Below are 72,089 nucleotides of genomic sequence, written 5' to 3'. Positions count from 1 at the left end.
TTCCGGAAGAAATTATAACTTACAACTATTTTCATTGGATTCATTTCATTTTTCCGAGTCTAGGGTTCTCCGTTTCTCTCAAATCGGACTAACGGTTTAATTATTATCAATTAAACATGATTTAGTTAATTAATAATTAATTATAAATAATTAATTATAATTAAATAATCCTTAATTACATTTTTAAATAATTAACTAATAATTATTGTATTTTAAAATAATTAATCCCTAATTATTAGGATTAATTACTATTTATTACAATTATTTATAAATTAGTAATACTTACTCGATCAGATCGATTATTTACAAATAATCAATTGATTCAAATAACTGATACGCTATTTATCGAATAAATACTAACCGCTCGAATTATAATCTAACTCAACGATTAACTACTCGTATAAATACGAGCTACTCGTAATCTTCACATAATTATCGAACCATTATATTATTATTGTAATTTATACGATTCGCCAATTAATTATCGATATTTAATTATACGATACAAATAATTATTACGACATCCCTCGAATAAATTATCGCTCGAATAATAATTCTCATTATCGAATCACTACTCGTATGAATACGAGTTACTCGTAATATTAACTAATTATTAGATTATTAATCGTATTATTTAATTATTTTTAATCCTTATTTATTAATTAATTACCTAATTATTAATTAATTACCTAATTATTAATTAATTAGATAACTAATAAATAATTAGATAAATAATTAAATAATTAATTAAATTCGAATTTCTAATTTAATAAAATAATTTAGAAATTAATAATACTATTTTTCAAAAATTTAAAACTAATTTTTATTTAATTTTTAGAATTACTAAAACTAATTTCTGATTTTTAGAAAAATAAAATAAATATAAAAAACCAGAAACACAAAACAGGGTTTCAGGGTTAGGGTTTTTGGATCAATCCCGGGTCAAAACCGGGTCGAACCCGGGTCTTCAAGAACAGGGTCGGCCGGACGGAACCCGACGCCGGCGGCCCATTTTCCGGCGATTCGAATACACAGCAAACCACACGATTCTTCTGGGGTTTCGATCCACAACGCCCCAGAACTTTCATCCTCCTTCCCTCGTCAAGAACACGGCCGTCCCGTTGCCTGAATCTTCAACGACATCGGCGGCGATGCCGCTTTTCAGCGACGCTAAAACGGACACCAAATCGCGTGAAACCGGTGCCGTTCGACTCCCTATCCGACGATCTAAACGTCTCCAACAACATTAACATCAAACAAGCAGCCAATCGTAAAACCCGAATTCAAGAATTTAAACCAAAAATACGAATTAAAAACAACTCTACAATCAACAAAATAATTACATGAACAAAAACTACAGATCACAAGCTTCAAAACGGATACTCACATGTTCGATTTGGGTGCCGGAATCACGATCAAACTTCGGTTTGATTCTCTGCCCTGTTCTTCACCACAAACCCTAATTCCTTTTCTTTTTATTTTTTTCTGAATTTTAATTATAATTAACTGAAAAATTAACAATAAATCAGATATTTATATTTATGAAAATAATACCCCCAAATAAAACTAAGGGGCTAATTACACTCCTAATAAAAATATTTGGCCCCAATTTTTATAATTTTTCGGTATTAATATTGAATTTTTAAATATCCAATAAATACAAAATAAATGCTAAAAATTCCCAAAAATTGTGAATATTACAAAAATGCAAAGAAAAATAATGTATGATAATTTCATGATCATATAAAAATAAAAATGTGATTTTTGTGGGGTTTTTGGTACCCGAAGGGGTCCGGAAAAGTCGTTTTTCGCGAAAAAGGTAAATTTGTAAAACGTCTAGGGGTTCAGAATAGCGATACGGTATAGAGCATTTTTGACAAAATAGGGCCAATGATTTGGTTTGAAATACGAGCTTTTAAAACATGGTTTTGAGCTGTACGGGGTTTGATATAAAATATATAACCTATGATAAAACACTCAATAAATATCCAAAACACGTTTGGATCAAAACAGACAACACGTAACATATAACAGTTAGGGTTTAATGACTCAACACATTTAATCACATAATATTACACATAATCTATCATTATTATGATATAATACAAGCGTAATTTCTCGGTCGTTACATTCTCCCCCCTTAATAGGATTCTGTCCTCAGAATCATACTATGCAAACAACTGAGGATATTTTTCTAACATTTCACTCTCGAGCTCCCAGGTTGATTCTTCAACCACTGGGTTTCTCCAAAAAAACTCTCACTAATGACACAGACTTATTTCTTAATACCCTCTCTTGCCGATATAGAATTCTTATCAGCTGTTCTACATAGGACAAATCTGCCTGAAGTTCTATTGGTTCATACTCTATTACATGTCTTGTATCAGGGTTGTACCTCTTAAGCATAGATACATGAAATACGTTATGAATATGGTGCATATGGGGTGGTAAAGCTAACTCGTACACAACCTTCTCAATTTTCTTTAAAATTTCAAATGGTCCGACGTAGCGGGGTTTCAATTTGCCTCTGTTGCCAAACCTGGTGAGTCCCTTCCATGGTGATACCTTTAACAATACATGCTCTCCTTCCTGGTAGTCCATATCCTTTCTAGATAAATCTGCATATTTACGCTGTCGATTCTGCGCCGCTTCAAGTCACTTGCGGATCAGTTCTACTTTTTCCTTGGTCTGCTGAATCAGTTCTGGACCTAGAATCTTGCATTCTCCTACTTCATCCTAACAGGTAGGTGATCTGCATTTTCTTCTATATAGAGCTTCATAAGGTGGCATCCCAATACTTGCTTGATAACTGTTATTGTAAGAAAATTCCACTAGCGGTAAGTGCTCGTCCCAATTGCCTTCAAAGTCTATTGCGCATACACGTAGCATATCTTCGATTGTTTGAATTGTTCTTTCGCTTTGCCCATCCGTTTGTGGATGATAAGCTGTACTCATGTTCAACTTTGTTCCTAGACATTCTTGGAATTATCTCCAAAATCTCGAATTGTAATGAGGATATCGATCCGATACAATCGATACTGGTACTCCATGACGTATTACAATTTCCTTGAGATATAAGTGCACTAACTTGTCCAGTGAAAATCTTTCGTTAATCGGAAGAAAATGTGCTAATTTCGTCAATCGATCAATGATAACCCAAATTGCATCGTGATTTGCTTTCGTCCTTGGAAGTCCCACTACGAAATCCATAGCTAAGTGTTCCCATTTACATTCTGGAATATCTAGTGGCTGTAGTAGTCCGCTCGGGCGTTGATATTCTGCTTTCACTCTTTGGCACGTATAACATTTGCTGACCCATTCCGCTATTTCTTTCTTCATATTCGGCCACCAAAAATTTTCCTTCAGGTCTCTGTACATCTTTATGCTTCCGGGATGAATCAAATATCTTGAACTATGAGCATCTTGTAAAATTTCCGCTTTTAATTCCGGTACGTTAGGTATCCAGATCCTTGAAGCAACACGAAAAATTCCTTTAGCATCCTTCTGACTGGTAATCTCTTCTCCTGTTAAATTATCGATATCCTGGTTCATTACTTCTTCCTGACACCTTCTTATTTTCTCCAATAGTTCTAGCTGAAAAGTCATAGCATAAATCATTTCGGTAGAATTTTCTGGTACACGAACTTCAATCTCCAATCTATCGAATTCCTTGATTAAGTCCTCTAAAGACGTTAACAGGTTCAATCGTTCCTTTCAACTTAACGCATCTGCTACTACATTGGCCTTGCCTGGATGATAATTAATTGAAACATTGTAATCCTTAATTAACTCTAGCCAACGTCGCTGTCGCATATTAAGTTCCTTTTGGGTAAAAATATACTTCAAGCTTTTATGGTCCGTGTAAATCTCACATCTTTCACCGTACAGATAATATCTCCAAAGCTTCAGTGCGAACACAATTGCTGCTAGTTCAAGATCATGCGTCGGATATTTTTGTTCATGCGGCTTTAGCTATCTAGAAGCATATGCGATCACATTTCCATGTTGCATTAAGACACATCCAAGTCCTCGATACGAAGCATCACTGTATATGGCAAAGTCTCCTTGATCATCAGGTAACACAAGCACAGGTGTAGTTACGAGTCGATTCTTCAATTGTTGGAAACTTGCTTCACATTTCTCGTTCCATTCGAACTTTTCATTCTTTCGCGTCAACTTCGTCAATGGTGTGGCTATCTTTGCAAAATCTTTAACGAATCTTCTGTAATAACCGGCTAATCCCAAGAAACTTCTAACTTCAGTTGGCGTTTTTGGTCTTTCCCAATTTAAAATAGCTTCAATCTTCGCCGGGTCCACTTGAATTCCTTCAATACTGATGATGTGTCCTAGAAACTGCACTTCCTTCAACCAAAATTCACATTTTGAAAATTTCGCATAAAGCTGCTCCTTTCGTAATATATCCAATGTCGTTTTTAAGTGCGCTGCATGTTCTTCTTCCGTCTTTGAATAAATTAAGATGTCATCAATAAATACAATGATAAACTTATCCAGATACTTCTTGAATACTCGATTCATCAAATCCATAAATGCTGCAGGTGCATTTGTCAATCCAAAAGCCATCACAAGAAATTCATAGTGTCCGTATCTCGTTCTGAACGCCGTCTTTAGAATATCTTCTGCCTTGATCTTTAACTGATGATAGCCTGATCGTAAATCGATTTTCGAAAACCATGCTGCTCCTTTTAGTTGATCAAATAAGTCATCGATGCGAGGTAAAGAATATTTATTCTTGATAGTTAACTTGTTCAGCTCACGATAATCAATACACAGTCGCATACTACCGTCCTTCTTTTTCACGAACAATACCGGTGCGCCCCATGGGGATACACTTGGCCTTATGATTCCTTTGTCGAGAAGTTCTTGTAACTGCTTTGCCAATTCCTTCATTTCAACAGGTGCCATTCGATATGGAGCTTTCGAAATTGGTTCAGTCCCTGGCGTCAAGTCAATAGTGAACTCGATTTCTCGATCCGGTTGAAGTCCTGGAAGTTTATCTGGAAAAACATCAAGAAACTCAAAAACTACAGGAATATCTTCAATCTTCGGATTACCCTTGTCGGTATCCAATATATAGGCTAAGTAAGCTTGACATCCTTGGCGTAACAATCTTCTCATCTGCATCATGGTTAGGAATTTCTGCTTTTGCTTCTCACCTTTAAATGTTACTGTTTTATTTTCTTCAGGTTGCAATTTCACTTTCTTATTTGCACAATCAATCTGAGCATTATTACTACCTAGCAAATCCATTCCTAAAATAACATCAAACTCTCCTAACCTGAAAGGTATCAAATCAACTGAAAAATGACATCTCCCTATCTCAATATCACAACTTGGGCATACTCGATCTACCGTAACCTGATCATCATTTTCTAATTTTATGACTAACACTTCATCTAACCACTGAGTCTCACAATCTATCCTAGAGATAAAATCTTCAGAAATAAAAGATCTAGTAGCTCCTGAATCAATCAATACTAGAGCATTTACGGAATTTACAGGGAGTGTACCTGCAACTACATTCGGACTCTGTACTGCTTCCTTCATTGACATGTTGAAAGTCCTTGCCCTGGGCTGATTTTGTGGGGGTAATGGAGGTGGAGGTAATGCTAAAATCCTTGGAATACTAGCGGCCATTGCAACTCCTCTGCAGTCTTTGGAAATATGTCCTTTTCTTCCATACTGGAAACAAGTGACTTCTGCTCTTCCCATCGGACATTCTCCAGAGTAATGTCCCCTTTGCTTGCACTTGAAACACGTGACATTTGGCTTGTTGCAAATTCCCGTATGCTTTTTACGACACGTTCTGCAATCAGGTATAGGCGGTCGAATAAGCCTTTGCTGAGTTGGGGCAGGAAGTCGATTACCCATCCTCTGGTTGTTTTGTTCTGGTCTCCTGAAGTTTGCTTTTCCTCGGGCTTGAAATCCCGGCCTTTTGTTGAAACGGTTTTGAGAAATTCCTTGTCCTTTCTCTTTCTAAGCTGCTTCACTTTCACCTTCAATAATCATGGCCTTCTGAACAACAGCCGTATAAGTCGTCAGTTCAAACACAACTAATGTGCTCCGAATCCATGGTTTCAGTCCCTGCTGTAATCTCTTGGCCCGCTTCTCATCAGTATCCACTTGCTCAGGAACAAATCTAGCCAATTCAGTGAACTTGGTCTCATAATTCATAACTGATAAGTTATCTTGCTTCAGCTCCAGGAACTTGATCTCCATCTGGTTCTTCATAAAGCGAGGAAAATATTTTTCCAAGAAAAGATCAGTGAATCTATCCCAAGTCACCACACCTTCTCCTTCCAAAGCTTTCTTCGATTCCCACCAGTAATTGGCTTCGCCTTTTAGAAAGTAGCTAGAAAAATCCGTCTTCTGTTCTTCCTCAACTTTCACCAACAAAAAAGCCTTTTCTATCTCTTTCAGCCAAGCTCTCGCCTTTGTAGGATCTGTGGAACCAGTAAATTCCAAAGGCTTTACCGACTGAAATTGCTTGAAAGTGACCGTAGGTGCTGCTGGTGGTACTTGATGTCCTGGATGAGCGGCTTGCTGTAACATCTGTTGTTGGAACTGCTGCTGTTACTGCTGCATTTGTTGTTGCATCATCAGCATCTGCTGCTGCATGAGATGAAACATTTGATCCATCTGGTTATTATTGTTTTGGCCCTCGGTATTTCCATTAAATGAGTCGGGTCGTGCTTTTCTTTTAGGTGCCATTTTTCTGGTAATGAAACAATGGGTTCTCTTAATAACAGTATATTAAACAGGTCTTATGGAATGGAAATAGTCTTTATAATATTAAAATAGTGTTAAAACAGTTGATATGGGGAAAGAAAACAATTTATTAAATATCCAAATAAATAAAACAGTATGATGTGTAAATAAATCCCTTTTTAAAACACTTTAAATTTTTTTTGAAAACATAAAGGGTACAACATGATCGTAAATAAAGCAACATTTGTAAATATGCAACGGTAAAATAATGAAATAAATGTAAATGCTTAAATGACTGGAAATAAAATAAAGAAAATGTGCAAAAGACCATCTCATATATATATGGGTAGGACACCATCTGCAGGTGTTAGTGCTTGATACAAAAGCCTATGATATATCAGTCGTACTGCTACTACTATCAGTCAAAGTTAGTAGCTACACTCATATAAACTAGTCATACAATACTATGCTGCCTCTATCTAAAAAAATGTACATGATACAACACTCCTCTATCTGCTAGTCTCAGAATCCTGGTGGCACGTGACTCAACTCCTCCTGTAATGCCTCTAGCACTGCCTCGGTAAGTCCCAACGCTCTACGATATGCTATCTTTGCACTAATATCCTGCTGTCTCAGATCCGTAAGCTGCTGAGAACTAACTCGGTGAATCTGACGTAACCTCTCCCTCAATATGTAATCTGATCGTAATGCTCGGACGTGACCATCTGCCTGCGTCTCAAACAATCGAAGGATCTCTCTACACTAGTTTTGCCATCGAATCCTCTCCTCTCTCTCCCCCTGAAAACGCTGATAAGTCACTGTATGATGCTCACAAAGATCCGTGCTAGAACCTCGAGAAGGTAATGGCCCATCTACTACTATCTCATCCATGAAGTCCGGCTGTGGAAACTGATATACCCCGGGAATAGGGGCATAAATAGCTAATGGGGCAGGGAATAAGACAGGCTGATCCATAGGTGCATACACTGGTGGCTCTGCCTCTGGCTCCATCTGTGGAATATTTTGAATCTCAGGCTGCGGTACTGGAATCTGCGGCTCTAGGTCATCCCACTGTGGAAGATCAATCATATCAGGAACATCAAACATCGGAATCTCCAAAGGTGGAAAGTCAGGCATCTCCGGCTCAAAATAAGGGAAATAATCAACAAAGTATGGTACCTCTAGTGGAGGTGGTATCTCTGGTGCTGGTCCAGGTGGCAATGGTGGAGGTGGTGGCAATGGAGGAAAAATCTGCACTGATGCTGGGGCTAGTACTGGTGCTGCTACTGGGTCTGACTCAGTCCGCTCCGATGAAGAAGCCATCTAATATACATAACAATAATAACACAAAACAAATCAAACCACATTCCTAAAATCATAACTTCTAATCACATAAACAGACAATCCTAACACTCTTACTTCTATTCTATCTAATTTTTCTATCTTATCTTAATCCTAACGTTCTTGTTTTCAAGGGTCAAAACCTAAGCTCTGATGCCAACTATAACACCCTCCAAATCCGGGGTATAGATTTGGGGCATTATTAATAACAACTACAAACTAAACCTGCACAAGCGGAATATAAAAATAATAATTACCCCGAACTATTACTACTCAGGATCTTTTAAGGTTTGAGTTGAAAATAAGAACCACATACTACACTTTATTACAAACCCAAATAAAAAAATCTGTCTCAAGAACTCTCTTTGTTACAAAACTTTATTCTATCTACATTCTCACCACACAACTTTTATTCAAGCTACACAAAACTTTTATTCAACCCAATATTACTACTTATCCTGTTACACCTGATCTGGTAATTCAAAGCTCTCTTCGGGAATAGGAAGGAACACTCTTGGTATAAGAGGGTCCCGCTGCTTGACTCGCTTCTTGACTACGCGGGTCCGGATGGGTTTTATTCTCTACCTTAACTGTAAAACAATAGGAATAACAATAAAAAGGGATGAGCCAAAATTGCTCAACAAGCCTGCAATAATATATATAGTATAAAGAGAGAGAGAAATAAGTGAACCAATAAGCTGCTGGTTTGAACAACCATCTGAATCTGTATAGGATAATAATTTTCCAACACTGGCGAGTGCCAAATGAACAAGACTGGAAACAAGAACCAACATATGCACTATAACCTGCTGATCAGTCAGGATACAGTGCGGATCTATACCCAACTGCATAGACCCAACCAACATAAAGAGTACTCAGGCAACTATGGCCTATTAAATAATGGTCTGGGTAAAACCCAGCCCGTATAGTAACCATCCAGTCCAAGGTATAGCATCCGGAACAATCGGAATGCTTTTGATATATCCCAATACCAGGACATACCAGAGTATATGTAACAAGGGTAAACGTATTGGAATATGAATAGAGGATTCAATAAATTGGGAGAAATCAAGGATCGAAATGAAATAGAAACAAGCATTAATAATTGGGTAACAGTGTATATGAACAATAATTATCAAAGGTAACTGATATGATAAAAGGAAATATAATTCACTATTCTGAATTTAGAATAGGGAAAAACTTGCCTTGCGCGTACTTAACCTGGTTTAACTCACCGCCTTCTGTCCCTAGCTTGCTCTGCCTTGCTAACACTGAACCAATCATAAAAAGATAGTCGTTTAGATAACTTACTATATACGTGTATCTCGAATTGATACCACGTAACCTTATCAGTCTACCCATGCTTTTCTATCTGACTCCCATATATACACATATAATTATATAGCACGTAAGGTTCACATAGCCACGTAAAGCACATAGCACATAAAGCATATAATTAATTTTTAGAGTTATAATTATTTTTAGAATCGATACTAGATTCATATTTATAATAACTAACCCTATCTAATTTTATTACAATTTTTCGGGATTTATTCGACTCGATTCTACCCCTAATAGGGCCTATGAACAATTAATTATCACAAAACGACTCTCTTCTGGAAGAAATTACTTACAACTATTTTCATTGGATTCGTTTCATTTTTCTAAGTCTAGGGGTCTTCGTTTCGCTCAAATCGGACTAACGGTTTAATTATTATGAATTAAACAAGATTTAGTTATTAATAATTAATTATAAATAATTAATTATAATTAAATAATCCTTAATTACATTTTTAAATAATTAACTAATAATTATTGAATAATTAATCCCTAATTATTAGGATTAATTACTATTTATTACAATTATTTATAAATTAATAATACTTACTCGATCAGATCGATTATTTACAAATAATCAATCGATTCAAATAACTGATACGCTATTTATCGAATAAATACTAACTGCTCAAATTATAATCTAACTCAACGATTAACTACTCTTATAAATACGAGCTATTCGCAATCTTCACATAATTATCGAACCATTATATTATTATTGTAATTTATACGATTCGCTAATTAAAAATCGATATTTAATTATACGATACAAATAATTATTACGACATCCCTGGAATAAATTATCGCTCGAATAATAATTCTCATTATCGAATCACTACTGGTATGAATACGAGTTAATCGTAATATTAACTAATTATTAGATTATTAATCGTATTATTTAATTATTTTTAATCCTTATTTATTAATTAATTACCTAATTATTAATTAATTAGATAACTAAAAAAATAATTAAATAAATAATTAAATAATTAATTAAATTCGAATTTCTAATTTAATAAAATAATTTAGAAATTAATAATACTATTTTTCAAAATTTAAAACTAATTTTTATTTAATTTTTAGAATTACTAAAAATAATTTCTGATTTTTAGAAAAATAAAATAAATATAAAAAAACCAGAAACACAAAACAGGATTTCAAGGTTAGGGTTTTTGGATCAATCCCGGGTTAAATCCGGGTTGCAAACCGGGTCGAACCCGACGCCGGCGGCCCATTTTCCGGCGATTCGAATACACAGCAAACCACACGATTCTTCTGGGGTTTCGATCCACAACGGCCCCAGAACCTTCCTCCTCCTTCCCTCGTCAAGAACACGGCCGTCCCGTCGCCTGAATATTCAACGACAGCGGCGGCGGTGCCGCTTTCTGGCGAGGCTAAAACGGACACCAAATCGCGTGAAACCGGTGCCGTTCGACTCCCTATCCGACGATCTAAACGTCTCTAACAACAATAATATCAAACAAGCAGCCAATCGTAAAACCCGAATTCAAGAATTAAAAACGAAAATACGAATTAAAAATCAACTCAACAATCAACAAAAATAATTACATGAACAGAAACTACAAATCACAAGCTTCAAAACGGATACTCACACGTTCGATTTGGATGCCGGAATCACGATCAAACTTCGGTTTGATTCTCTGCCTTGTTCTTCACCACAAACCCTAATTCCTTTTCTTTTTATTTTTTTTCTGATTTTTAATTATAATTAACTGAAAAATTAACAATAAATCAGGTGTTTATATTTATGAAAATAATACCCCTAAATAAAATTAAGGGGCTAATTACACTCCTAATAAAAATATTTGGCCGCAATTTTTATAGTTTTTGGGTATTAATATTGAATTTTAAATATCCAATAAATACAATAAATGCTAAAAATTCCCAAAAATTGTGAATATTACAAAAATGCAAAGAAAAATAATGTATGATAATTTCATGATCATATAAAAATAAAAATGTGATTTTTGTGGGGTTTTTGGTACCCGAAGGGGTCCGGAAAAGTCATTTTTTGCGAAAAAGGTAAATTTGTAAAACGTCTAGGGGTTCAGAATAGCGATATGTTATAGAGCATTTTTGACAAAATAGGGCCAATGATTTTGTTTGAAATACGAGCTTTTAAAACATGGTTTTGAGCTGTACGAGTTTTGATATAAAATATATAACCTATGATAAAACACTCAATAAATATCCAAAACACGTTTGGATCAAAACAGACAACACATAACACATAACAGTTAGGGTTTAATGACTCAACATATTTAATCACATAATAATACACATAATCTATCATTATTATGATATAATACAAGCGTAATTTCTCGGTCGTTACAGATTCTCTAAAAAGAACTTTGACAAAGTGTCATACCGGGCTCTAGGTGCTTGCTTCAGTCCATAAAGTGCTTTCAAAAGATAGTAAACATATTCTGGAAAATTTGGAATTTCAAAACCAGGAGGCTGACTGACATAGACTTCCTCCTCCAAATCTCCATTCAGAAAGGCACTTTTGACATCCATTTGATAGACTTTGAAATTGGCATGGGCTGCATAGGCTAAGAAGATTCTGATGGCTTCAAGTCTTGCAACATGAGCAAATGTTTCATCAAAATCTATTCCTTCTTGTTGACAATAGCCCTTAGCAACCAATATAGCTTTGTTCCTGACTACTATGCCATTTTCATCCATCTTGTTTCTGAATACCCATTTGGTATCTATTGGATTCTTTCCTTTAGGCTTGGGCACCAGCTTCCATACCTTATTCCTCTCAAATTTGTTTAGCTCCTCCTGCATAGCTAAAATCCAATCAGGATTCAACAAAGCTTCTTCTACCTTCTTTGGTTCTTCCTTCAAAAGAAAGCTGTTGTATAGACATTCTTCTTGAGTTGCTCTCCTTGTTTGAACTCTAAAAGATACATCACCAATGATGAGCTCAAAGGGATGATCCTTTGTCCATTTCCTTTGTTGAGGTAGATTAGCTCTAGATGAAGAGGCCTCATTGTTGTCTTGATGTGTGATTGAGTTTAGATTATTAGAAACTCCGCTTGAGTTAATGGATCTTTGATTTGAGAAAGGGGAACTTTCTGTAAGTGATATATTCTGACCTCCTGCTTCTTTTGATGACCCGACAGATGGTGAATTTTGAGTACCGACGGATGAAGCTGGTTGTCTCTGGACAGATAAAGCAGATTGTCTCCCGACGGATGAAGCATTATGCAACTCGACAGATGTTGAATTTTGTGCTTCATTGGTAGTGAATTTTTCTGCATTATCCTTTGATACTATTTCTTGATCACTTTCATCATCACTGTCATCACTAACCATCTCCACATTGTCAAATTTGAGGCTCTCATGGTAATCTCCATCTTGCAGTCCTTCAATCTTTTTATCATCAAACACAACATGTATTGATTCCACAACAATGTTGGTTCTTAGATTGTAGACTCTATATGCTTTACCAACAGCATATCCAACAAAAATTCCTTCATCTGCTTTAACATCAAACTTCCCATTCTGATCAGTTTGATTTCTCAAGATATAACATTTGCAGCCAAAGACATGAAGAAAATTTAGAGTTGGCTTCTTGTTCTTGAACAGTTGATAGGGAGTCATGCATTTTGCTTGATTAACCAGAGAAATATTCTGAGTGTAGCATGCAATATTTACAGCTTCAGCCCAGAAATATGTTGGTAACTTAGACTCTTCAAGCATTGTCCTTGCAGCTTCAATAAGTGATCTGTTCTTCCTTTCTACTACTCCATTTTATTATGGAGTTCTTGGTGCTGAAAACTCATGCAAAATCCCATTTTCTTCATAGAATGCTCTCATGACAGAATTCTTGAACTCAGTTTCATTGTCACTCCGGATTCTTCTAATTTTGAAATCAGGATGATTATTGACTTGCCTTATGTGATTGTTGGTGATTTCACTAGCCTCATCTTTAGACTTTAGGAAATATGTCCAAGAGAACTTTGAGAAATCATCTACAATTACTAGGCAAAATCTTTTCCTTGAGATGGACAACACATTGACTGGTCCAAACAAATCCATGTGTAGCAGTGGCAAAGGTTTTTCAATTGTTAAATCAAGCTTCTTTCTGAATGATGCTTTGATCTGCTTTCCTTTTTGGCAGGAATCACACAATCCATCCTTAGAAAACTCCACATGAGGAATACCTCTAACCGGTTCTTTCTTTACAAGTTCATTCATGGTCTTGAAGTTTAAATGAAATAGCTTCTTGTGCCATAACCAACTTTCATCCTGACTTGCTTTGCTGAGAAGACAAGTAACAGATTCTACATTTGATGAGTTGAAGTCAGCTAGGTACACATTTCCTTTTCTCACTCCAGTGAGAACCACTTTGTTGCTCCTTTTATTTGTCACAACACAGGCTTCAGAGTTGAAGTTTACTGAATTTCCTTTATCACATAGTTGGCTGATACTCAACAAATTATGCTTGAGACCATCCACTAAGGCAACCTCCTCAACGATGACATTGTCTTTTGAAATCAAGCCATATCCCACAATATAACCCTTGCTGTCATCTCCAAAAGTAATACTTGGGCCAGCTCTCTCCTTGAACTCTGTGAGAAGGGTAGAATCACCAGTCATGTTTCTTGAACAGCCACTATCCAAGTACCATAGATTCTTTCTGTTTCCCTGCACACATCAAAATCAAATCAAGTTGATTTTGGTACCCAAGTTTCCTTGGGTCCTGCCTTGTTAGCTTTCTTTTTCTGTTTATTAGGTTTGATCTCATTTGACTTGGGGATATCAGATTCATCCTTAGTCATTTGAGTTGGACCTTTGAAACCATTCATTACAGCAGAATTATCATGCATATTTTGATTAACAGGAAATGGCATGCTACTAGTAAACATGTTATTCCAGTAAGGCATGCTAAATGGCATTAGTGGGATACTAAATGCAGCATAATAAGGATTAGGTGCAAATGGCATATTAGCAAACTGTGCATTCATATTCTGTGTAGACATAACATTCATAGGCATAGAAGGCATGGCATTTATGTTGGGAAAATGAGGTGGCACGTATATGGAAGTAGGCATGGTAGTTTTGCAATTAACAGACAAATGATTTACATTACCACACTTGACACAGATTTTTCTAGGAGCATATTTATCAGGTGTGTAGTTGTTATGCTTGTTAATTCCTACTTTACCATTTCTATTATTTTTCTTTTTAGCCTCTGTTTTAACTTCAATCTTTTCCAGTCTGTCACTCAATTGCTTGACATTCATATGACCAACATTAGCCTTTTTCTCCTTCTTCACTTGACTGGATTCTCCTGGAACAAAATTCTTGGAAACTGATCCATATTTCTCATTTAACTTGGCAAGTTTGGCTTTACTCACATGTTTGCTCATAGTCGACGGATGAGATTTATATCACTCGACGGATAACCCTTTTTGTTATCTGACGGATGACCCTTATCATCCGTCGAGTCTATATTTGTTAGCAATCCTTCAACCAAATTGGATTCCAACTTCTCCTTATTCTTCTTCCAGGCTGCATCACAAAAGGACTCAATACCTTGAACTTTGATGATTTGAGCATGAACATCTCTAGATGTTTTCCATGCCTTAATCACTTCCTGTTCTCATTCAAGCTGCTTCTTCAAGATCTCTTCTTTCTTCAAGGACTCAGTTAATTCATCCTTAGCAATTTTACACTCAATTCTCAATTTTTCAAATTCAATGAACTGAGACTCTAACATATTATTCCTCTCACTTAAAAACAAATTGTTTTCTTTGATTTTAGCATTTTCCTTAGTAAGAGACTTAAGTGTAACACACAAATGATATAATTCTATAGACATGTCATTTATTGCATCATTACACTCAGCTTTAGATAAATGTGCAAGGTTAGTGGTGATTACCTGATTACTTGAAGAACTTGTCTCTGTTTCATCAGACTTGGCCATTAGGGCTAGATTGACATAGCTGACATCCTCATCCTCATCCAGACCATCTGCTGCCCAGTCATTTTCTTGTGTAATGAAATCCTTTTCCTTTTGTTTGAGCAACTCAAAGTATTTCTGTTTATAATCCACATGCTCAAACTTCTTTTTGCTGGAATCTGACTTTCTACACTCACTGGCAAAGTACCCTGCTAAGCCACATTTGAAACATTTGAATTTTAATTTATCCACCATGTTTCTATTTGGCTTAGCTGCTCCAAAGTTTTTCTTGAACTTGACCTTGGAAAATCTTCTAGAAAGAAATGCAAGATGTTCATCAATATCCTCCATATCATCTTGGCTCAAAAATCTTCATTTTCTGGTACCAGCCCCCTTGCCCTTGTTTTCACAGACCTTTGAAGTTGATTCAACAACTTCCATCTTCATCTCCTTCTCTTTCTCTAACTCAGCAACTAGTGCAATGGATCCTCCTTTCTTCTTTCCTCTCTCCATCCTCTCATCTTGCTCAATTTCAAGCTCATAAGTTTTCAGGATGCCATACAGTCTCTCCAAAGTAAACTCCTTGTAATCTTGAGAGTTTCTCAATGAGATTGTCATAGGTTTCCATTCTTTTGGAAGAGATCTAAGGAACTTAAGATTGGAGTCTTTTGTCTGATAGACCCTTCCATGCAACTTCAGAGCATTTAGTAGTTTTTGAAATCTACTAAAAATGTCAGTGAGAGACTCCCTATCTTTGTTGATGGAGGAATTTGGTATCAATAAAGTTTGAGGTTCGTCACCGGAATCAAGATCTACGATGGTGGTTGTTAGCCTGAAAAGTGAGCGGAGTGTGGTGGTTGTGATAAATTGGGGGCTGAGATTGCTTAGGGTTGGTGGTGGCTCCTTATGGCTCTCGCTTCTGACCCCTCACAATTTGCCTACGTATCCCTATTTATAGGGAATCAAGCCCACGTAGTTCTTGGGGAACAAGAAATCTAATGGGCTTAGACTTCTTATTCCCAGGCCCGGTCCATAATCCATCTTCCGCTAGCTTTAGGAATGTCCAACTATGAGGCCCAACCGCGAAGGCCCAAGGCTCGTTTTTAATCGCAGGACGTCACGGATAATGCATCTCCCTCCGCAAGGATAACATTCCACTACAACTATCTCCCTTGAATTATGAACGCAGGTATAGCCATGGTTCACCCCAAATGCCAGACGCGTCCCTGTCTTCCAAATTAGGATAACCCACTAGATAGCAGGACAGGTGATCCCAAGCTCTTGGGTTCAAAGTGCAGGATGACTCCAAAGTTCTCCAACGAGGACACCCGTTGAATACAAGAACAGAGTTCCCAAAGCACACACCAAAGTTAACCCCGCATCCCCAACGAGGACACCCGTTGAATATTGGAGGAGGCCTTCAATCATCAGGCATACCCCTGGAGGCCTTCAAGCTTTTCACGGACATCCCCCTCCTTGACCATCTCAAGGAGGGAATTCTTCAAAGAGTACCTGCAATAAATACGTTTATGAAAATAATCCTTGATTACTCCTTCCACGCTTGTCTTGCTTTAAACTTACTCTTGATCATGCATTCTTCACACATAGGTCGCGTCCTGAATGATTGGGCGCGTCCTAACGCTACGAACTCCACATATTGTTATATCTTCGAAGTATCTCTATTTGCTTTGTCTTGAATGAGAACAAGCTCAACCATCCCAAAGTGTGCATCTCCAGGAGGCAGGACGCGTCCTCCCCTTGTAAAATACACATATTCTCCTTGTATGGCAACCTTATTACCTGTACAGCTCATTCCATTATTTTGACTTATCAGAGCGCGTCCTGCGCCTTGGGCGCATCCTGCGCCTTGGGCGCGTCCTCCTCCTTTCAATATCTTCCTCCTCATCTCTTTAAATGACAACCCAAAATACAACCTACACAATCATGGACGCATCCTACATATACAGGGCGCGTCTTCGCTTCATACAATGTAGACCAAAACCTAATTATTCATCTTCTTGCCCCAATTCAATTCCAATTGACCCGTATTTGACCCGAGATGATCCAATACCAAATTTTGGCTATAAAAACTACCCCCCGAATTCCATATGAAGTTGGAAACAAAATTGGAATTCTAATATCTACATCCAAGCAAAATTTTGTGTCATCCTCCACTCGTATGAGTACGCGTCTTCTGTATCTTCCTCTATGAGGGCACATTCTCAATTAAGGTCGCATCTTCGGAATTTTATCCTCCTTATTGACCATGACGGCGCGCTCTCACTCTTTGCCGTATTCACAATTATCATTCACATTTCTTCCCGTCTTCACCTATGAATACCCCTTCTCTTATTGATAACTTTAACCTTGGTTTGTCTAGAGAGGTTTACCACTTATGTACCATATCTATAAGCTTACATGAGCTAACTCAGCGTAAGAAACAAGAGAATTTGTACAAAAGTGTACACCTCACATACCTTGGAAAAGCACAATCCATTAACAAAGGTTTGAAGGTTATCTAACTTTTTCATCCCAATATTGGTCTCCCATGAGCGCGCCTTAAGCTGAAAGGGCCATCATATGAGGGAGCACTCTAAGGAAAGCACGACCAGAATAAAACACTAGCTCTCTGATCTTCAAGTAATAAATAATCTTTGACGCAAGGAGGACGTGCCTTGTTAGTGATAGTGATCCTTCCACCGATGACATAATACCATTCTATATTTGATTTCCTGCTTCTTTCCAAATCATGACTCCAAACCGCTGATCTCATCTTTTCCATAAATAGCGTGATTCATTTATTCAAATCAAAGTTAAAACTTTTACAATCTTCTTCAATCATCTATTTTTAGAGGGCGCGCCCTTTAAAGAGGCGACGTCTTCCTCAAATAATTAACATCATTAGAGGGCGCGCACTCTTTACAAGGAGCGTCTTGCTCGATAAAAGGAGTGTCCACATCGACAAGGGTATCATTCTTGGAGGGCGCGTCGTCTATGAGAGGAACGTCCACCTCCACAAGGGGAATCACCCTTGGAAGGAGCGTCTTCTCTAAGAGGAGCGTCTACTTCGACAAGCTAACATCCTTGGAGGGCGCGTCATCTCTAAGAGGAGCGGCTTATCTCGATAAGGTCTTCATCTTTGGAGGGCGTGTCCTCTCTAAGAGGAGCGGCTTATCTTGACAAGGTCTTCATCCTTGGAGGGCGCGTCCTCTGTCAGAGATGCATCCTCCTCGACAAGGGTATTCATCCCTGGAGGGCGCGTCCTCTGTCAGAGACGCATCTACCTCGACAAGGGAAATCATCCTTGGAGGGCGCATCCTCTGTCAGAGATGCATCCACCTCGACAAGGGAAATCATTCTTTAAGGGAGCTACCTTTGTAAGAGGCGCGTCTACCTCGACAAGCTAACATCCTTGGAGGGTGCGTCCTCTCTAAGAGGAGCGGCTTATCTCGACAAGTTAACATCCTTGGAGGGCGCGTCCTCTGTAAGAGGAGCATCTACCTCGACAAGGGTCTTCTACAAAATCTTCATGTAACAAAACTAAATCAAAGATCAATATTTTTAGAAGGCTTTTATCTTCAACAAAGCTCAAGCGATGCAGAAACTATCTCTTGTTGAAACATCTCCCAACGACGCATCTCACGAAGTGGCATCTGATAAAGGGCATCTCATTCTCAGAGACATTTTCTTGAAGTTGAGCATTTCCTTAAACATGAGTATTTTTTTGACCTTAAGCATCCCTCTTATTTTTAGGAAAAGCCATGTACCTTACTCATGTGGCAATATGTAACACCACAGAACTAATGAGAGGTAACCTACCCCCCGAGCGTGCACCTTGTCAAAAGTACTTTGTAGCCTCATCTTCCTTATCTGAACTAATGCAACTCCCACATTCCCTTTTTGCTAAAGACAACCAGATGACCTTGGTAGTCATATCGAAAGAAGAAGCCTTAACATATGAGCCAGATATGCTCAGGGGGCGTCCTGAAAACTCACTCAGATTATTGAGGATGTGAGGGCGCGTTCGCTAAAACTAAACTCTCGACATACTAGGAAGATCATTGTACTTCATTTGCTTCTTTATAAATCATGTATTTAATGTCGAGGAAGATCACATGGGTATTTCAATGAAGGCGCGCCTTGAGAGAGATAGCCTTGGAGAGTTTACTTATAACTGTTGACGATATAATATTATATCCTTAGATGGAGGAGCTCATTCATGTCCTGGGGCCTCACCTTGACAATCAAGGGGCGCGTCCTAGGATTCATGGTACCTCTACTCTGATAGATTCTTTTCTCTTAAAGTTTCAATATTAAGATTCTCCTTGTGGTCAATAAAGTTCACCTCACCATCAATATTTTTTTTCGAGGGCGCGCCTTAAGGAAATGGCGCGTCTTGAAAGATGATGAATTAGTTCCAGTCGAGCCATTCTTCAAGTAGTGACTATAACTCATCTGATTATCATGACATCTTCATTGAAAACTTCCATAGACTTTTTCTTCTGAGGGCGCGCCCTGGGAGGGCAATTCTCCACTGAATGTTTCATATGCAGAGGGCGCACCTTAATATATTGTGACCCAGCACTTGGTAACTCATGAGATTTTTTCCTGATAAGATTTCCTACCTAAAATAAACACAATTAATATGGAACTTGGAATGTTACCTGGAGGACGCATCCCAGAGGGACGGACGTGTCGAGTCGGTGAATTTTCCTGGAATTTGCTGGAAGTCATCTGGGCCCCAAATTTTTTAATCAAGGCGCATCCTAAGAGTTTGTGGGGATTTTCTCCATGCCAAATCTTTTTCCCAATCCTCTTCCTGCACAAGTCCCAAAAACAAGTAATGGAAAATACAACGAAACTAGTTGAGTGTTACCTTGAGGGATCTTGTTAAAGGCGAAGACTAGCTCATGATAGTAATGCCTTCTTCTTGGAGTGTTCTCCTCCCGATCGTCCTCAGATTTGCGCCTGATTAAGTCTTTTGAACTGAATAGTGTTCTCAAATCTTCTAAATCAAATAGAATTGTTCAGTTTTCTCGTTGGAATAGGATTCTCCAATCTTCTAAATGGAATAGGATTCTCCAATCATCTAATTAGAACAGGATTCTCCCATCTTCTAGATCAAATAGAATTCTTCAATCTTCTAATAAGAATAGGATTCTTCAATCTTCTATACCAAATAGGTTTCTCCCAATCTTCTTAATGGAATGGGTTTCTTGCAATCTTCTAAGCCAAATAGGATTTTTTGGTAAAAATTCGTAGCTGTTGTTTTCCTCTGTTTCCGGGCTTCTCAACTTAGATTGTCATATCCATATTATCTCTGAATTAAAGAGAATTCAATAAGCTTCGCGTAGGCTGTAAGATCGTTCAAATCTGACTTACGGAACTCGAGATACGGCCCAAACAGTGTAAGCAAATCGCTTAACCCCCCAAATCCGAATTTTTCATCCAACTTTGCTCCTTTGTGGCCATGGTTGTAAACTTCAACCCTCATGGTTGGAAATCATCATCCACGGATCTCCCTCATGGCCGTGGATACTACATTCAAATCTCCTTCGACCCCCCTGGCCAAAAATATTTATTTTACGGATCTCCTTCGTGGCCGTTGTATGCAACTCCTCCGTGGCTATCCTTCAATTCTTGCGTCAAAGAACCTTCATCGTGACGAGACATCTCTTCCTCCTGAGATTATGATCTTGATCAGAAGCCCTCCTTCTAGCGCCAATTTGTTGACGGAGGAATTTGGTATCAAGAAAGTTTGAGGTTCGTCGCCGGAATCAAGATCTACGATGGTGGTTCTTCGCCTGAAAAGTGAGCGGAGTGTGGTGGTTGTGATAAATTGGGGGCTGAGATTGCTTAGGGTTGGTGGTGGCTCCTTATGGCTCTCGCTTCCGACCCCTCACAATTTGCCTACGTATCCCTATTTATAGGGAATCAAGCCCACGTAGTTCTTGGGGAACAAGAAATCTAATGGGCTTAGACTTCTTATTCCCAGGCCCGGTCCAGAATCCATCTTCCGCTAGCTTTAGGAATGTCCAACTATGAGGCCCAACCGCGAAGGCCCAAGGCTCATTTTTAATCGCAGGACTTCATGGATAATGCATCTCCCTACGCAAGGATAACATTCCGCTACAACTATCTCCCTTGAATTACGAACGCAGGTATAGCCACGGTTCACCCCAAATGCCAGACGCGTCCCTGTCCCCCGAATGAGGATAACCCACCAGATAGCAGGACAGGTGATCCCAAGCTCTTGGGTGCAAAGTGCAGGATGACTCCAAAGTTCTCCAATGAGGACACCCGTTGAATACAAGAATAAAGTTCCCAAAGCACATACCAAAGTTAACCCCGCATCCCCAACGAGGACACCCATTGAATACAAGAGGATGCCTTCAATCATCAGGCATACCTCTGGAGGCCTTCAAGCTTTTCACGGACATCCCCCTCCTTGACCGTCTCAAGGAGGGAATTCTTCAAAGATTACCTGCAATAAATACGTTAGTGAAAATAATCCTCCATTGCTCCTTCCACGCTTGTCTTGCTTTAAACTTACTCTCGATCATGCATTCTTCACACATAGGACGCGTCCTGAACGATTGGGCGCGTCCTAACGCTACAAACTCCATATATTGCTATATCTTCCAAGTATGTCTATTTGCTGTAATAACCCCAATTTTTGGAATTTTTGAAACCCTTATAAATAGTGTTTTTCTGATTATGCTGAATAAGAAAACTTTTCATGCCACACTATGTAGGGGTTCTTTTATTGATCTTCTGGGATATTATTAGTACTCTATGTGGTATATAAGTGTATGTAAAGATCGTCAGAATCCAAATCCGAACACTTTGATTTTTCCCGGAAATCTACTAGATACAGAAAGAATTGAGTATAAGGTAACAGAATAAAAAGGATTTAAATTCAAGGATTATAAGAGAGGATCATAAAAGGAATATAATGTATTGAGAAAGGTTAAGGAAACCTAAGTAATAAGATCCCGGGTATGATCCCTCAAACGATAAACAAAAATGAAAGTTAAGCTAACCGCACAACAAATCAGCGGTCATTAGGAAAGCAATTAAGAGTTAATCAAGGAGGTTAGGGATGATGATGTCATCAAACCAATAAGAGGAGGACAAGTGGGGGAAGGTGACATAACAAGGTGACATAAGCATGACAAAGAAAGGTGTGTTGTTGGTTGATTAAGAACCACACAAAAGTTACCATGGTAAAAGGTAATAATCAAAACAAAACAAATCAACCAAGCCAACCAACAATTCATTTCACCAAAAACATAAAGTTATTTCCCTTTCTTCATCAAAAGCTCTCGGCTTTCTTCTTCTTCAAAGAAAGAAAAAGTCAAAATCCTAGCTCCAAGCTTTGTTAATTAGCAAGGTACTAATATAAGACTCCTTATGCATAGATATAGCTATCCTATAAGTTTGAGCTTCTAATTCATTCAAAATCTCTTCTTAAAATCATGGAAGAAGAGGGTGAATAGTGTTTTTCAAGAACTAAAATTTTTGTTCTTGAGTTTTTATTTAGATTAAGCTTGGATAAGGACTTTTAAGGGTGATTCCAAGCTAATTACTTGATTCTCCACTCTCCAAGGAAGGTATAACCCCTCCAAACCCTAAATTTACTTTTAGTATTAGGTTTAGTTTTGTTGTTATAGTTCATGAGAGGCTTGATTGTTGTGTATGTAGAGGTTAGTTGGTTTTGTGATGTTTTTGGAGTTGTAATTCTTGGATTATTGATTAATGAACTTAAGTATAGTTTAAATTCATGTTTGAGAATAGTATAAATTGATAATATTGAGTTGTTGGGGCTGTTATGGTGAAGTATGGATGGAGTTTGGTTGGGATGTTGATTGTGGAATGGTTGTGGGTTGATTTGGAGTGGTATAAATTTGGGTAATCGCGTAAACATAGCAGTCGTAATGCCCTATTTACTTTAGACTGTTTTGTTCTTAACATTCGGACCCGTGAGCTCACTTCTAGGTTTTGACCATTGCCATGATTAGATAGTTCATGTTACGAGCTTCATTTTGATATGTGGTTCGTTTGAATCCGATGTACGGTTTAGGAGAAACGACTATTTTTAGTAACGGCGTTTCGCGAACGAACCATTACCCCTTGCCTTACTTTGAAACATAGGTTAAAGACCTAAAAGGACTAATTGGAATATGGAACATTTATGTAAAGTGTATTAGGTAGTTGGTAAGGCACTCGTGAAAGAATCGCCTTAAAACTCTTAATGGTTAATTTACTAAAAATGGTGGAGCCGAGGGTACTCGAGCGACTTAAGAGAATCATTAAGCGCAAAGCGAGCGTTAGAGTCTAAATTGGTTAAAGTATATATTTATAAGTGACCTTGGTTTAATTCCAACTTATATGTTGTTTATAGGTTACCAGACTCGTCCCAAGCCATTTATAACCCCCAGTCGCTCAGGCAAGTTTTCTACCCGTTATACTGTTGTTGTGATGTATGCATATGTATATGCATTATCTTGTGATAGATACATGATGGTTAATTAGCAAATCTTGCGATATATTGGAGCATGTGATATGGTATATATGCATGTCTATTTCGTAATCTTGATATATATCTTTTGATTCAAATGCTTATAGTTGCATAATACCTATGCTAGAGATAAGCAGTAGTTACGTATACCCTTAGTATAGGGGACCCAAAGGTGGACATTTTTCTAAAACCGGGAGTCGATATTCCTGAGTATATTATATATATTTATATATATATATATATTTTAAAAACTATGAATTGAATAAGGTTTATTCGATAACTTTATTTTATTAATGAATATTATTTTGAATATTCATTCGAGGGCTTATGACTCCGTTTATTTTATTAATGAATATTGTTTTGAATATTCATTCGAGGGCTTATGACTCCGTTTATTTTATTAATGAATATTATTTTGAATATTCATTCGGGGGCTTATGACTCCGTTTATTTTATTAATGAATATTATTTTGAATATTCATTCGAGGGCTTATGACTCCGTTATTTTATTAATGAATATTATTTTGAATATTCATTCGAGTACTGATGACTCCGATTATTTACTAATTATTATTCTTTATTTTATTAAAGAATAATGTGTCGATAATCAAACTCACTTTGATTATTCAAATAAAGATATTACTTTTGTATAAGTATATCTTTGGTTATTTAATATTCATTTCAAGTATAAGTTTTACAACTTCTACTTCAATTATTTTTATAAAGATTATTCTTTATGGGAATATTATTTAAATAATAATATTAAGATATCTTCTAATATATCGGGACTGATTTATTTCATTAAATCAGCATTACTCCAAACACTCTTTAAAGTGTTTTCGAGTCTTCAAAATGATTTTTAAAAGTTAGAGCGGATCCCAAAACTCATTTTTATATTTAAGATCTTCCTTTTAAAGGGGATTTAAATATTCACTCAAAACCTGAGGGATCCGGCTCTGTGGTGTATTTTATATTCGCAACGAGGTTGCTGCTTTGGTAAATGAATTGATTACTTACCCAATGTTCGGGAAGTAAGTCCATCTATTGAGTCGGCATAAGCAACATGGGCTCAGTGGGCGTCCATGAAAGTGTAAGTGGCTCAGTGGGAGTCCATCAAATGCGTAAGTGGCTGAGTGGCAGTCCAGCATAAGGTCCTATTGCGGCCAGGGTGATGACCAGTGGGGAATTCGTCCATCTACTAGTAGAAAAGATTACTTATTGGTATCTTTTCCTGATCAGCAAGATATCAGGTTTATGCCAAAATTCTTTTTTTTTCCAAATTCATTGGATATTACAACTCTGTTCATACTTTACATGACAGAGGTTTTCAGGAAATGTATGAGATATATATATATATGGATATATATATATATATTGGGACTTAATGAAGTATCTCGTAACTTCATTTCTTTTAAATGATATTTCAAGGATTGAATCTATTCAAATCATATCTTGTAGTCTCATCTATGTGATGAACTTTTGACACAGATTATACCTTGAACGGTGGTAGTTCAAGTAGTATTCGGAAAAGATATAAGTATATTGGAGTATCTTGTAACTTCATCTTTTAAACTTATATCTAGTAAATGATTATCTTATGCATATCAAAGATTTTAAGAAAAACATTGAGACAAGGTTAGATATATGAGATCACCTTGCAACGATATTTTTATACAGTTATAAACTGGAACTCGGTGTATATTATACATGTCAGAGGATTTCAAAGATTGTGAAAAGTATATATGTATGTATATACTGAATATTTTGCGACTTGGTCGCGTTAAGATATCAACTTGGTTCATTTCTTCTTAACCAAGACTTTCTTGAGTACGATGAGAATGCTCATACATTGCTAATATATATTATTTCAGTGGGCTTGTTACTCACCCTTGCTTTCTTCTTTCATCACACAACAACAGATAGAAAATATGAACATGACCAAGCTTCCAATTCGCAAGTGGTTAGGAAACGTTCCACAGTTTTCAGGAAGCGTTGATGCCGCTGTAGCTGAGGTAGAAAGTACCAATAGGCTAGACTTTCAACTTCTAATGTACCAGACTTATGTATCTATATGAATTGTAATAATGGAAAAGAAATGTAAATTTATTAAGAAACCCTTTTAAGGTGTAACGGTTTATAATGGTGGAATAAAATGACTTGTGTTATTTTTGGTATTCATCTCTGAGACTATAACTTGTGGTGTGTGTGTGTGTATATTGTGGGGTCACAGTACTCAGTAGTTGGTTGACTGTTAGGATTAAGTATTGATAAGGGAAATGGAACTCGTGACAACCTGAATCCCCGACCCCGGATTTGGGGGTGTTACAGAAATGGTATCAGAGCCAAGCGTTATAAACCTTAGAGATGATGTGACGTTAAGATAATAAGTTCACAAAGATAATAAGAACTCTTGCCAAGTTCATAGTCGGGCTACCTAATGTAGTACTGACAGTTAAAACCCTTACGGGAACCCTTATAAATATTATGATAGTAACATAGTTCGTTCTCGTATAGGGCAGCGGGGCACCGAACCTTGAGGTTCAGGAGCATCAGCATGAGGATGTTTTATTACATGTTGGAGATCAAATTGTGAATCCGATAGAGTACCCTAACGAGGGACCGTATGAGATTCATATTGAAAATGTTGCGGTTGAGGATGTTATCCCAGAAGGGATTGTTACTGAGGAGGATCTCGTGGAGGATCCTAACGAGAATGAAGAGAGGACCGCTGAGGAATTGATGACCGTAGTCAGGGCGACTACCAGAGCAAGAATGGTCGCGAGGGTGGCACTAGAGGATGAAGAGTTACCAAGGGCACAAAGGTTAATGAGGGCAGAAGGAGTGGGGCCTTCCACTGCACCAATTATACCAGTATCAGACCCTCTTCCTGAGGTTCCTGAAGACATTTATGAGGTTCCACCAATTCCTGTTCCCTCCCCTGTACAGAGCCCATCACCTACTGAGGAAATGCCACCTTTATCTCCTGCACCATTGTCACCTGATACCGTGCTAGGTTATCCATTTGCATCTCCTGGGTCTGTACCACCTGCACCCCATGGACTGCTAGATGCAACCACTCAGGCTTCTCTTATCGCCGATTATTATATGACTTTGGGTGGCCTGTCTGAGGCCCGTAATGTTAGGAGTGATCTGTTGGGTCGACTTACTGCACCGAGGATTAAGGGCGGGGTACTTCTGGCAGGATTATCGTATAGTATGGAAAAGATTGAGGCTACCACCCGTGTTACAGCTAGAGGCCATCTTGAGGGTCAGATTGATCCAGCTCTTCTTGCCACTATCTTAGACCTCATCACCTCTGTGATGGAGCAGGTTAGGGATGTCGTGCGTGCCCGCATTTCTTGATCCATGGTAGTGTGCAGAGCCAGAGCGATCAGACAAGGGTTTCATGTAGCACCGCTTTTGGAGGATTAGCCTAAGTTATGAATGATTAGTTTTAATGACGAGATGATTATCTATGGTAGTACTTTTGGGATAGAAGCGATCAGATCAAATGATGTAATTCTCTTTAATGTGTTCAGTAGTTGTACCCTCGAATAAATGGTTATGTATATATTCATTAATTTCAGTTCATATCAGTTGTTTGTGATAAGTTCATATTGTTAATTGCACTATTAACACTTAAGAGAGTGTCATGAAGTTTATAGAACTTGAGAATTCATAATTTGCAATCATGCAAGGACAGAACGAGGGAAAGACTTAAGCAAAGTAAGTAAGACAAATATCCAGAGATTCTCAAAAATTTTCCAAGCATTATGCCCCCATGAGGAATAAGATTAGGGGCAAACCTTGAATGTGATAATCAGGGAGGTCGTAATTAAGATATAAGGAACCCATAATATAATGAAGTGGAAAATGAAGATTTTAAATTAAAAGATGACCCCAATTATGGGGATTAGGAAGAAATATTTAGACTGAGAAAACAGAAGTCGAGCAAGATAGGAAGAACCAGGATGGTACTCCTATTGGGCAATCCATGGACCTGCCTAAAACAAAACTTATACTTTTACCCTAACCACCACCTTGAGGAAACAATGTGGTGTGAAATTCTTTCAGGACCTTTAAGTCGCTAAGCTCTCAAAGTTCCAAGGGAATAGCTGACCCAGCCGAGGTAAGAGCCTGGCTAAAGGAAATACATGAATCATTTGAGATTCTAAATGATTGACGAATCACAAAAGAGTATTTTTGTCACTTACCCTTCTAAGAGAGAGACCACCCACTGGTGAAAGACCAAGAAAGGCACGGAGCAAGAGGTTATGATAAACTGATTACAGTTCAGTCAATTATTTTCAGGAAAGTACTTCCCAAGGTTATGGAGATAGTGTAAAAGCTTTAGAGCCAGAACAAGACGGACAAGTATGATGAATTATGAATCTAAGTTGTAAAAGTTGTCAAGATTCGTTCTGAGGACATGAATCCAGAATGACGGGATGTTTGAAATCAATGCTTATGTTGTGTTAGTTCAGGAAATAATGATAAGAGAAAGGAAAATAAAAAGAAACTGAAGTGGAAAGGAATATAAAGGCAATAGAGTTTGAGGAATAATAAGGAATTTGGGTATGAGGAAACCCTATAGACTCGTAGCAATAGAAATAGAAAAGTAAGTAATCGTCAGGATGAGGGTGATTCACCATGAGTTAAATTGATAGTTGAAGGCATAAGAGATACATATATGTTGTACCCCTTTCAAGTTGGAAGGATTCGGGAAACCTTGAGATAGTTCAAAGGATAAATAATGAGACGCGGATAGACTGAGGAGACAAGAAAGTAAGAAATTAGGAAAATTGGATGAAGGAAGTGACCTTCAAGAATGTGGAGTGTAAGACCGGTGGCTTGATACCCAGGAAGGAAGACGCCAGGAATGAGAGATATCCCAACATTGAGATGACTATTGAGATAAACAACAAAAGTAAATACGGAATTAATAAGAAGAAGTTCACGTTGAACACGACCAATATCTTCCAGAACATCCTTGTTATCATTACCGAATCAGGCAAGAAAAGTGGATAACTGTTATTGTCTTTTGGAGGCCATATGGATTGACCTCATTTTGGATAAAGATATTATTATGAAATTAGGCATATACTATCGAGGTGGGAATGATTGAATAAAGACACCCTCATCAGGGATATATGACTTGATTTATCCATGGAAGGATGCATGTACCTTTTTAAAGGTTGAATTAAGGATAAAACCTCGATAACTTGAGATGAATCCTAGGGGAATGCATAAAGGTTGGCATTTCTCCCTTAATAGGGACATCATGAGTTTTGGCAGTATGAATTGGAAAGGATTAAGGTAACAACAACCTTTAAGAATCAGTGGAGAAATTTTTCAGAAGTATATAGACAATGATTCTGGTATTAATAAATGGTATCTTGATATGCCCTGTATCTAGGGAATACAGGAGGAGCGATTCAAGGATAACCTTAGAGGTTTACAAGGAGAAAGGTAATATTAAAAATTCTCAAGAATAAAAATGTTGATAAAGGAAATATGACGTAATTATAATGATGCCAAGTAGGGCACGTGTTAAACCACAAGAAAGTATGGATAGAACCAGTAAAGGCTGAAATTGTTCAGGGCAATTAGGGCCTAAGATAAAAGATGTTCTAAGTATGATTGAGAGTCAGTCGTGACAGTGATTAACCTCTAAAGACTGAAGCAATAACTTATGGAAAAATGGTGATATTTTTTTTTACTCATCAGATTTTAAGGAAAACATCTTCACATAAGCAGAGATTGAAATGAGGTAGAAAATCTATTTGGAGGTGGTTAAAATGACATTGACTATAAGGAAATTTTACTATCAGGAAAGGCTAAAGAGGTGGCCGACACCTTAAAGGTAAGAGGATAATTATAGGCGCTTGTGCCAGAGGAATGCAGTGATAATGGTTGAAGCCGTGAAGGTTGTACTATGGTTTGGAAGATTGACATTCCTTCTGATGACTGTGCAATACCCAACCGTAATAGTAGTTTGGTAAAGGTTTAATTCGTGTAATCGCCATGAGCGGGCTATCTATCTTAGAAGGAACTATCTTGAGAATAAGCCAGGACCATGTTTCAAAAAGGACTAAACGAACCTTTGAGTTAAGTCTTCCATTGAAGGCATATGATTAAGAATGGTATTAACCTGCTATCGTTGCTTTGATTGAAACTCTTCTGCAATTTTATCTGCTTCATGTCATGAATGTACGTCAGGATCTGGAATGTTCTTCATAAATTATGAATGGTGATTATGTTAACTCCTTAGAAGAATTCGATAAGGTAGGTATGGACTTTGTATGGTTAGATATTAAGATTTCATGGAAAATGAATGACGACAGTGGGTCAGCGGTGGACCATATTAATGCAGCAATGATTCTGCGAGTAATGAGATGATAACAACCGTGAGAGTTGTATTGTAATGGATGTTAAGATTATATACCACTAATCGGGTCGTGGTAATGTACAAGTTATCGTTGATAGGCTAATTAAGTCGATTATCTACTTATGATATATTTACTCCTTCTTATCCATAGAGAGTCGTATTACTATACGAGGAAGGTTGCGGTGCAAGCATAGAATTCTAGTAACGATGATGTCTAGAATAAGATCCCAGATTCAATTTCAATGTCGAGGGAGTTTCAAAGGTGATTGTGTATAAGCTCGAGGAAGAGCATGGGTCCATAGAATGATGGACGGAATAGCAAAAATATTTAAGCATGCGAAATGCGATGCGATAATACTTGATATTGATATATATACACATATGTTTTGTTCTCCTATGACAAACCTCTATAGTTCAGAGGTAGGTTCCAAGCCAGATATTTTGTGGCAGTATATTTTTTTTTCATATATACAATTCTCTTCAATTCGTTCTATTCTCTTCTTTTCATTTCATATAAGCTGAGAAGAACAACCCTTCCAGAAGGGGAGGTATTGCCGAATGACTATCTATCTGTGTGATAGAAGCCTAGTAGGATACCACATGTTGTTTAATTGCTTGTCAAGTACTAAAGGCTGGCCACCTTCTGTACTAACTATTCAATAGAACAAGTGTTCATGATCATAGTGATCTCTCAACAAATTCCTTTACTTCTATATGATGGATCAAGCTTTCGAAGATGGAAGCAGCTAAAGGAAGTAGTATCAGTACGATGGTATTCCGATTCTAACGCGTTAGTGATACTAAGGTTGACGTGGTTATTAAAAGGTTATAGAACGCTAACGAGCAAAAGTATAACCAGTATAATATTAGGAACGGAAGGTAGTAGCGATTACTGTAAGTCATATGTCATAGCCTATTTGTATATTCGAGGATTCAACTCAACTCAAATAAGAATGTAATAAGTAAATAGTAGATCGACCGTCAGAGAGATCTCGCAAAGTAATATCTGTCAAAGGATTCAGAGACAAGGTTCATCTACAGACTTGAGGAGTTAATTCACTGGAAGAAGTTCAAGAAGTTGATCATGCCTCAGTGATATAAATCAAGATCGTGGATTTAATCAAGTGACAGAGATCTCGTCAGGGTATCAATAAATTACAAGGATTTAATCTGAAGAAAATCAAAGTGTCAGAGTCAAGACATGAAGAAACGTCACGGAAGTTAGTCACTCATGAACCAGACAGTACATCGAGTGTCAGCGTTGAAGTGGTGGAATTGATTCATAATTTTCAGTGATTTTCAGAAGATTTGCAGAAGAATGGTTGCTGCTCAAGACTAGAATTAATTCTCTATTAATTAATTAAGTCATCTAATTTAATTAAGAAAATAAATTATATCTGCGAAGAATAATTTATTTATTAATTGAATTAATTGATTAATTAATTCTGAATTAATTCTAGGAATTTTAGGAATTTTCAGAAGTTTAATTGGATTAAATTCAAGCATTAAATCAGCAAGACAATTGAAAATGAACTAGCATGACAATCAGGATTGTCATACCGATTGTCATGCTAGGCCATTGTCAATTGTCTCACCGAAAGTTACTCTAGGAGGATGATTGTCTTGCTAGTTCATTCTGATTGTCTTGCTAGTTCATTCAGATTGTCTTGCTAGTTCATTCAGATTGTCTTGCTAGTTCATTCAATTGTCCTACCGAAAGTCTTGCAAGCTTAAAGGATTGTCATTCCAATTCAATTGATTCAGCTGATTGATTAAATAGAAGCAGAGAAGCAGCATATCATTTTAATCATTCAAACAGAAGAACAAAGAATAAGAAAAGCAGCCGCCTTGAAATATTACATTTTTCATCTGTTTAATCCAAGATTAAATTTCTAGATTGTAAAGTTAAATCCAATCAACTAGAAATCTTTATCTTGTTCTTGTGTAACAATCTAGCGGATCAAAATCCCTAGAACTTAATCTCAAATCGCGTTTAGCATTTGATTCTAATTATTGCAAAAATAGAAAAAGTTCATGTCGAATTTATTCTAAATTTGTGATAATTAATTTGAGATTAATTCCTTGTAATCGATACAGTTGTTGTAACACCGTTCAAGTTTAATAATATTTTTATTTAACTTGAATTTTGTTTCACATTTTTTATTCCGCATTTAATTCGATTATTCGGTACTGTTTGTATTCAACCCCCCCTTCTACAAACACATTGGGACCCAACAATTGGTATCAGAGCCTTCTGATTAACGAACAAATCAAGATCCTAGACTTTTGTGATTTTTCAACTCCTTGAATTTTTATTTATTCAAAAAATTCATAATGACTTCACATAAAGTTGGAACCGTTAAAATTCCACAATTTGATAAAGAGAATTATATCATGTGGAAGAAGAAGATGCTATTATTTTTACAAGTTGCTAATCCCAAATATTCAAACTTGTTAAAGAAGGGTATAAAAACTCCGATGGTTATTGAACCGGAGGTAATAATAGATGGTGTGGTGACTACTGAAGCTAGAACCTATCCAAAAGAGCCCGAAGATTTTACTCCTGCTGAGAAGGAAGAATTCTCCTTGGATGCCAGCCTTCAATTAATATTAATTGATTCCCTTGATCCCCTGATGAACAGACATGTGATGAACTGTAAAAATGCTAAACACATGTGGGAAACTATTGAGGTAATTAATGAAGGCACAGAGGAAGTTAGGGAAAACAAGTTGGAGATCCTAACCTCTGAATATGAACATTTCAAATCAAATCCAGGAGAAGGAATTACTGAAGTGTTTGAGAGATACAATGCGTTGATCAACAACCTGAACATCAATGGAAAGTATTATTCAGTCAGGGAGGTCAACAAAAAGTTTCTTTTAACACTACCAACTCATCTTGAACATAGAATCACTGCCATTAGAGAAGCTAGAGATCTGAGTGAGATTTCTTTGGACAGGCTCTATGGAGTGTTAAAAACCTATGAGTTGGAGCAGATTCAACAGAAGGAAGTCTACGGGAAGGATAGAATGGTCAGCACATCTACTGCACTTGTAGCTGAAGGTCAACAACAACAGCAATCTCAACAATTGGAGAGAATGGTACAGTATTCCAAGGCTGAGGAAAATATGTTAGTAGCAGAATATGATCCTCCTACTACAAATCAATCAAGTGATGATTTTTATTCCTTGGAAGAGCTGGAGCAATTGGAAGACGAGTCAATGGCCCAAATTGTCAAGAGATTCTCCCATGTCAGATTCAAGAGGAATCCCAAGCTGAAGTACAAGTCCAACTACAACAAATTCCAGAAAGGTGGATCTTCATCCTCTAACACCAGCAGTGGTGGATACCAAACAGGGATGGTTGATCGGGGCACCATTAGATGCTATAACTGCAATGAGTTGGGACACTTTGCCACAGAATGTAGGAAGCCAAAGCAAGTAAGAAAGAACTCTGAAAGGGCTTATCTGGCAAAGGGAAGAAGCTGGGATGATACTGACAGTGAAGATGAAGATGAAGGAAATCTTGCTCTTATGGCTATTGATGGAAAAGCTTCATCGTCAAGAATAGAGGTAAAACTTTCTGATGCTGAAATGGTTTATCATCTAAGAGGTAACTTAGATTGTGCACGTCGTGATAATGAACTGTTAAGTTTACAGATCACAGACCTTGAGAAAGAGGTCAATGAATTAAGACTTGTGCACATTAATCAAGACAAATTAAAAGAACAGGTATCTTTTCTAGAGAATAGAGTTGACTGTTATAGAAAACTCGAAACTATTCTCAAAGACAAGATCACCGGTCTTGAGACTAAGGTTAGAGCCTACTTCAATTCTTGTTCGAAGGCTAAAGAGTTCTACAGTAAGCAAGCTGTTAATCAAACATCTGGAATAGGTTATGATTACAATGCTGCTATTGGAGAATTAGGCATAAACTCCCCTCCTCATGTATGTGCTAAAGGGAGGGAAGTACCACATGTGCTTAAGGGTGTTGATGAACCCCTCTATAAAGCATCAATTGCTGAACCATTTGATGCGACCTCTTCTGTTATTCAAGAAGAAATACGTGCTGAGGATCATGCTAATGAGAAGATTGTTTCCAAGTCAAGTGAGTCGAAAGTTCCAGTCAAAGTTGTGAAAGCAACTGAGACTAACTCAGACACACATGAGTTGGATAACAATAATGCCATGTCTACCATGCATAAATTGCCTGCTGTTAATCACTCTCATAAAGCATGTGGTGTTGCTAATTGTATGTCTTGTGCTTTTAATATGATGTATGCTTATTTTAATGGTAAGCATGTGTCTAATGATAAGACTACTCCTCGTCAGCATGTGAATAACATGAAGCATGATAGGTCTAAGACTGCTAGTCCTTCTAAGGCTAGAAAGGAGACATTTGTGCCTAAGCTTAAACAGAAATTTGTTAAGGCTGTTTACAAGGTCAAATGTTCAGTCATTGAGAAAGTTGAGACAATTAAAATTAAAAATGTTGTTTTGCCTGACAAAGGACAGTTCTACAAGTATGCCGGGCCCAACCAAGTTTGGGTTCCGAAGAAGGTCTAATCCATTTGAAGTGCAGGGCATTAAACAAGTATAACCGGTAGTGTGGATTCTTGACAGTGGATCATCAAGACATATGACCGGAGATAGAGCCCTGCTATCAAATGTGGTTGAGAAAACTGGCCCCATGGTTACCTTTGGAGATAACAGCAAAGGTTTATCTGAGGGATATGGCTGTTTGCAAGCTGGGAATGTTATCATTGTAATTTTGTATATTGTGCTAGGTTATTATCAGGAAGCAGTATCTAACATATAGCACCAGTGACGAGACTTGAGAATATTATGACATATCAGACACCTGCTGCATATTACACTTGGAATTGTACTCTAGTAAGATGTGTACAAGTGTACTCCTGATTTGTGAGTCAAAAGAGGAAGTCAGTGCACCACAGTTCATGGACTTTGCAGTTGCAGATCTATTGGACTATGCAATCTCTTCTTCACAATCTCACTTCAGGTTGGTATGAACTAGTATACTGCTCAAGCAATCGTCAAGGACATGGTATGGCACTCTAACAGAAGTTATAATGTTATATGAATAAGTAGAGTCGTCATATTAATAACTATCTTATCACTAAGCACAATCATATTGTTTTATATGTGCAGTGGTATATTGTTAATGCAACATAACAATTAGTATCTAAAGTACTTGACAAGTATCGGTCAATGATATGTTGTTAACATTATGTTGCAGATATTTGTAAGCTTTTGACATGAATGAGAATTACTTAGACTTTACCCTAAGTGATCAATGTTTTATCAAAAAACTCATTCATATTCAAAAACAAAATCAAACTTCTTTTTACATTTTCTCTCTATTACCATATGTTCTGTGTTACAGGTTCAGTCTCCAATGACTTTCTTTCAGTGACAGTCATGAGGTTGAAAACCCACAACGTCTATCCCAGACTGTAAAGACAAACACAAAAACAGAACCAACCAACACTCTCTTACCACTAAATATAGTATGAATGAGCGTGAGGGAGATAGTGCCTAGTGCACCACATAAGGAAGATTCTGTAGTCAACCCAGTAGCTCTGTCTCATACATAGATGAGTAGTATTTAAACCGAGACAACTGCTAGCCCCCATACATCTTCTCAAAAAGATGTAATGGCTGAAAAGGCACAAAAACAGTTACTAGATTCATTCTCTCAACAGGGTGAGTCTATTGAATTTTGCCTGTCGGCCAAGGTATCCGATGTAGTGTCACCACTTCAAACATAAACAATTCTTGATGCACAAGGAGAGGTTACACACACAAAGGATGAGTTGACGGGAACAAGAGTTTCGACCATTTTAAGGTCAGATTCGATTGTTCAAGGTTCGTTAGTGGACCAATTGCCTTTACAGGTGTTAGGAGAGGATACTGATCCAAAAGCCATATGTCAGTGGTCAGTGTCTACCTCCCCAGGCTTAAATCCCCTGGATGCATCTGCGGATAGTGGATCTGACATAGGTGCAGATCGGCAACTTGTTGACAATGATTCAGATATTACCTGATAAGTCACAAGGAAATGTCTTCACAGACATTAGAAGGGAACTTTGATCTTTATGCTAAATTCGTTGGATCATTGTTTACCTTCCCAGAATTCAAATCTGGAACCCTAAAAGGGAAACTAGCAACTTGTAAATTATGACTCAGATTCATCTGACGAGTTTAACAAGGATGGGGATTTGTGAACTCCCATTGCACCACCTGTGACCTCCTTTAAGGATGGCTAAGGTGATTTTCCTTGCAGGTACAGCTGGATTATGGAGCTATGAGAGAAGAGTGATACACTTGTGAGAATGAGTGTAAACACGAGTGGAGAGAAGAGTGAAACACATGTGAGGTACACTAAAACACAATCACACACTCACAGTGAGGAAGAAAGAGAAACTACTTGTTATTTCTTTTCCAACCAAGTGAAATATGAGAACTCCTTCAGACGACGGCATACATTCCTTCTTTAAGGGGGAGATAAAAGCTTAAGAAATAGTTTGGAGGATTCCTCAACTAAGGGGGAGAAATAGCAGGGAGGAAGAAAAAGATCCTAAAAATGTACACTACACCACACCATTGTTGTTTCTAACTACGGATCCTATTGTACGGGAGAGGTGGTAAACACAAGGTGATTTCCTAGTAAGGGAAGAAGCAGTTAGGGGAGTACCATTGGTTTTTATCTGCGGATCCTATTGTACGGGAGAGGTGGTAAAACGAAGGTGATCTTCTTTAATCAGTTGATTCTCATAGGGGGAGAAGCAAGAGATATGGGCTTCTCAACAAGGAAATGTGGTTGTACAAATGAAGATGAAACTACTTGAAGATATGTTCAGTCTAGAGGAACATCTACTTGGAATCTGGAAAATGTTAAATCTCATCCAGAACTTTTCTGCTATTTACTTTGCATGTATATTTATATCTTTTTCTTATTTGTTAGTTGAGTTATCCTCTAGGTATTTGTGTGTTATTGTCTAACAAACAAATAGGGGGAGATTGTAAGTCATATGTCATAGCCTATTTGTATATTCGAGGATTCAACTCAACTCAAATAAGAATGTAATAAGTAAATAGTAGATCGACCGTCAGAGAGATCTCGCAAAGTAATATCTGTCAAAGGATTCAGAGACAAGGTTCATCTACAGACTTGAGGAGTTAATTCACTGGAAGAAGTTCAAGAAGTTGATCATGCCTCAGTGATATAAATCAAGATCGTGGATTTAATCAAGTGACAGAGATCTCGTCAGGGTATCAATAAATTACAAGGATTTAATCTGAAGAAAATCAAAGTGTCAGAGTCAAGACATGAAGAAACGTCACGGAAGTTAGTCACTCATGAACCAGACAGTACATCGAGTGTCAGCATTGAAGTGGTGGAATTGATTCATAATTTTCAGTGATTTTCAGAAGATTTGCAGAAGAATGGTTGCTGCTCAAGACTAGAATTAATTCTCTATTAATTAATTAAGTCATCTAATTTAATTAAGAAAATAAATTATATCTGCGAAGAATAATTTATTTATTAATTGAATTAATTGATTAATTAATTCTGAATTAATTCTAGGAATTTTAGGAATTTTCAGAAGTTTAATTGGATTAAATTCAAGCATTAAATCAGCAAGACAATTGAAAATGAACTAGCATGACAATCAGGATTGTCATACCGATTGTCATGCTAGGCCATTGTCAATTGTCTCACCGAAAGTTACTCTAGGAGGATGATTGTCTTGCTAGTTCATTCTGATTGTCTTGCTAGTTCATTCAGATTGTCTTGCTAGTTCATTCAGATTGTCTTGCTAGTTCATTCAATTGTCCTACCGAAAGTCTTGCAAGCTTAAAGGATTGTCATTCCAATTCAATTGATTCAGCTGATTGATTAAATAGAAGCAGAGAAGCAGCATATCATTTTAATCATTCAAACAGAAGAACAAAGAACAAGAAAAGCAGCCGCCTTGAAATATTACATTTTTCATCTGTTTAATCCAAGATTAAATTTCTAGATTGTAAAGTTAAATCCAATCAACTAGAAATCTTTATCTTGTTCTTGTGTAACAATCTAGCGGATCAAAATCCCTAGAACTTAATCTCAAATCGCGTTTAGCATTTGATTCTAATTATTGCAAAAATAGAAAAAGTTCATGTCGAATTTATTCTAAATTTGTGATAATTAATTTGAGATTAATTCCTTGTAATCGATACAGTTGTTGTAACACCGTTCAAGTTTAATAATATTTTTATTTAACTTGAATTTTGTTTCACATTTTTTATTCCGCATTTAATTCGATTATTCGGTACTGTTTGTATTCAACCCCCCCTTCTACAAACACATTGGGACCCAACAATTATGAACTGGAAAAGAATGGGTATTGAGAAGCAAAAGCTCTAATGCTAAAAGCTATAATGAGAGTCTGTGCAATAGACTTGAAAGAATTTGGAATGATCACTTAATGCGGATTGAGTTTTCTCACGATAATAGATCGTATGTCAGGTATCGAGATGTCGTCTTATGAGATCTTTGAGGGAAGAAAATGTCGATCTCCCTTATGTTAGGATGAAGTTGTAGAGCGCAAGATGCTCAGACCAGCAGTGGTCCAAAGGACCAAGGATATGATAGATCTAATCAGAGGACGGCTGGTAGTAGCCCAAGATGGACATGAGAAATATGTTGATTTGACACGAAAGGACAAAGAATAGGAAATAGGGGACCTAGTAATGTTAAAGGTATCCCTTGGAAAGGATTGATGAGGTTCAAAAAGAAAGGAAAGCTAAGCCTACGAATTGTTGGACCCTTTGAGGTATTAAGACATATTGGGAAGTTAGCATATGAGCTAGCCCTACCCCCGAACATGTAGTAAGTTCATAACGTGTTCCACATATCAATGTTAAGGAAGTGTAATTCGGATGCCAGACAAATAGGGGCATATGAGCGCATAGACATGCAACCAGACGTAACCTACATGGAGCAACCAGGAAGGGTTATAGATCAAAAATGGATAAATGCTTAGGAGAATAGTTATCAAACTAGTCAGAGTTTGATGGTAGAACCACAATGTGGGAAAATTATGTAAGAGTTATAAAGTGCAATGCTAAGAAAGTATCCCTACTCATTTTCTATCTGATTCCGGGATGGAATCCTTTTAAGGAGGGGAGACTGTAATAACCCCAATTTTTGGAATTTTTGAAACCCTTATGAATAGTGTTTTTCTGATTATGCTGAATAAGAAAACTTTTCATGCCACACTATGTAGGGGTTATTTTATTGATCTTCCGGGATATTATTAGTACTCTATGTGGTATATAAGTGTATGTAAAGATCGTCAGAATCCAAATCCTAACACTTTGATTTTTCCTGGAAATCTACCAGATACAGAAAGAATTGAGTATAAGGTAACAGAATAAAAAGGATTTAAATTCAAGGATTATAAGAGAGGATCATAAAAGGAATATAATGTATTGAGAAAGGTTAAGGAAATCTAAGTAATAAGATCCCGGGTATGATCCCTCAAACGATAAACGAAAATGAAAGTTAAGCTAACCGCACAACAGATCAACGGTCATTAGGAAAGCAATTAAGAGTTAATCAAGGAGGTTAGGGATGATGATGTCATCAAACCAATAAGAGGAGGACAAGTGGGGGAGGGTGACATAACAAGGTGACATAAGCATGACAAAGAAAGGTGTGTTGTTGGTTGATTAAGAACCACACAAAAGTTACCATGGTAAAAGGTAATAAATAAAAACAAAACAAAACAACCAAGCCAAAAAACAATTCATTTCACCAAAAACACAAAGTTATTTCCCTTTCTTCATCAAAAGCTCTCGGCTTTCTTCTTCTTCAAAGAAAAAAAAAGTCAAAATCCTAGCTCCAAGCTTTGTTAATTAGCAAGGTAATTATCTAACACTCCTTATGCATAGATATAGCTATCCTATAAGTTTGAGCTTCTAATTCATTCACAATATCTTCCTAAAAATCATGGAAGAAGAGGGTGAATAGTGTTTTTTAAGAACTAAAATTTTTGTTCTTGAGTTTTTGTTTAGATTAAGCTTGGATAAGGACTTTTAAGGGTGATTCCAAGCTAATTACTTGATTCTCCACTCTCCAAGGAAGGTATAACCCCTCCAAACCCTAAATTTACTTTGAGTATTAGGTTTAGTTTTGTTGTTATAGTTCATGAGAGGCTTGATTGTTGTGTATGTAGAGGTTAGTTGGTTTTGTGATGTTTTTGGAGTTGTAATTCTTGGATTATTGATTAATGAACTTAAGTATAGTTTAAATTCATGTTTGAGAATAGTATAAATTGATAATATTGAGTTGTTGGGGCTGTTATGGTGAAGTATGGATGGATTTTGGTTGGGATGTTGATTGTGTGATGGTTGTGGGTTGATTTGCAGTGGTATAAATTTGGGTAATCGCGTAAACATAGCCGTCGTAATGCCTGATTTACTTTAGACTGTTTTTGTTCTTAACATTAGGACCCGTGAACTCACTGCTAGGTTTTGACCATTGCCATGATTAGATAGTTCATGTTACGAGCTTCGTTTTTATATGTGGTTCGTTTGAATCCGATGTACGGTTTAGGAGAAACGACCGTTTTTAGTAACGGCGTTTCGCGAACGAACCATTACCCCTCTCCTTACTTTGAAACATAGGTTAAAGACCTAAAAGGACTAATTGGAATATGAAATATTTATGTAAAGTGTATTAGGCAGTTGGTAAGGCACTCGCGAAAGAATTGCCTTAAAACTCTTAATGGTTAATTTATTAAAAATGGTGGAGCCGAGGGCACTCGAGCGACTTAAGAGAATCATTAAGCGCAAAGCGAGCGTTAGAGTCTAAAATGATTAAAGTATAGATTTATAAGTGACCTTGGTTTAATTCCAACTTATATGTTGTTTATAGGTTACCAGACTCGTCCCAAGCCATTTATAACCCCCAGTCGCTCAGGCAAGTTTTCTACCCGTTATACTGTTGTTGTGATGTATACATATGTATATGCATTATCTTGTGATAGATGCATGATGGTTAATTAGCAAATCTTGCGATATATTGGAGCATGTGATATGGTATATATGCATGTCTGTTTCGTAATCTTGATATATATATCTGTTGATTCAAATGCTTATAGTTGCATAATACCTATGCTAGAGATAAGGAGTAGTTACGTATACCCTTAGTATAAGGGACCCAAAGGTGGACATTTTTCTAAAACCGGGAGTCGATGTTCCCGAGTATATTATATATATTTATATATATATAGATATAATTTTTAAAACTATGAATCGAATAAGGTTTATTCGATAACTTTATTTTATTAATGAATATTATTTTGAATATTCTTTCGAGGGCTTATGACTCCGTTTATTTTATTAATGAATATTATTTTGAATATCCAATTAGGGGCTTATGACTCCGTTTATTTTATTAATGAATATTATTTTGAATATTCATTCGAGGGCTTATGACTCCGTTTATTTTATTAATAAATATTATTTTGAATATTCATTCGGGGGCTTATGACTCCGTTTATTTTATTAATGAATATTATTTTTAATATTCATTCGAGGGCTTATGACTCCGTTATTTTATTGATGAATATTATTTTGAATATTCATTCGAGGACTTATGACTCCGATTATTTACTAATTATTATTCTTTATTTTATTAAAGAATAATGTATTGATAATCAAACTCACTTTGATTATTCAAATAAAGATATTACTTTTGTATAAGTATATCTTTGGTTATTTAATATTCATTTCAAGTATAAGTTTTACAACTTCTACTTCAATTATTTTTATAAAGATTATTCTTTATGCGAATATTATTTAAATAATAATATTCAGATATTTTCTAATATATCAGGACTGCTTTATTTCATTAAATCAGCATTACTCCAAACACTCTTTAAAGTGTTTTCGAGTCGTCAAAATGATTTTTAAAAGTTAGAGCGGATCCCAAAACTCATTTTTATATTTAAGATCTTCCTTTTAAAGGGGATTTAAATATTCGCTCAAAACCTGAGGGATCCGGCTCTGTGGTGTATTTTATATTCGCAACGAGGTTGCTGCTTTGGTAAATAAATTGATTACTTACCCAACGTTCGGGAAGTAAGTCCATCTATTAAGTCTGCATAAGCAACATGGGCTCAGTGGGCGTCCATAAAAGTGTAAGTGGCTCAGTGGGAGTCCATCAAGTGCGTAAGTTGCTGAGTGGCAGTCCAGCATAAGGTCCTATTGCGGCCAGGGTGATGACCAGTGGGGAATTCGTCCATCTACTAGTAGAAAAGGTTACTTATTGGTATCTTTGCCTGATCAACAAGATATCAGGTTTATGCCAAATTCTTTTCTTTCCAAATTCATTGGATATTACCACTCTGTTCATACTTTACATGACAGAGGTTTTCAGAAAATGTATGAGATATATATATATATATGGATATATATATATATATATATATATATATATATATATATATATATATATATATCGGGACTTAATGAAGTATCTCGTAACTTCATTTCTTTTGAATGATATTTCAAGGATTGAATCTATTCAAATCATATCTTGTAGTCTCATCTATGTGATGAACTTTTGACACAGATTATACCTTGAACGGTGGTAGTTCAAGTAGTATTCGGAAAAGATATAAGTATATTGGAGTATCTTGTAACTTCATCTTTTAAACTTATATCTAGTAAATGATTATCTTATGCATATCAAAGATTTTCAGAAAAACATTGAGACAAGGTTAGATATATGAGATCACCTTGCAACGATATTTTTATACAGTTATAAACTGGAACTCGGTGTATATTATACATGTCAGAGGATTTCAAAGATTGTGAAAAGTATATATGTATGTATATACTGAATATTTTGCGACTTGGTCGCGTTAAGATATCAACTTGGTTCATTTCTTCTTAACCAAGACTTTCTTGAGTACGATGAGAATGCTCATACATTGTTAATTATTATATATATTATTTCGGTGGGCTTGTTGCTCACCCTTGCTTTCTTCTTTCATCACACAACAACAGATAGAAAAGATGAACATGACCAAGCTTCCAATTCGCAAGCGGTTAGGAAACGTTCCGCAGTTTTCAGGAAGCGTTGATGCCGCTGTAGCTGAGGTAGAAATTACCAATAGGCTAGACTTTCAACTTCTGATGTACCAGACTTATCTATCTATATGAATTGTAATAATGGAAAATAAATGTAAATTTATTAAGAAACCCTTTTAAGGTGTAACGGTTTATAATGGTGGAATAAAATGACTTGTGTTATTTTTGGTATTCATCTCTGAGACTATAACTTGTGGTGTGTGTGTGTGTATATTGTGGGGTCACAGTACTCAGTAGTTGGTTGACTGTTAGGATTAAGTATTGATAAGGGAAATGGAACTCGTGACAACCCGAATCCCCGACCCCGGATTTGGGGTTGTTACGTTTGCTTTGTGTTGAATGAGAACAAGCTCAACCATCCCAAAGTGTGCATCTCCAGGAGGCAGGACGCGTCCTCCCCTTGTAAAATACACCTATTCTCCTTGCATGGCAACCTTATTACCTGTACAGCTCATCCCATTATTTTTACATATTAGAGCGCGTCCTGCTCCTTGGGCGCATCCTCCTCCTTTCAATATCTTCCTCCTCATCTCTTTACATGACAACCCAAAATACAACCTACACAATCATGGACGCATCCTACATATATAGGGCGCGTCTTCGCTTCATACATCCTTCTTGTTCATCTTGCTGTTTGTTGTGATCTTTATACTCTTTGTTCTTCAAGAGCTTGCTCTGATACCAATTGTTAGTCCCTAACAATGCAACAAGAATTACAGAAGGGGGGTTGAATGGAATTCTTGAACCTTCTTCAAAAAAAATATAAAATGTTCTATCTTAATAATATATAAGTGTTTAATTTGCAAAGTGCGGAATAAGAAGTTAGTAAAATCAAAACACAAGTAATTAAAAACACAAGTCTTTAAAAACTTTCTGGTGGATTTGAATGTATCCACCAGAGATATATATTATATCATGAGAACTCTGTGTAGCAAGATTAGCTCACAGCTGCTTACAAATATGAACAACTAAGTTTACAGAGAAATGCTAAGGATGCAGCTTACAATTATTTCTCTGAGATAATGTTCTTAGTCTTGTTCTTTTTTTTCTATTTTCTACTTCTTGGTTTATATATCACCAAGATTACAAAGTAATAAGACAAGATAATAAAACAAAACCTATCAAGTCTCATACTTTGTTGCTTCATTACTCTATTCCAGCATCTTTGAATATCTTCATAATAGCATGGAAATGGCAATGCTTCTTTGTTTTCTAAAACCCAGTTGAATAGGCTTCCACATTCTTTTTGCATACACTCGACGCATGTGATTGTGTTATCACTGTCAACAGATGTTTCAATTAATTATCCGTCGGGTACATGATCATCCGTCGGGTTGCCTTATTGATCATCCGTCGAGTGGCATTGTTGTTTATCCGTCGGGTAGCTATCTGGAACTTGACTTCATTTTATTTATGTAGAATTACAAGACATCATCTATGTACAATTAATCAACCTATTCTACATATCTAATTAAAGTCAACATGACTTGAGTGCTACTACAAAATCTAAACAAGGTGTATGCAGAAATGTGCTACAAACTCATTATTACACAAGCTACTCACTCGATGGATAATTAATCATCATCCGTCGGGACTATATTGAGTCATCCGTCGGGACTATATTCCTTATCCGTCGAGTGCTACATTTTTCACTAAGTAAAATCTACTAAGGTGTTTTGTTAATGAAATCATCAAGTTCACGACATATCCACAACAGTTAAAAGTTGAAGTATTTTCTAAGTTATGTGTATAATCCTCTAAATATTTTATATGCTTAGGAAGTATTTCTAAAATTAGTTTTATCTTGAAAATAATTGCCATGTGTATAATTCATATATTCTACTGGTAATTATTCAACAATAATTATGAATATTAAAGTGCTAATATATAACTCATGGATATTTAGCAATTATTTATTAATAATTTATTTTAATTAGTTTGGATAATGGAAATTGAAGCAATTCAATGGTTATATTTGCTTCATAATTCAAATTAACTTAAAATAAATAAGCATCATGATTAATTATAACTAAATCTGTTGAAAATTGATATCTAGTATATTGATTGTAACTAAATTTTTATAGGTTAAATATGAGATTTTGGTTCTAGTGAATTTATCAATGTTACATCTCCGAAATTCACTGAAATTAGAATCATGATTGTAGCATGATTAGTTGTATGCTAATTTTTGACTTATATTAGTTAATGATATTTAGTTAAGAGTTTAACTATGAACTAATTGTGAAGTTTTAATATTTTTAAAGTTACTTAGAACTCCTTTAAGTAAGCAATACTTTATCATCAACTCACTGATACTAATATAATAAGTGTGAAAATTCTTTTAAGTATAACTATGGTTATTGTGTTTGATTCTTTATTAGAAGTAATGTTGCCTACTTCGATTATTTTTTATACCATCTCGAACACAAACAATTCTTGATACACAGGGTATTATTCCCAAGGAACTAACAATGAGATTTACAGAAGGGGGGTTGAATGTAAATCTCAAAACTTTTTCAAGTTTTGAGCAGTTTCAAAAGCTAAGTGTATGATGAACAGATGTGTGTGAATTGCTTTGAGCAGATGTAGACATATGTATATTCAAGACACAAATGTAAATAACACAAAGTCTTTAAAAACTTTCCTGGTGGATTTGTTGTTCCACCAGAGATGTGTATTTCAGAAAATATATGATACAAAGAATTGTTCACAACTGCTTCCTAGTATAAACTAGATGATTTTCTCTCTATGTTTTTCTAAACAGCTCTGGAAAATTCACATCTAATTACTAGCTACAACTTGGTTTATATATAACCAAGTTTACAAGTGAAGACAAAGATAAAATACAATTATAAAATAGTTCTTCACATGTTTCTTCTTCATTTCTCTATCCAATGCAATCTAAGATAATCTGTGAATCGTTGAATACTTCCTTGTTTGCACCAAAATGGAAATGCTGCTTTTTCTTAATTCCTTCAAGAGGCTACCACATTCCAATTGTCTCTGTCAACCCATGTGCCTCTATCAGCTTTTGAATTGTCACTATCAACTGCTATGGAACTGAGCATCCGTTGAAGCTTTCATCCGTTGATGGCTTTATCCGTTGATGCTTTAGTGACATCCGTTGATGCTTTAACAGTTGAAGCTTTATCCGTTGATGCACTCATCCATTGATGGATGTTATCCGTTGAAGCTTTAGAGACATCCATTAAAGCTTTGTTTCTCATCCGTTGAAGGGTTTTAATCTATCAGTTGATACTACTTCATTTATACAAAATTACAATGCATAAAATATTTACAATTAGCCCTCCTATTTGCATATCCACTAGTAGTCAACATGACTTATAATTTCCCACAAATTCTAAGAATTATAACTTAAATATAGAGACTGAAATGTGCTATAATACTAAACTTATTTCTAAGTAAAGCTACTCCATCAACGGATAGCCAAAGTGGTCTTATCCGTTGAGGCTACAAACACTAGATTTCTACTTAAGTGTTTTGTTTAACTTATCATTAAACTAATAAATATATTCCTGACAATCTCCCCATATTTATGTCTACTAGAATTATAGGCATAAATTCAGGGTTAACTTGATGATAACAAAACACTTAACAAATATATGAGTTGAAACCAAGTAGAAATTCAAAAGTGCTGCAAAAGTGTATGTACTGAGATAGAATTGAAGATTTACAGTGTTTCCAAGGGTGCTCCTTTAGTCTGAGCAAATCATTTTCTTTTCCTTTGTTCCCTTGTTTTCTTCCCTAGCCTCCTGTCATTTTCCTCTACTTGGAGTTGGAGTTGTTTGTAGAATTCAGCTTCATCTTCTTCACTGATATCCAACTTCGATTGCATGTCCTTGAGAGTTTCATTACTGGCAATTTTAAGCTGGTCTTCAAGTCTGAAAAATCTTCTGACTCCTTTATTGTCTCTGAACTCCATCAACCAATGAGGTGATTTATGTATTGTAATTCCATGCTCAGGAATGAGTAATGTTCTAGGCAAGGAATTTGACTCCCACCAAGATTTCCTTATGCTGGCAATCTTGTTGAGAATCTCAGTTTTGGCAGTCCTGGTAAAGCCAGTATCCCTTTTGATAGCTGAGTAGACTCTAATCAAGGTAGAATAGCCCTCACTTAGAATTGTTTGAAGAGGCCAAGTCCTTTCCACACTTCCTTTATACTTAAACACTAGCCTTTCTGGTAGCTGTCTATAGGCATTTATTCCCCTTACTTCCTCCAGCTCATCCAGGAAGAGTTCAATATTTGTATGTTCTTTTATGTCACAAATGTGAACATAATCATCCTTTGAGGCTTGTGGCTTAGGCTTAGGTTTATGCTTCTGAGTGAATTTACTTGAGGTTAGAGGAGGTGTTGATTTGGATTTTCTTTTCAGTTTCTTTGGTGGTGGAGAAGTAGTTAAGAAGGTAGGAAATTTTATGGTGTCTCAATCAATAGGTTCCTCTTTAGGGATGATTGGTTCACCATGGACATTTATACTGGGATCAGCAACAAAAGGTTCAGGAATGGAAGGTAGTGGTTTAGATTTTGATTGGGTTTCCTCAGTGTCATCTCCACTCTTCCTTTTTGCATTGGCCTTCTTTCTGTTCCCTTTCTGCCATTCCTTTCTTTCCTCACTTCTTTCCTCCACACTCTCACCAACCATATTCCCCATATCCACATTTATGCTTTCAGTCTTGTCTCCTTCACTCTTGTCTTCAATCTTCTTCTTTCTTCAATTTGACTTGACTTTAGCTATTTTTCAAGCTTTGCTTGTGCTCTTTTGTCAGCCTTCAGCTTTTTAGCTTCTTCCTTTAACCTCATGGTTTCTTCCCTCTTGGCTATTGAGAATTTAGGATGTCCCTTCAACTCACATATACTGTTTCCCTCTCTATAAATGATAGCCATATTCATTCTTTCCACTACATCCTTGGTCTCTTTGTGCTTTATGATGTTACCACCCAAAACTTTGTCTTCATCTGGCTTTGGAAGATGAAAATCCACTTCTTTTAGTTGAGCAAAGCTTAGAGGGTTCTTTGTAGAGTCCTTGTTGAATCTAGTGGTTGGCTTGAGTACCATGGACTTCAGGTTCCTTAAAGAAGTTTCTCCAACCTTATTCCTCTTTACTGGCTTGTGCTCCATAATGATTGGATTAACTTTTGTGCTATGTTTCATAGATAAGGATTTTGTAGTTTTAGAGCCAAACACTTGTCGCATCCTTTCCTCAATTCTTTTCCTTTTCTCTTTCACCTTCATCTCAGCAGCTGCTAGCTGGATTAGATCAATTCCATCAAGCTTTCCTTTGATTTGAAGTGTTGGAGAAGTAGTGATGGCAGGAACTAGCACTTTGGATATTTGAATGTGTGTAGATGGCTCCCCTTCCCCTTCCCCTTTATTCTCCCCCTTTTTGTTATCATCAAGGAGAGGGGTCAAGCCCTGTGCTTTAGCCAGTTGCATTAGAAGACTAGTCTGAGACTGTTGATTGTGAAGAATGGTGACCATATAGTTTTCAATAGTTTGAACTCTTTCCTCCAATTTGGCCATCTTCTTTTCAGCATCTGATTATCTTCTCAGTCTCAGTAATAGTTCCTGCATGGTACCAAAGGGCATGATTGAATCCAGCTTCTCAGTATTGTAGGACTTCAAGTCACCTATATCCTTCTTGAGTTCATCCACACTTAGATTATGTCTTAATTGTTGTAGCTTCATGAGATGTAGAGAATCTAAGTGGGCTTGAAGAATGGCCTTGGTACCAGCATTTGAAGTTGCCTGAATTGCCTTTTAGATAGCCATGACTTGTTTGACTAAGGACACATTGAAATGCCTTGGTGTAGACTCCTTTGTCAATGCCCATTCAGGTAACTCTGGAATAGAACTTGGGCCTTCATCTCCCCCTAAGTTCATGCTTCCATCAAATGAACCAGAGTCATCATCATTAGAATTTACTTCAAATTCCTCAGATGGTTCACCAACTGTAGAAGGCATCATATTGACAACAGCTTTATCCCTTTGTAGAGATTCTGAAGTATGTACTAGGTTTAAAGTCTTTTTTGCCTCCTCATTGCCCTGAATAGCCAACAGTTGATAGGATGACACATGATGAGTAAAAGTGTCAGCATCCAAGGAAATGTTATCAATTACAGCTCTGTAATGTTGCTGAAATTGTCTTTCCTTTTCAGCATCATCCACAATTATTGACTCACTAGCAATGGATGGATCCACCCTTATATCTCCTGTACCTGCTTTTCTCTCAATTTCTCTCTTTTCTTGCATCAGGGGCTCCCCCTGGCTCACACTCCTCACACCCTCACCTTCACCTACTAAGGTGGTACTCCTCTCACTTTCTTTTACCATGCTGGAAGAAATAGCATGCATATTTAGACTCTCAAGCTCTCCTTTTGCCTGGGAGCAACCCAGCCTCTCACTCAAGTTTTCACTCCCTTCCCTCAACCCTAGAAGTGATTGTACAGTAACCATGTCTTCTACACTTGGAGTTAATTCAGTTGTTTGTGTAGAGACCATCAATGGATAAGGAATATCCGTTGAAGTTGAAACTGATGGTATCAACGGATAATTGCTGTTAAGCTTATCCGTTGAAGAACAACCACTTGTCCACGGATGAGGAATATCCGTTAAAGAAGGAAAAGAAGTAGAAATTGAAAGTGACATAATTGTTGAATCTGTGTGGATTGATTTTAATTTAGGTGACACAGATTTTTCAACTAAGTCTGAAAGAATTGGCTGATGATCCAACAAATCATCTAAAAGATGATGATCACCAGTATTTGAGTGGGGCTCCTCTCTGAGCTGTAAAGAGGGAGAATCAGGAATTGATGTGAAAATCATGTCCACATCCAGAGATGGTGATGGAGAATTCGGTGGTTGGTGTGTGTCAATTTTGAGAGAATGGGGTTGTGACTCCACATTTGTTGGTGTTACATCAAGCTGAATTTGTGAATGCATAGATACAGGTGGTTGTATCTGTGCAGTGTGTGCACCCTGTGTGGAAACTAGGGTTTTGACCTTCTTTCTTCTTGTAAAGGCTTTTACAGGTGAGTGTGCGGCTTCAGTGTCTCTCCCTCTTTTGTTTTGTGTCCCTGGTTGGGGACTATTTTCAATAGCTGCACCCTTTTGGGAGGATGCAACTAGGGATGAGTTTGAATCCTTTTCAACCACCACAGTCTTTTGAGAAACTGTGGCTTGGCTAGCTTGGGTACCACTCACCTCTCCTACCTTATTCTGGGGGTTTTCTTGATGTTCACCCCTCCCCTCACCACTAACACCCTGTTCACTCCCCTCAAGGTGTATGGTAGGTGTTACAATTGTTGTCTTTTGAGAGACAATAGAGGTGGATTTCTTTGACTTGGATTTTGAAACTTTAGGTTCGGTGGCCTTGGTAGGAACCTGTTGGGGCATTAACACAGATTCCATGGCCACACTTGAAGGCAAAGAAATGATGGGGTTGGAAGTAGTAGATGTTATGAGGTCTATTAGCCTTGTTACCTAATCTAGTACCCAATTCTAGCATAACATAGTTGCTAAAATTATAGTGCCTATTAGAAACCATCATATAGAGCATATTAACAAGAGATGAAGTTATTGCATCAAAATTACTAATTTTCCCAGAGAAAACATTAATAAAGGCATCATTGAGAAAACTCCATTCTTTCCAAAGGCCTTTTCTCTAAATACTGCCTAAACTAGTAGAATTAAGGGAATAGCCTATGGAATCTAACATGCTAGATACATCATTATCAGTGTGTGGCGTCATGGCATTGTTTTCAAGTAATTTAAAATAGGACTGTATATCATCACAGTTAATACAGTAATCCTTACCTTTGAGTGAGAAAGAGATGGTCATATCAGTGGGGGTTGAACTCAGCAGTTGTCCAAATTTCCTCAACTATCTCACAGTAAATCATTGGGGCTTCCAGCATTGCATAGCTCAGTTTGCAGTTTTTGATGAAGTCCATCATCTTGTGATAATCTGAGTGGGCTTCATTCTTTTCCACCAAAGCTACGAAATTGTTTTTCTCATAGACAAACCCAGATTGGGACATTATCTTAGCTACTGGTGCCATTATTGTGGGTAGAAGTTGCAGAGAAAAGTTGAGAGTTTTGAGAGAGAAAGAGATTAAAAGCTTTTAAAAATTGCAAGAAAGCGTAAAGTGAAAATAAGAATTCAAAGGGGCTTTTATACTTTCTCAAATTAAAACATAAAAAGAATGATTAAACAATATTTTTAAGTGAATTACAGCCGTTTGAGAATAAAAGAAAAACTGTATGTATTCTAAAAACTGCCTTTAATAAAAATACATACAAATGTATATATATATGTATCAACGGTTAAGAAAATAGAATCAACGGCTGTGACTCACTCAAAACGACTGATGTGACACTTCAACGGATGAGGTAAACAGTTATCCATTGAAGATTAACACAGTTTTATCTGTTGAAGGATAAAATTACCAGAAATGTATTTGTCTTTCAACGGAGAATGGACATCCTTTGATAGAACAATTTTGACTTTCAACGGATAGGGAATATCCATTGATAGAATAAACTTTATTTAAAGCTAACTTTGTTCTTGCAACAAATTCATTTCAGGCTACATTTCAAATTAGGACATGAATTTAGGAATAATTAAGCATACCTAGCTCACTTACAAATCTTGTGAATGTTGATTCATCAAGTGGCTTAGTAAATATATCTACAATTTGTTTTTCACTTGGAACAAAATGAAGTTCCACTGTACCATTCATCACATGTTCCCTTATGAAGTGGTACTTGATGTCAATGTGCTTGGTTCTTGAATGCTACACTGGATTTTCAGTAATGGCAATGGCACTTGTGTTGTCGCAGAATATTGGAATTTTGTCAACATTTAGCCCATAGTCAAATAGTTGATTCCTCATCCATAATATCTGTGCACAGCAACTACCAGCAGCAATGTACTCAGCCTCAGCTGTTGATGTACAAACAGAATTTTGCTTCTTACTGAACCATGACACAAGCTTATTCCCTAGAAATTGACAGGTGCCAGTTGTACTTTTCCTGTCTATTTTGCAACCTGCATAATCTGCATCTGAATAGCCAATTAGATCAAAACCAGACTCTCTAGGGTACCAAATTCCTAGATTTGGAGTCCCTTTGAGATATCTGAAAATTATTTTAATGGCAACTAAGTGGGATTCTCTAGGATCAGCTTGAAATCTAGCACAAAGATATGTAGAAAACATTATATCAGGTCTACTGGCAGTTAAATATAGAAGTGAACCAACCATGCCTCTATAGCTTGTAATGTCCACAGACTTTTCAGCCTTGTTTAATTCAAGCTTAGTGGCAATGGCCATGGGAGTTTTTGCAGATGAACATTCCATTAAGTCAAATTTCTGTAAAAGATCATAAATATATTTAGTTTGACTAATGAAAATTCCACCACTAACTTGTTTAACTTGTAAACCAAGAAAATAAGTTAGCTCTCCCATCATGCTCATTTCATTTTTACTTTTTATTAACTTAGCAAACTTTTTACAAAGTTTATCATCTGTAGAACCAAATATAATATCATCTACATAAATTTGAACAAGTATTGTAGAGCCATTAACATTTTTAAAGAAAAGAGTTTTGTCAACAGTACCTCTTATGAAGTAATTATCTAGGAATTTTTTTGACAAAGTCTCATACCAGGCTCTAGGTGTTTGATTTAGTCCATAGAGTGCTTTTAATAGATAATACACATGGTCTGGAAAATTTGGATCTTCAAACCCTGGAGGTTGGCTCACATAAACTTCTTCCTCCAATTCTCCATTCAGAAATGCACTCTTGACATCCATTTGATAGACTTTGAAATTGGCATGGGCTGCATAGGCTAGAAAAATTCTGATGGCTTCAAGTCTTGCAACAGGAGAAAATGTCTCATCAAAATCTATTCCCTCTTGTTGAGACTAGCCCTTGGCAACCAATCTAGCTTTATTCCTCATGACAATGCCATTTTCATCCATCTTGTTTCTGTATACCCATTTTGTGTCAGTAGAACTCTTGTTCTTTGGCTTGGGTACCAGCTTCCATATTTTGTTCCTCTCAAAATGATTTAGCTCCTCTTGCATAGCTAAAATCCAATCTGGATCCAATAGAGCTTCTTTTACTCTCTTAGGTTCCTTCTGTGATAGGAAACTACTGTATATACATTCATCTTGAGTAGCCCTTCTAGTTTGCACCTTAGATGTTGCATCACCAATGATTAGTTCAAAGGGATGATTCTTTGTCCATTTCCTTTGAGGTGGTAGATTAGCTCTAGATGAGGTGGCCTCAGTATTGTCATGGTGTGAGATCGAGTGTTGATTGGTTGAAACTCCCCCTGAGTTATTGGTCCTTTACAAGGAACTGGGAGTTCTATCAACTGGTGATGTAAATTGATTATCCGTTGATGAACTATGATCAACGGATGCTCCATTATGTACTTCAACGGATGATGCACTTTGTCTTTCAACGGATGCTGCATTACTTCTGTCAATGGATGCTGAATTATGACTTTCAACTGATGCAGCATTTTGTGCATTATCCAAAGGCAAATTTTGAATCCTTTTCGAAGTGTCTTCTTCATCATTCTCATCTTCACTATCATCACAATATATCTCAATGTTGTCAAATTTGAGTCCTTCATGATGTCCCTCATCTGTTAGTCCATTAATCTTTTTATCATCAAACACAACATGCACAGATTCCATAACAACGTTGGTTCTTAGATTGTAGACCCTATATGATTTTCCAGCAGAATAACCAATAAATATCCCTTCATCAGCCTTTGCATCAAACTTGCCTTTGTGATCAGGTTGGTTCCTTAGAATGTAGCATTTGCAACCAAAGACATGAAGGAAGTTTAAGGTTGGTTTTCTTCTCTTGAAAGATTGATAGGGAGTCATGCCTTTTACCTGATTGATTAGAGAAATATTCTGAGTGTAACATGCACAGTTGACATCCTCAGCCCAAAAATATGTTGGGAGTTTTGACTCTTCAAGCATTGTTCTTGCAGCTTCAATTAGTGATTTATTCTTTCTTTCCACCACACCATTCTGTTGTGGAGTCCTTGGAGCTGAGAACTGATGCATGATCCCATTTTCTTCACAGAACAACCTCGTGGTAGAATTCCTGAACTCAGTTCCATTGTCACTCCTGATATTCCTTACTTTGAAATCTGGATGGTTGTTGACTTGCTTGATATGATTGATAATGATTTCACTAGCTTCATCCTTTGATCCAAGAAAATAGGTCCATGAAAACTTTGAGAAATCATCTACAATCACTAGGCAATATCTTTTCCTTGAAATTGACAATACATTGACTGGTCCAAAAAGATCCATGTGTAGCAGTTGTAGTGGTTCATCAATTACTTATTCAAGCTTCTTACTGAATGATGCTCTCTTTTGCTTTCCTTTCTGACAAGCATCACACAGTCCATCCCTTGAGAATTCCACTAGAGGCATTCCTCTAACTAACTCCTTTTTGACTAGATCATTCATTATCTTGAAATTCAAATGGGATAGCTTCTTGTGCCATAGCCAACTTTCATCTTCACTTGCTTTGCTGAAAAGACAAGTAATTGATTCTGCATCTGTAGAGTTGAAGTCAGCCAAGTACACATTCCCTTTTCTAACTCCAGTTAGAACCAATTTGTTGTCCTTCTTACTGGCAACAACACAAGCTTCAGAATTGAAGGAAACAGTATTCCCTCTGTCACATAGTTGACTGATGCTCAATAGATTGTGCTTGAGACCATCAACTAATGTAACTTCATCAATGATGACATATTCCTTTGAAATCAAGCCATATCCCACAATGAACCCTTTGCTGTCATCTCCAAAGGTTATGCTAGGGCCAGCTCTCTCCTTGAACTCTGTGAGCAGGGTGAAATCTCATGTCATGTGCCTTGAACAACCACTGTCCAAGTACCATAGATTCCTTCTTTTTCCCTGCACACAACGAAATCAAATCAAGTTGATTTTGGTACCCTAGTTTCCTTGGGTCCAGCCTTGTTAGTCTTTTTCCTAGATTTCACACTTCCTGCACCTTTTGACTTAGGTAACTTTGAGTCAACCTTGGTCTCAGATGTAGTTGGTTGAAGTGTAGGGTTAGTCACAGAATCATTTAACACATTTGGTTGAATTTGATAAGGCATAGATTGTGCAAACATATTATTCCACATAGGCATGTTGTATGGCATTTGAGGCATACTAAATGTAGCAAAATAAGGATTATTAACATGTGGCATGTTTGCAAAATATGCATGTGGATTCTGTTGAGACATAACAGGCATAGCATGCAGTGGTGACATAGACATGTTAGGCATGGAAGAAGTTAAAGGCATGAGAACATTCTTAACAGATTTGTAGTTAGCAGATAGATGATTAACACTACTACAATGCACACAACTTTTTCTAGGAGCATACTTATCAGGTGTGTAATTGTTGTGTTTGTTAATCCCTACCTTTCCATTTCTATTAGATTTTCTTTTAGTTTCCTTTTTATCCTCAACCAACTTAAGCCTATTTTTCAACTGATCTAAAGTCATGTGTCCTATATTCACCTTACTAGCATCTTTGGATGTGCTAGCTTCTTCTTTGACAAAGTTCTTGGAAGTTGAACCAAACTTCTTACTGAGATTTTTCAAATTATCCCTTTTAGAATCATTTGCCTGTTTCAATTGATAAGCCTTCAACGGATGCTCATTTTCTTCCTTCAACATATGACTCTCATCATCCGTTGATAACACATCCATTGATAGTCCATCAGTTAATTCCATTTCCTTTTTTTTTCTTTTAGGCATTCTCATAAAGTGATTCAATTCCTTGAACCTTGACAATTTGAGCACTAACATCCCTAGATGTTTTCCAGGCATTGATTACCTCTTGCTCATGTTCTAGTTGTTTAGAAAGAACTTCTACTTTCTTAGCAGACTCTTCTAGTTCACTCTCCACAAATAAGCATTTGATTTTAATCTTTTCAAACTCAATTACCTTACCCTCTAACACAACATTCCTATCACTTAAAAACAGATTATTCTCTTTAATTCTCGTGTTCTCTTTAGCCAGTGATTTAAGGGAAACATATAAATGATATAATTCATTGGACATATCATTTATAGCTTCATTGCATTCATTTTTAGAAAGCTGAGAGAGGTCAGTAGTGATTACCTGGTTGCTTGATGAACTAGTTTCATTTTCACCAGAATTAGCCATCAGGGCTAATTTGACAAATTCCATATCATCATCTTCATTGGCTCCATCAGCTGCTCAGTCATTTTCCTGAGTCAGAAAAGCCCTTTCCTTTTGTTTGAGCAATTAGAAATATTTCTTTTTGTAATCCACTTGATCAAATTTCTTCTTTTCAGAAGTTGGCTTTCTGCACTCACCTGCAAAGTGTCCACTTGTGCCACAGTTATAACACTTGAGCTTAGATTTGTCCACCATGTTCTTGTTTGGCTTAGTGGCTCTAGTGTTTTTCTTGAATTTCATCTTTGCAAACCTTCTGGACAGAAAAGCCAGATGTTCATCAACATTATCAGAGTCATCTTGACTGGAATTGTCTTCAACCTCAGCTGATTGCTCCTTTCCCTTGCGTGATTCTGATTTGCTTGTGCCAATTTTGAGACTTGGCATTGTCTTATCTTCACTCCTGGCTTCAGTTCTCTCATTTTCAGCTACAAGTGCAACTGATCCACCTTTTCTCTTTCCCTTCTCCAACAGCTCATCTTGCTCCATCTCAAGTTCATAGGTCTTCAAAATTCCATATAATCTTTCAAGTGTGAAGTCCTTATAATCTTGAGAATTTCTTAGTGAAACAGTCATAGGCTTCCATTCCTTTGGTAGAGACCTCAGAAATTTTAAGTTGGAATCCTTGACTTGGTAAACTCCGCCATACAGCTTCAATCCATTCAACAATTTCTGAAATCTATTGAAGGTATCATTCAATGATTCTCCTTCTTCAGAATGAAAATATTCATATTGTTGAATGAGAAACTGCATTTTGTTTTCTCTAACTTGTTCAGTACCTTCACAGATAAGTTGTACAGTATCCCAAATTTCCTTAGCAGTTTGGCTGTTATTGACATTATCAAACATATATTTGTCTAGGCCATTAAAAAAATGTTCATGGACTTCTTGTCCTTGTGAACCTCTTCAATATCTTCATCAGTCCATTCTGCTTTTGGCTTGGGAATAGACTGTCCAACAACAACTGTGGCAGTGGCAGCTGTGGCCACTTTGTGAGGGATGTGAGGACCATTCTCAATACAGTTTATGTAGCTTTCATCTTGAGAGAGAAGATGTAGATGCATCTTCACTTTCCAGTGATGATAATTATCTCTTTCCAGGATTGGAATCTTCACTCCAGTATCCTTCTTACTCATGATGTTAATAGAATAGATCTTTAAACTCTTTGTATGTCAAGAGCTTGCTCTGATACCAATTGTTATTCCCAAGGAACTAACAATGAGATTTACAGAAGGGGGGTTAAATGTAAATCTTAAAACTTTTTCAAGTTTTGAGCAGTTTCAAAAGTTAAGTGCAGACAGATGTATATTCAAGACACAAATGTAAAGAACACAAAGGCTTTAAAAACTTTTCTGGTGGATTTGTTGTTCCACCAGAGATGTGTATTTCAGAAAATCTGTGATACAAAGAATTGTTCACAGCTGCTTCCTAGTACAAACTAGATGATTTTCTCTCTATATTTTTCTAAATAGCTCTAGAAAATTCACATCTAATTACTAGCTGCAACTTGGTTTATATATCACCAAGTTTACAAGTGAAGACAAAGATAAAATATAATTATAAAATAGTTCTTCACATGTTTCTTCTTCATTTCTCTATCCAATGCAATCTAAGATAATCTGTGAATCTTTGAATACTTCTTTGTTTGCACCAGAATGGAAATGCTGCTTTTTCTTGATTCCTTCAAGAGGCTACCACATTCCAATTGTCTCTATCAACCCATGTGCCTCTGTTAGCTTATGAATTGTCACTATCAACTGCTATGGAACTGAGCATCCGTTGAAGCTTTCATCCGTTGATGGCTTTATCCGTTGATGCTTTAGTGACATCCGTTGATGCTTTAACAGTTGAAGCTTTATCCGTTGATGCACTCATCCGTTGATGAATTGTGGATGGCAACCAATGATATCATTCCTTCCTATAATCCTATATATTCTTATGAATCACGAGTAAAGTATGAACTTCTTTTATGATCAACTCTATAAGGTGATAAGAAAATTGTTGAATCCCTTTCAAATCATTCCTCTTTCAAAATATTGCTTTCTGATTGAGACAAGCAGTGTTATGATGTGACGCTTTGTCGAAATGACAAAGAGTCTGGTGGGAAGCCACCTAATAATGTGCTGAATGCCATATAGTATGAAAGACTGGCCATCTTGAGTACAAATATAGTTGTCTCACTCATCATTCATTATTTCATCTTCAATTATTGAAAGGCATATGTCATAGCCTATTTGTTTATTCGAGGATTTAGCTCAACTCAAATAAGAATGTAACAAGTAAATAGTGGATCTACCGTCAAAGAGATCTCTCAAAGTAACATTTGTCAAAGGATTCAGAAACAAGGTTCATCTACAGACTTGAGGAATTACTTCACTGGAAGAAGTTCAAGAAATTGAACAAGCCTCGGTGATATAAATCAAGATTGTGGATTTAATCAAGTGACAGAGATCTTGTCAGGGTATCACATAGTTACAGGGATTTAATCTGAAGAAAATCAAGTTATCAAAGTCAAGACATGAAGAAACATCACGGAAGTTAGTCACTCATGAACCATACAGTACATCGAGTGTCAACATTGAAGTGGTGGAATTGATTCATAATTTTCAGTGATTTTCAGAAGATCTTCAGAAGAGTGGTTGTTGTTCAAGAGTAGTATTAATTCTCTATTAATTAATTAAGTCATATAATTTAATTAAGAAAATAAATTATATATGCAAAGATTAATTTATTGATTAATTGAATTAATTGATTAATTAATTTCGAATTAATATTATTGATTTTCAGAAGTGTAATTGAATTAAAATCAGTTTTAATTCAACAAGACAATTAAACTTGAACTGGCATGACAATCCGGATTGTCATATCGATTGTCATGCCAGGTCATTTATAATTGTCTCACCGAAAGTTCTACTAGCTGTGGGATTGTCTTGCTAGTTTAGGAGATTGTCATACCGAAAGTTCTACTAGCTATGGAATTGTCTTGCTAGGTAAAGTGACTGTCTCACCGATTGTCATGCTAGTTCAAAAGATTGTATCACCGAAAGTCATGCCAATTCTCAGATAGTCATGCTAGTTCAATTGATTATGTTGATTGAATTATTAAAAGACAAGCAGCAGAAGACATTCAAAACAATCATTCAACCAAGAACACAGCAGCCGCAAAAAAAATATTTTATCTCTCAACTGCACTTCAAGATTATCAATTTCTAGGAATCAAAGTTAAATCTAAACCACTAGAAATCATTCTCTTGTTCTTGTGTAACTATATAGAGGATCAAAATCCATAGAACTTAATCTCAAATTGCTTTTAGCATTTGATCTTTTTATTGCAAAAATAGAAAAAGTTCATGTCAAATTTATTCTAGATTTGTGATAATCTATTTGAGATTAATCCCTTGTAATCGATACCGTTGTTGTAACACCTTTCAAGTTTAATAATAGTTTTATTTAACTTGAATTTTGTTTTAATTTCTTATTCCGCATTAAATTCGATTAAACAGTATAATTTGTATTCAACCCCCTTCTACAAACATATTGGGACCTAGCAATTGGTATCAGAGCCTTCTGATTAACGAACAAATCAAGATCCTAGACTTTTGTGATTTTTCAACTCCTTGAATTTTTATTTATTCAAAAATTCATAATGACTTCATGAAAAGTTGGAACCGTTAAAATTCCACTGTTTGATAAAGAAAATTATATTATGTGGAAGAAGAAGATGCTCTTGTTTTTACAAGTTACAAATCCCAAATATATGGACTTGTTAAAGAAGGGTCCGAAAATTCCGATGGTTATTGAACCAGATGTTATAGAAGATGATGTTGTAATTACCAAAGCTAGAACTTATGCAAAAGATCCTGAGGATTTTACTCCTGCTGAAAAGGAAGAAGCCTCTTTGGATGCCAACCTTCAATTAATATTAGTTGATTCCCTTGATCACTTGATGAACAGACATGTGATGAACTGTAAAAATTCTAAACACATCTGGGAAACTATTGAGGTGATTAATGAAGGCACAGAGGAAGTTAGGGTGAACAAGTTAGAGATCCTAACCTCTGAGTATGAACACTTTAAATCCAATCCATGAGAAGGAACTACTGAAGTGTTTGAGAGGTACAATGCATTGATCAACAACCTGAACATAAATGGAAAATATTATTCATTCAGGGAGGTCAACAAAAAGTTTCTTTTAACACTGCCAACTCATCTTGAACATAGAATCACTACCATAAGAGAAGCGGGATATCTGAGTGAGATTTCTTTGGAAAGGCTCTATGGATGAGGAAAATGTGATAATAGCAGAATATGATCATCCTACTACAAATCAACCCGGTGATGATTTTACTCATTGGAAGAGCTGGAGCAATTGGAAGATAAGTCAATGGCCCAGATTGTCAAGACATTCTCCAATGTTAGATTCAAGAGAAATCCCAACTTCAAGTACAAGTCCAACTACAACAGATTCCAGAAAGGTGGGATCTTCATCCTCTAACACCAGCAGTGGTGGATACAAAACATGGATGGTTGATCAGAGCACCATTCGATGCTTTAACTGCAATGAGTTGGGACACTTTTCCACAGAATGCAGGAAGCCAAAGTAAGTAAGGAAGAACTCTTATGATTCAAATCAGAAGAGTAACTCTGAAGGGCTTATCTGGTAAAGGGAAGAAGCTGGAATGATACTGCTAGTGAAGATGAAGAAGATGGGAATCTTGCTCTTATGGCTATTGATGGAAATACTTCATCGTCAAGAAAAGAGGTAAAATTTACTGATGCTGAATTAGTTTATCATCTAGGAGGTTCCTTAGATTGTGCTCGTAGTGATAATGAACTGTTAAGTCAGCAGATCGAAGACCTTGGGAAAGAGGTCAATGAATTAAGACTTGTGCACATTAATCAAGACAAATTAAAAGAACAAGTATCTTTTCTAGAGAATAGAGTTAACTGTTATAGACAACTCGAAACTATTCTCAAAGACAAGATCACCGGTCTTGAGACTAAGGTTAAAGCTTACTTTAATTCTTGTTCGAAGGCTAAAGAGTTCTACAGTAAGCAAGCTATTAATCAAACATCTGGAATATGTTTTGATTACAATGCTGCTATTGGAGAATTAGACATAAAATCCCCTCCTCATGTCTGTGCTAAAGGTAGGGAAGTACCACATGTGCTTAAGGGTGTTGATAAACCCCTCTATAAAGGATCAATTGCTGAACCATTTGATGAGACCTCCTTTATTATTCAAGAAGAAATACGTGTTGAAGATCGTGCTAATGAGAAGGTTGTTTCCAAGCCAAGTGTGTCGAAAGTTCCGGTCAAAGTTGTGAAAGCAACTGAGACTAGCTCAGACACACATGAGTTGGATAACAAAAATGCCATGTCTACCATGCATAATTTGCCTATTATTAACCCCTTTCATAATGTATGTGGTGTTCCTAATTGTATTTCTTGTGCTTTTAATTTGATGTATGCTTATTTTAATGGTAAGCATGTTTCTAGTGATAAGACTACTCCTCGTCAGCATGTGAATAATAGGAAGCATGATAGGTCTAAGACTGCTAGTCCTCCTAAAGCTAGAAAGGAGACATTTGTGCCTAAGCCTAAACAAAAGTTTGTTAAGGCTGTTTACAAGGTCAAATGTCCAATCATTGAGAAAGTTGAGAACATTAAAGTTAAGAATGTTGTTTTGCATGACAAAGGTTAATTCTACAAGTATGCCGGACCCAACCAAGTTTGGGTTCCGAAGAAGGTTTAATCCACTTGTGTTGCAGGGCATTAAACAGGTGGAACCGGTAGTGTGGAATCTTGACAGTGGATTGTCAAGACATATGACCGGAGATAGAGCCCTGCTATCAAATGTGGTTGAGAAAGCTGGCCCAGTGGTTACCTTTGGAGATAACATCAAAGGTTTAACTGATGGATATGGTTGTTTGCAAGCTGTTAATGTTATCATTGAACTTGTAAATATTTTCTGTATTTTTGCTATATTAATATAAGTTTTTATTTGTACCTTCTGTAATTGTAAATATTGTTTGAGATATTACAGTTGTTAGGAGTTAACAATTGTATGATATATGAAATTGAATGCTGATATCTCTTTGATAGATATTTGGTATTTAATTCATTGATATTTTTTTTAATTATTTATATTAAAATAATATGCAACATAATCATTGGTATCTAAAGTACTTGACAAGTATCAAACAATGATATATTGTTAATATTTTGTTACAAATAGTTGTGAGATTTTAAGTTCTAGTGAATTTAGATAAGTTGTTATATCTAAAAGATTCACTACAATTTGAAATCAGCACCATAGTCATTCTTATTAATATTATATTTCAACAAACAATGTCGTTGATTATAATTTTATTAAGATAGATTATGGAACTTTTGACATGAATGAGAATTACTTAGACTTTACCCTAAGTGATCAATACTTTAACAAAAACTCATTCATATTAAAAGTTGAAATCTTTCTTTCTCTTCTTAATACTGCTAGGTCATCAGTCTGTGTCTTATCAAATTATTTATCTTTTTAGGCATAAAAACAGACTTGTGCACTCGAACAGTTTTACGAGAAAATCAAACTTCTTTCAACATTAGTGATTTCTTATTTCATTTAAAATCTTTTGAAGTCACTATTGTACATCATCTCTCTCAAAAGATTAAATGTATAATTTTCATTCATTATAGATCTTAAGTACATTTTATCTCTATTGCCATATGTTCTGTGATACAGGTTCATCCTCCAATGGCCTTCTTTCATTAACAGTCATGAGGTTGAAAACTCGCAACATCTATCCTAGACTGTAAAGACAAACATAGAAACAGAACCAACCAACACTCTCTTACCACTAAAATGTAGTATGAATGAGCGTGAGGGAGATAGTGCCTTAGTGCACCATATAAGGAAGGTTCTGAAGTCAACCCAGCAGCTCTGTCTCCTACAAAGATGAGTAGTATTTAAACCGAGACAACTGCTAGCCCCCATACATCTTCTCAAAAAGATGTAATGGCTGAAAAAGACACAAAAAAGTTACTAGATTCATCCTCTCAACAGGGTGCATCTATTGAAATTTTCCTGTCGGCCAGGGTATCCGATATAGTGTCACCACCTCAAATAAAAACAATTCTTGATGCACAAGGAAAGGTTACACACACAAATGAGGAGTTGACGAAAACAAGAGTTTCAACCATTTTAAGGTTATATTCGATTGTTCAAGGTTCTTTAATGGACCAATTGCCTTTACAGGTGTTAGGAGGGATACTGATACAAAAGCCATATGTCAGTGTTCAGTGTCTACCTCCCCAGGCTTAAATCCCCTGGATGCATCTGCGGATAGTGGATCTGACATGGACGCAGATCGGCAACTTGTTGACAATGATTCATATATTACCTAATGAGTCACAAGGAAATGTCTTCACATACATTAGAAAGGAACTTTGATCTTTATGCTAAATTCGTTGGATCATTGTTTACCTTCCCAGAGTTCAAATCTGAAACCCTAAAAGGGAAACTAGCAACTTGTAGATTATGACTCAGATTCATCTGACGAGTTTAACAAGGATGGGGATTTGCGAACTCCCATTGCACCACCTGTGGCCTCCTTAAGGATGGCTAAGGTGATTTTCCTTGCAGGTACAGCTGAATTTTGGAGCTATGAGAGGAGTGATACACTTGTGAGAATGAGTGTAAACACGAGTGGAGAGAAGAGTGAAATACATGTGAGGTACACTAATCAGAATCACACACTCACAGTGAGGAAGAAAGAGAAACTACTTGTTATTTCTTTTCCAACCAAGTGAAATATGAGAACTCCTTCAGAATACAGCATACATTCCTTCTCTAAGGGGGATATAAAAGTTTAAGTAATAGTTTGGAGGATTCCTCAACTAAGGGGGAGAAATAGAGAGAGGAAAGAAAAAGAAAAAGGTAAAGCATATGTACACTACACCACACCATTGTTGTTTGTAACTACGGATCCTATTGTACGGGAGAGGTAGTAAACACAAGGTGATCTCCTTTAAGTAGTTGATTCTCATAGGGGGAGAAGCAAGAGAGATATGCACTTCTCATCAGGAAATGTGGTTGTACAAAAGAAGATAAAACTACTTGAAGATATGTTCAGTCTAGAGGAACATCTATTTGGAATCTGGAAAATGTTAAATGTTATCCAGAACTTTTCTGCTATTTACTTTGCATTACTGTTTATATCTTTTTCTTATTTATTAGTTGAGTTATCCTCTAGGTATTTGTTTTTATTGTCTAACAAACAAATAGGGGGAGATTGAAAGGCATATGTCATACCCTATTTGTTTATTCAAGGATTTAACTCAACTCAAATAAGAATGTAACAAGTAAATAGTGGATCTACCGTCAAAGAGATCTCTCAAAGTAACATCTGTCAACAAGGTTCATCTACAGACTTGAGGAATTACTTTACTGGAAGAAGTTCAAGAAATTGAGCAAGCCTCGATGATATAAATCAAGATTGTGGATTTAATCAAGTGACAGAGATCTTGTCAGGGTATCACATAGTTACATGGATTTAATCTGAAGAAAATCAAGTTATCAAAGTCAAGACATGAAGAAACATCATGGAAGTTAGTCACTCATGAACCAGACAGTACATCGAGTGTCAACATTGAAGTGGTGGAATTGATTCATAATTTTCAGTGATTTTCAGAAGATCTTCAGAAGAGTGGTTGTTGTTCAAGAGTAGTATTAATTTTCTATTAATTAATTAAGTCATATAATTTAATTAAGAAAATAAATTATATATGCAAAGATTAATTTATTGATTAATTGAATTAATTGATTAATTAATTTCGAATTAATATTATTGATTTTCAGAAGTGTAATTGAATTAAAATCAGTTTTAATTCAATAAGACAATTAAACTTGAACTGGCATGACAATCCAGATTGTCATACCGATTGTCATGCCAGGTCATTTCTAATTGTCTCACCAAAAGTTCTACTAGCTGTGGGATTGTCTTGCTAGTTCAGGAGATTGTCATTGTTGGATTTTAATCGCAGCGGAGGCATGGTAAAACACTTTTACACATATAAAATCCAAATAAAAGCATATAAATCGGGGTAAGAACGTATGGATCGATTACTAACCTTTAATATGCGATCCAAAAGCAACAATCGGAGATCCTTAGCAGTTGCTCCTCAAACGTGAAGCACTCCACCGGTATCCACCAAGAAAACGACGTTAAGGAGGAGGAGGAGGTGGAGAGAATTAGGTTTTATAAAATTTTGGGGTTCTTGGGTTAGAATTAAAATAGGGTTTATAATAGTATATTTATAGGCAAAATTTTCAGCTGAAATTTTCCCATAAATATTATTATTATTATCCCATTTATTATTCTCATTAATAATTAAAAACACCTTTTAATTATTAATCCTTTTTCTAAACACTTTAGAAATAATTCTCTCTCTTGATTTAATTTCTAAAAATTAAATCCTTTAATTAATAACATTAAGAACTTTTCTTAATTAATTTATAATCAATTAAATCTCATTTAATCAATTATTAAATTTGCCAATTAATTATTTATTTCACAAATAAATAATTATTAGCCATTATTAATTAATTCCTCCATCAATAAATCATTCTCTTTTTATGGTGTGACCCTGTAGGTTCAATATTAAGCCGGTAGTAGAAATAAATAATAATAAAACTATTTTATCATTATTTATATAAATTCTCTATTTTATTAAATATGATTAATTAATTAATCACATTTATTCTACATCGTGAGGGATACTTCTCAGCATATCTCGACTATCCGGATAATACAAATTCACTGCTTAGAATACCAAGAACCTATTCAGTGAATAGTTACCGTACAATAAACTCCTTCTACCCTATAATGTCCCGATTAAATACAAGGCATGGATCTCGTGTCAAGCCTATCTAATTCAATCACTTGCTTACCATTTACTATGCGTAGTTCTATGCAAATTAGAAACTCCTTTCTAATTTAATTCACTCTGGCCAGAGATTCCTGAACTAGCATAAGTGGATCAGCCTTGAACATTCGCTTCCTTCACTGGAAGGGGTAGATCCTTTATTGATCATACACTATCTTCGTGTACAAATTCCTATACCCAGTAGAGCCCTAATAATTGTCCCTAGAGACTAAGAACTAAACCAAAGCATAGTTCAGTTTACATAAGATGACTATGATGACCTCAAGTCTAAGGATACTTGTACAACTATCACTATATGAACAACTGCTGATACGTGAATGAACTCCATCATTTGTTCAGCTATGCGAGTCATGTTCAGTGAACATATTCTATAATAAGTACCTACATACTAGCTATAGTGTCACCACACAAATGTCTATGAGAACAGACATCCTTCATAATGAAGCAAGCATAGTATGTACTGATCTTTGCGGATTATTAATTACCAGTTAGTAATCCTATGACCATGAACTATTTAAGTTTAGAGTTATCATCTTTTAGGTCTCACTATTATGATCTCATCATAATCCATAAAAAGCTTTACTCTAAACTATGGTATATCTTATTTAAACTCTTAAATAGATAAAGCCCGTAATAAAAACAAAACAAGTCTTTTATTAATATCAATGAAATCAAAACAGATTACACAGGAAGTTATTCCTAAATCCTAATACATGATGGGACTTAGGACATATTCCTTTCAATCTCCCACTTGTACTAAAGCCAATCACTCTGGTATCTAATACCCATCTCATCTTTATGACGATCAAAGTGACTTTAAAAAAGTAGCTTTGTGAGTGGGTCTGCTATGTTGTTATGTGTGTCAACTTTATTTCAATACAATATAAGAAATGTTACCGCGCTCCCACTAACCCTTTTGTAGACACATGGTTCATCTAAGTTTTTGATAAAACCAGACTTTTTGATTGTCTCATCAAAACGGATGTTCCATCTATGAGAAGCTTGCTTTAAACCACATATGGTTCGAAGCAGCTTACACACTAGGTTTTCATTTCTCTTGGAAAGAAAACCATCTGGCTAATTGCCAGATCTCATAGTCGTAGTAAGTAGCAATCGCAAGCAAAATCCGAACTGATTTTAACAGGGCTACAGGTAAAAGGTTTCATCAAAGTCAATCCATTGCCTTTGTTTGAATCCTTTTCCCAAAAGCCTGGCCTTATAGGTCTCCACCTGGCCATCTGCTCTAATCATTCTTTCGTATACCGTATACATAGATTCCTTTTCGGATTTCATGGCACTATGCCATTTCTCTGAGTCAACACTACTCATAGCCTCATTATAGGTCACAGGGTCGTCATCATCAATGATCGATAACTCATTGTCATTCTTAATGACAAGGCCATATTACCTCTCAGGTTGGCGAGACACTCTCCCTGTTCTATGAATGGGCCGTTCCACAAAAGGTTGTTCAGTCAGAACAGGTGTTTCCACTTGATCCGTAGTAGTTTGTGCTTCTTGAACTTCATCAAGTTCAATTTTGCTCCCACTGTTTCCTTCAAGGATAAACTCCTTTTCAAAGAAGGTAGTATGTCTGGAGACAAACACCCGATGATCGGTGTAAAAGTAATACCCTAAAGTCTCTTTAGGATATCCCACAAAACTACATTTTACGGATCGATATTCCAGCTTATCTGGGTCAACTTACTTGACATAAGCTGGACATCCCCAAATCTTAACGTGTTTAAGACTCGGTTTCCTTTCTTTCCATATCTCATACGGAGTTTGAGGAACAGATTTGGAAGGCACCTTATTCAGTAAATATGCTTAGATTTCCAATGCATAACCCCATAGGAATACTGGAAGATTTGCATAGCTCATCATAGACCGAACCATGTCTAACAGAGTTCGATTTCTCCTTTCAGATACCAATCTGGAGGCGTCCACTGGGAGACTATACCATTTACTTTGAGATAATCCAGAAACTCTCCATTCAAGTATTCACCACCTCGATCTAATCGAAGAATTATAATACTATGTTTGGTTTGTTTCTCCACTTCATACTTATACTCTTTGAACTTTTCAAAGGGCTTCAGACTTGTGTTTCATCAAACACATATCCGAATCTAGATCTATCATCTATTAAAGTAATGAAGTATGAAAATCCACCCATGGCTTGCTTTGACATTGGTCCACATACATCTGTGTGTACCATTCCTAGCAAATTTGCAGTCCTCTCTCCGTGTCTACTAAATGGAAACTGCAGTGCCACTATAAAGTGAGATTTTCATCATCCCTTTTCTTTTATTAGTTTATTCAATCTGAAGTAAATTATGTCACATATATACAGACCATTATTTAAAGCACCACGTCCATAAAGAATATTATCTCTAAGAATAGAACATTCATTATTCTCAATAATAAATGAAAATCCAGCCAAGTCTAACATGGGAATAATATTCCTCACAATCGAGGGAACAAAATAACAATTATTTAAAATAATAGTCTTGCCCGTAGGCATATGTAAATGAAATGATTCTACATCTTCAGCAGCAACTCTTGCTCCATTTTCCATCAGTAGAATCACCTCCTCTTCCTCAAGAGTCCTACTTCTCCTTGGTCCCTGCAACAAATTGCAGATTGGAGAACCACAGGCGGTATCTAATACCCAAGTAGAAATTTGATTTAATGACATATTCACTTCTATCATGAACATACCTGAATCAGAAGCGGTAGTCTCACTACCCTTCTTCTTCTTCAATTCTGCAAGGTAAACCTTGCAGTTCCTCTTCCAGTGCCCCACCTTATTACAGTGAAAGCAAACAACTTTGCTCTTGGGGTCTTCAGCTTTTGGTGGAACCGGCATTTTCTCACCTACTTTCTTCTTCTTGGAAGAGTTCCTCTTCCTTTTCTTAGGATTGGAACCTTCACCAATTAGAAGAACAGAACTCTTCTTAGGGGGAAAATTCGATTCCGCAGTCTTCAACATGTTGTGGAGTTCAGGCAAGCTGACATCCAACTTATTCATGTGAAAGTTCACAACAAACTGTGAGAACGAACTCGGAAGCGATTGCATGACCAAGTCTTGGCTCAGCTCCCCATCCATGGCAAAACCAAGTTGTCCAAGATGTTCAATCAAATTGATCATCTTAAGTACATGGTCATTCACAGATGATCCCTCAGACATCCTACAATCGAACAACTCCTTCGATATCTCATATCGAGTTGTCCTCCCCGCCACATCATACAACTCTTGTAGATGCATTAGGATAGTGTGAGCATCCATATGCTCATGTTGCTTCTGTAGCTCAATGTTCATGGAAGCTAGCATGATGCATTGAGCAACATTTGCATCATCTATCCACTTACGATACACAACATGTTCATCATTATGTGCATCACTAGCAGGTTCAGTAGGCTTAGGTGAGTCAATCACGTATTCCAGCTTCTCAATCCTGAGAACAATTCTCAAGTTTCGAAGCCAGTTAGCATAATTAGGACCAGTCAATTTGTGAGCATCTAGTATGCTCCTGAGTGATAGTGCAGAAGACATAACGTACAAAGTAAATCTGTAAATGATAAACACATAACAACACTTAGCAAATATTCGATTTCATTTCAAAACACTATATGAATCGGGTCTTTATTCATAAGTGGCTCCCACTAGTTTATCTAATTTATTCAACCCCCTACGTGAAAAATTAAGCAATCATAATGCTAGTGGGAATAGGGATCCTACATTCCATTACACAACCCCGGCTGTGGCACGAAACGCCATGTAATGTTCAATAGGCAGACAACTCTTGTCAATTACATCTAATGTTATTCCCTAATCAAACTTTAGCTTCTTGAATAATTGAGTCACGGCTGTGGCACGACAAACTCAATATTCTAAGTCAAGTCTAACCCAACATTCCGTACAATTGAATCAGTCCCCAAAGGCCCACGGCTGTGGCACGTAACGACCTTTAGATTCTTATTCAATGTACACATCTCTAAGTAATAGACAAGTATTTCTTATTTCGAAATCAAAGCCTCGGCTGTGGCACGAAACGACAATGATTTAAAAATAAGAACTACTTTCTATCATGTTGGAAGGCTATGACCGACACAAGCCCGTTGTGTCATTGGCCAATTTCTATTTGATATTATTTAATTTTAGAGGGATTATATTACGTTACAATCATAATCATATTATAAAGAGATTCTTCCTATTAAATTAAATATTTCAAATCAATAATCAATAATCAGATGATTCCCAGATCGGGTGGAGCATTGTCAAGAGGCGTCACTTAATAACCCTTTCTTACAGATAGAAATCTGTTGTTGATAGAATCATCCTTTCTCTCATATCGAAAATTCATATTCAATTACGTGTTTCATAAACACAAGAATCTCATGATTGTATTCATAATATTATTATTAAGGTTATGAAACACTTTCACTATACTAGGTTGTCTAACAAACGCCTTATGTTCATTTAAGTTCACCTAAATCTATCATCGCATGATAAACTAAGCATATATCACATATATAAACATGAATAAACATTAAGGTAGGCATGTTATATCATCTAGCACATTATTCTAAGCATTATACATCTCTATGTATCACATGAAGCATATAAAAGCAGTTAAAACAATCAAAAACAGCTTTAAAACACTTTCAGAAATATAAACAGTTCAAAACTTTTATATAAACTAAAATTGATCACTCCATTAGATCCGTCTCGGAAAAACGAATCCAACGGTATATTGCACGCCTAAAACGGAGTTACGAAACTCCCAGAAAATCAATTTTAATGTGGACAGTCGGGCTGTAACGCATTACAGGAACGCGTTACAAGCCCTGTAACGCATTCCGGTGATGCGTTACAACCCTTTTAACCAATTAAAAGGTGTAACACATTCCGTGAATGCGCCACAGGGTGTAACGCATTCCCGGAATGCGCGACACCCCTTCCCCGCGTGCGCTAAACACGCCGACCGTAGCTGTCAGCATTTTCTTCTCCTCGAACACTGTGCCTGACTTCTGTCTTCTGTTTTTCCGTGCATTCAACACAGCAGCCACACAACAGATATACAAACATATATATATATATATATATATATATATATATATATATATACAACAGACTTACAATTTACATATATATATGATTATTTAATTACGAATTTTAATTACAAGAACTTCAAAAATTCATAATAAAAAATCTATATATCCTAAAATTATGAAAAAAATACCCAGACGATCTACAACACTTGTAGAACCCAGATCAACATTCAAAATTATTCTGAGAAACGATTTCTCATTAGACAAAATTAATCCATGATATAACTTGTAAAAATCATAATTAATTCATACAAGCACATAAAATTCTGAAATTTTTACCACAGATCTATATACATACAACCTATGCTCTGATACCATTGTTGGATTTTAATCGCAACAGAGGCATGG

The sequence above is a fragment of the Apium graveolens genome, chromosome 2, assembly GCF_009905375.1.
Source record: "Apium graveolens cultivar Ventura chromosome 2, ASM990537v1, whole genome shotgun sequence".
Classification (NCBI taxonomy): Eukaryota; Viridiplantae; Streptophyta; class Magnoliopsida; order Apiales; family Apiaceae; genus Apium; species Apium graveolens.
The sequence above is the reverse complement of the archived record's forward strand: the minus strand, read 5'-3'. Positions refer to the sequence as shown.